The sequence below is a fragment of the Triticum urartu genome, chromosome 4 (assembly GCF_003073215.2).
Source record: "Triticum urartu cultivar G1812 chromosome 4, Tu2.1, whole genome shotgun sequence".
NCBI lineage: Eukaryota > Viridiplantae > Streptophyta > Magnoliopsida > Poales > Poaceae > Triticum > Triticum urartu.
Genome location: NC_053025.1, coordinates 589,738,156 through 589,809,763, shown reverse-complemented (window position 1 = coordinate 589,809,763; position 71,608 = coordinate 589,738,156). Strand labels below are relative to the sequence as shown.

The 71,608-nt window shown below is 47.5% G+C and overlaps 4 protein-coding genes and 2 non-coding genes across 6 annotated transcripts; 2 read left to right on the top strand and 4 right to left on the bottom strand.

Annotated features, from left to right (window-relative positions):
- Positions 1-8,110: 8,110 nt before the first annotated feature.
- On the bottom strand, positions 8,111-9,023 carry LOC125554313. Its single transcript, XM_048717891.1, has one exon. The coding sequence runs from the start codon at positions 8,753-8,755 to the stop codon at positions 8,366-8,368; it is 390 nt and encodes a 129-aa protein (XP_048573848.1). The 5' UTR covers positions 8,756-9,023; the 3' UTR covers positions 8,111-8,365.
- Positions 9,024-14,702: 5,679 nt separating this feature from the next.
- LOC125555041 lies at positions 14,703-14,804 on the top strand. Its single transcript, XR_007304499.1, has one exon. It is a non-coding gene; the product is annotated as a U6 spliceosomal RNA (small nuclear RNA).
- A 24,956-nt stretch (positions 14,805-39,760) lies between these two features.
- Positions 39,761-40,823, bottom strand: LOC125552951. The gene has a single exon (XM_048716674.1). It carries the CDS (start codon positions 40,343-40,345, stop codon positions 39,983-39,985), a length of 363 nt encoding a protein of 120 aa, XP_048572631.1. The 5' UTR covers positions 40,346-40,823; the 3' UTR covers positions 39,761-39,982.
- A 1,385-nt stretch (positions 40,824-42,208) lies between these two features.
- LOC125555223 lies at positions 42,209-42,311 on the top strand. The gene has a single exon (XR_007304659.1). It is a non-coding gene; the product is annotated as a U6 spliceosomal RNA (small nuclear RNA).
- Positions 42,312-45,634: 3,323 nt separating this feature from the next.
- LOC125552950 lies at positions 45,635-46,753 on the bottom strand. Its single transcript, XM_048716673.1, has one exon. The coding sequence runs from the start codon at positions 46,153-46,155 to the stop codon at positions 45,769-45,771; it is 387 nt and encodes a 128-aa protein (XP_048572630.1). The 5' UTR covers positions 46,156-46,753; the 3' UTR covers positions 45,635-45,768.
- A 13,927-nt stretch (positions 46,754-60,680) lies between these two features.
- Positions 60,681-67,183, bottom strand: LOC125552949 (DEAD-box ATP-dependent RNA helicase 3, chloroplastic). The gene is made up of 10 exons (XM_048716672.1): positions 66,769-67,183; positions 65,795-65,928; positions 65,288-65,699; positions 64,395-64,493; positions 63,846-64,070; positions 62,891-63,268; positions 62,402-62,545; positions 62,130-62,225; positions 61,551-61,933; positions 60,681-61,193 (listed from the first exon to the last, which is right to left on the bottom strand). The coding sequence occupies exons 1-10, from the start codon at positions 67,123-67,125 to the stop codon at positions 61,124-61,126; spliced, it is 2,298 nt and encodes a 765-aa protein (XP_048572629.1). The 5' UTR covers positions 67,126-67,183; the 3' UTR covers positions 60,681-61,123.
- Between the last annotated feature and the right edge of the window lie 4,425 nt (positions 67,184-71,608).

Sequence of the window (71,608 nt, the reverse complement as noted above, 5' to 3'; positions counted from 1 at the left end):
TCATAGAATTTACTAGGAATTTAGGTTGAATTTTCTCTATAAGCGCATCTATTCTCATTTTTTTACTAAGTTAATCACAAACTTGTGATTCAAACAATTTTCAAAGAATTCAAATTTTAACTATTCAAATTTGAAAACTAATGGCACTAACAGAAAGTTTATAATTTTTCTAAAACTAATGGCACTAACAGAAAGTTTATAATTTTGCTAACCTAAAAGCAAACAGAATTAAAAATTAAAACAAAAAACTAAAAAAGTGTTTTCAAATTTGAGAACTAATGGCACTGACAGAAAGTTTATAATTTTTCTAAAACTAAATGCAAAAAGAATAAAAAATAAAGCAAAAAACAAAAGAAAATAAATAATGCAGAAAACAAAACAAAAAACTGGAAAAAATAGCAACAATAAGTATTTTGTTGTAAGTAGAAACAAAATAAAATAAATAAAGCAACAGAAAGTTTATAATTTTGCTGACCTAAAAGTAAAAAGAATTAAAAAATAAAGCAAAAAACAAAAGAAAATAAATAATACAGAAAACAAAACAAAAAAACTGGAAAAAAAATAAAAATAGCAACAATAAGTATTTTGTTGTAAGTAAAAACAAAATAAAATAAATAAAGCAACAAAGAAAACAAAAAAATGCCTTCAAATTTGAAAACTAATGGCACTAACAGAAAGTTTATAATTTTTCTAAAACTAAAAGCAAAAAGAATTAAAAAATAAAGCAAAAAAAAGAAAATAAATAATGCAGAAAACAAAAAAAACTGGAAAAAAATTAAATATAGCAACAATAAGTATTTTGTTGTAAGTAGAAACAAAAAAACAAAAAAAGTGCCACCTACTGGGCACCCACGGCCTGAATACGACTAGAAACCCTACCATGGGCCAGGATTCAGGCCCGCGGGAGGCCCAGTAGGCCCACAGGCACACATTGCACGGTTAGACCCGAAAGCGTGCTTTAGAGAGGAGCTCGAGAGGGAAGGCGCACCGCACCTTATAAACAGGCGCGGCTCCCTCTCAACTAGCGAGGTGGGACTAAACATTTGGGCGCGGGGCAGCACAAGGCCTTTGGTCCCGGTTGGTGGTACCAACCGGGACTAAAGGGGGCATTGGTCACGGTTGGTGCCACGAACCGTGACCAATGCCCCTCTGTAGTCCCGGTTGGTGCCACCAACCGGGACCAAAGGCCGCCGCTTCCCGCCCTTTGGGCTGCTGAAAATTGGTCTTTGGTCCCGGTTGGTGGCACGAACCGGGACCATAGGTAGGCATTCGCCCCGGTTCGTGCCACGAACGGGGACCAATGCTCTCGCTATATATACAACACTTGGGAAATTTCCACCAACTGCTCCCATTCCTCATCGTCGACGCCGCCAGGCTGCCCCTCTTGCGTCATCGCCGCCGCCGAGCCCTGCCCCTCGTCGTCGCCTCCGCCACCACCGAGCCCTACCCCGACGCCGTCAGGCTGCTCCACTTCGTCGTCCTCGCCGCCGCCGCCGAGCCCTACCCCGACGCCTTCCCGGCCCGCTCCCACTGTGAGCCGCCGTGCCGTTCCCCTCCTCTCCTCCTCCCCCCCTGCCGCCGCCGCCGCCCGCCGTGCTCTCTTGTCGCGCCCCGACGCCGCCGCCCGCCGTGCTCTGCCCCGACGACGCCGCCTGACCGTGCTCCGCTTGCCGCGCCGCCGCCGGTTCGCTGCCGCCGCCCGCCGTGCTCTGCCTCGACGCCGCCGCCTGGCCGCGCTCCGCTTGCAGCGCCGCCGCCGGTTTGCCGCCGCACCCCGCCTCCATCGCCCGCCTCTGTTAGTTTTTTGAGATATGTATGCATGTGTGTAGTGTATATGTGTATATATGTGTATGTGTGTGCATGCAGATATGTATTAGTTTTTTTATTTAGGTTGTTAATTAGTAGATATTAATTTTGTTCATATATGTATGGATGCATGTGGCTATGTATGTATGTATGTATCGGGTATGTCGTTGTCGATATACCCCCTACCAGATAACTTCGACATGAGGGGGGTCGATATACCCCCTCCCCGATAACTTTGACTTGATGGGGGGAGGGGGTCGCCGAGGGTTCGAGGGTCACCGAATGTTCGAGGGTTCGTGGGGGCGAGGGTCGGGAACTAACTAGGGTAGAGGGTCGAGGGTTGCCGAGTGTTCGAGGGATCGAGGGGGCGAGGGTCGGGAACTAGCTAGGGTAGAGGGTTGAGGGTCGCCAAGTATTCGAGGGGGCGAGGGTCGAGAAGAAGAGGAGAAAAAAAAGAGGAGAAGAAGAAGGAATAGAGGAGAAGAAAACTTCTTCTCCTCTATTCTTTCTTCTTCTCCTCTTTTTTTCTTCTTCTTCCTCTTCTTAAGGGGTCAAGGGTCGAGGGTTTAAGGGTCGAGGGTTCGAGGGTTCTATAGGGTCGAGGGATCGAGGGTCGAGGGTTCCAGGGTCGTCGAGGGTTCGAGGTGTCGAGGATTGCCGAGGGGTCGAGAGAGGTTTCCTAGTGTCAAAGTATTGAAGAAATCCATGGCTTCATCATTAGCCGGAAGTAACCAGGGCATGACGAAGTCCTCCAAAGTTATTTTGGAATGGTGTCTCGGATAGGATAATTTGCCTTTTTGTATGAATTTCAGCAAAGGCCTTCCAAATAACGATATTTGGAAGGTTCTTGCTGAACTTTGTACCAAAAAGCGAATTATCCTATGTGGGACTCTGTTCCAAAATAACTTTGGAGAGCTTCGTACCATCATGCACCTGTTACTTTCGCCTAATGATGAAGACATGGTTTTGTTGAAACCTTTGACACTAGGCAACCTCCCGACCCCTCGGCGATCCTCTCGAACATGAGAGGAAGAAGAGGATAAAAAAAGAAGAGGAAGAAGAAAAAAAGAGGAGAAGAAAGAATAGAGGAGTTCTTCTCCTCTATTCTTTCTTCTCCTCTTTTTTTTCTTCTTCTTCCTCTTTATTTTATCGGGAACGAGGGGCGTCGAGGGTCGCCGAGCGGTAGAGGAGAAACCCTAAATAGGAAGTATCGTCGGTGTGAGATACATGTACCGTCGGTGTCAGACACTACATCCACGTCCCACAAGTGGCGCGGGCTTCGACGCCCACGTCACTTGTGGGACTTGGATGTAGTGTCCGACACCGACGGCCACATGTATCTCACACCCACGATACTTGCTATTTAGGGTTTCCTCTACCGTTCGGCGACCCTGACCCTCGATGACCCTCGTTTCCGAAATTCTTCTTCTCTTTTTTTTCTTCTTCTTCCTCTTTTTTTTATCCTTGAAGCGTTGTCGAGGCCACCTCAAACCCTAGAGAAGCAGCGTCGAGGCCACCCCAAACCCTACAGAAGCAGCGTCGAGGCCACCCCAAACCCTAGAGAAGCAGCGTCGAGGGCCACTAATTAATATTAGTTCTACGTTTGCCACTAATATATCCATCTGTCATGTTTGAATAATAATTGCCATGTTGTCAATATTTGTAGAAACTATGGACACTGCCCGAGACGAAGTACAAGAAGAGTTGTTGGGGGACATAATCGCACGAGGAAGTGATGCCGTCTCCTCGTTGTTTCTCAACGACACCGATGGTCTGGAAGCAGCTGGCTATGATTATGATGGCTCCGGTGACCTAATGCCAGTGCAAGAAGGAGACCGTGAGGACGGCTCCAGTGACCCAATGCCGGTGCAAGAAGGAGACCGTGATGACGTCTCCGGTGACCGAACCGAGTCCGGCCAGGTATATATATTAGTTAATCTTCTACTAAGTAGCTAACTGATGCATTCATTGTTTTGGTATGTACACATATTAATTAAGTCTTTGTTCTTTTTTCTAGCCCTCCGGATCGAGCACAACTTCGGTAAAGAGACGAGGCCCGAAGAAAAAGTTAAGCTCGGATGAAAAGTTTGAGATCATAGCAATCGCGCCCGACGGCCAACCGATTGAACCCCTCCGGACAAAGAGCGCATTTGTTGCTCAGTGCGGGGTTTTGGTTAGGGACAAGATCCCGGTCAGCATCCAACAATGGTTTAAGCCGGCTACAGATGACCCTGAGGTGTCTTATGTCAATGATATGCAGAAAAATGATCTTTGGACTGAGCTGAAGTCAAATTTCACCCTACCGCCAGAGGATAATCCAGAGAAGCCAGTTAAGGAGCAATTAATCAAGTCTTTTGCTCTTAAGAGTATGACAGAACTATTCAGGAGGTGGAAGAAAGAGCTGAATAAGTTTGCCAAAAATAACGAGACACCAGAATTCAAGGGCAGATATGAGAAGATCACAAATCACTGGCCCGCATTTGTGGCTCACAAGACATCGGAAAAGAGTAAGAAGATGTCGGCGACAAACAAGCAAAATGCTGCGAAGAAGAAGCATCACCATCGCACGGGGTCAGGTGGCTACCTCGTGCCCGGCCTAAGTGGGCCAAGACTGAGAATGATCTGGTTGATAAAGGGATCGAACCAGAGACAATTAACTGGCCAGACCGTTGCCGGACTTGGTTCTTCGGGGCTGGCGGAACCTTGGACCCTGTAACAGGGAAGTGCATTTGGACGAACGATCAAATGGACATACCAGTCAGGAAGCTTCAGCACTATATCGAAGCAGCGCGGCAAGGGACGTTCTTTCCAGACAGAGAGAACGACGAGCTCACAATGGCCCTCGGGAATCCTGAGCACCCTGGACGGACACGAGGCACGCCAGGCTCCATTCCGTGGAAGGTTGGGTTTCCGGACGCAGGCGGTTACAAATCCCATGAGAGGAGGAAAAAAAGTGCAGCAGACCCAAATGTAGGCGCTGCAAGCAAGGGTACAAGAGATAGAGGAACGAGAAGCAAATCGCAGCAAACGTACTGCCGAAGCTTCCCCCGAAGCTACCCCGCCATCTCAGCGGAGAAGCAGCGTGGCTTCCACCGAGCTGCTTCAGCCGGAGCATGCCTTGACGGCTCCTGCCAGCTATCCCGTGGATGCTATCACGGAATCTCAAAATTGCCACCTTATGACGCAATGGATGAATTTGAAGGTCAAGGCGGCTGTTGGCTCTGTTTATCCTACTGAACCCGGCGCAACTTTTCACTGCCGGCCGATTCCAGAAGGATATGCTAAGGTGATGGTGGATGAAATAACGGAGGGATTTGAGGACCTCCAGTTTGACCACCCTACCAGTGAAGGGGAGACTAGGCTGGGGTCTACTCTGAAGACTCCATGCCTATGGCGGAAGGAGCTCATCAACCTTCCGAACTGGACGCCTCCGCCTCCTCCTCCTCCTTCGACAAGTCAGGGCACTCCGCCTCCTCCACCGCCGCCTCCTTCGGCGAGTCAGGGCACTCCGCCTCCTCCACCGCCTCCTCCTCCGGTGAGTGACGATCAGGGCACTCGACCGGCTCCTTCTCCAGCGCGTGGCGGCACTCCGCCTCCTTCTCCGCCTGCGCCGACGCGCCCGAGCAGCCAGCCTCCTCCTTCTCCGCCTTGTCAGCAAGGGCGGAAGAGACCTGCCGCCGCTCCGGGTGCTCCAGCGCGTCGTAGTCCTTCTCCTCCGCCTCGTAAGCAAGTAAAGAAGACAACCGCTCCGTCTGCTCGGCCGGCGTCTAGCAGTACAACCAGAGGCGGGAGGAAATACAGATTTGGTCCTTCTCTGAAGACTCCACAGAAGTTGACATACGAGAGGACCCCGGAGGAGAACGCCGAGATCGTACGAGAAGAAGTGAGGAACTACTTTGAAGGGGTGAAAGCAAAGAAACATCCACCTCCGGAGGAGAAGGTAGATCCGGTGAAAGCGAAGCGCACTCTGGCTGCCCTGACAAAACCACCCAAGTCTCCGCCAAAAGGAAACTATGAGTGCATTATTGGAAAGGAATTTGCCGAAGCGGAGCGGTCGGGAAGTACTGTCAGTGATCAAAGGCTGAAAGAACGACGAGCTGGGAAACAAATTGCCCAGCTTGGCGAACAAGCCAAGCAATCGTGCCCCCCGCTCAAGGTGCCTAGCGACAACGTCGCTAATGATCCGAGGATGGTGCCCGGTTATAGCAATCTTGGCGATTACCTGCCCGACGATGTACATTATGATTTCATGGAGGTGCAGATACAAAGATACGAATACGGGAAGCCTCTCGTCAAAGATGAAAGATCTCTATCAACGATGATGCGAAGATTGCATGATTGGTACTTGAAAATCTGCAGAGACTCTGGGGGGAGGAGTACTTTGTATGTGAAAGTTAAAAAGGAGCATGACCTCGTTGGAATTGAACTGTTGCCTGTTCCATTTGAGGAGTTCTTTCAGTTTTTCAATCAATTGGCCCTCGATAAAACAACGGTCGCCTGCTACTGTCTGTAAGTAGTACTACTTCTGTCATTAAGTCTCTCTATATAGCTCAGCTCTTTCATTGCATGTATTTATAATCATCCTCATTATATTATGCAGATTGAAGATCGCCGGATTGAAGAAAAGACAAGTCGGTGATATTGGGTCCATTAACACATATCTCATAGATGCAGCTCAGGTTAAATTTCATGCCGCAGCTACCGAGGCCAACTTGCTACGATCGTTGGTAATAAATGAAAACAAAGATATAATACTCTTTCCTTACAACTTCAAGTGAGTGTTACTGTCTTGTGCGTATTCGGTTTCCCTTATATATTAGTCAAGGTTATAGTAATGTAATTGATGAGTTATGCATGCGTGTGCAGTTTTCACTATATTCTCCTAGAGATTAAGCTTGAGCAGGGACTAGTAACCGTCTTAGACTCAAGACGAAAAGATCCCCAGGACTATGCTGACATGACTCAAATACTCGAGAAGTAAGTTAAATCGATCATTATCCACCATATCAGCAACTTTGTTCATTTCCTGATATATCAAGTAATTGTTTTCTTTGTCCGGCAGGGTTTGAAGAAAATTCGCCAGAAAAGCTCCGGGACTGCCGAAGGAGCTGCAATTTAGACACCCGAAAGTAAGTACTATAGTAGCATGTTCCGCGCATCTACTAGTGATTCAAGCGCTAGTTTCATCAATACCATTTGGCATTCTTGCTTATCAGTTTGATTGACCTCTATTTCTTGTAAAGTGGTTGTGGCAGGAATAAGGGAATGATTTCTGTGGATACTATGTTTGCGAGTCCATCCGCCACATGACCTGTGAGCGGGGCTACACTGACGAACAATATGAAGTACGTAAATAACAATATTCACAATTTTATTTTATTACCATCATTTGTGTTGAGTTTCATTCATTCATATATATATATATGTATTGACCCCCTTCTTTAAATTAGATGTTTCGGAAGCGGGATGAACTCCTAGCACCAGCTCGCATGCGAGCAATTCAAGAGGAATTGGCGGCATTCTTTCTTGACCACGTGATCGCTGAAGACGGAGAATACTATGTGGACCCTGAGTCCGTATGATTATATTTGTAAGAGATAATTATTGTATATATGTAGCCGGTAGTGTCGGATAGACATATGAGAACTTGTTGTTCGACCAATCTCTCGGAGAAGGAGAGGTGGTCGATATCACTTCTCTCTGTATGCATATATGTTCATGACGATCTTCTGTTTCCTTCGTTTGCTTACTAGCTAGCTAGCGTGTCTAGTCCTCTCTATACGTATGTATAGTACGTAGCGTCGACCAAGCACGAACATAAGAGATGACACTTCTCTCTATTAATTATAGCTAGCTAACACAATATATGAAACACCTAAATTAACCCCCCAAAACCCCCAAACCCCCCCTTCAAAAAAAACAAAAACCCCAGCCACAGAAATGCTGACGCGTGAATGCCTATTGGTTTCGGTTGATGCCACCAACCGGGACCAAAGGGTCTCCTGCCTGGGCTCCGCGCACAGGCCACGTGGAGGCCCATCTGTCCCGGTTCTGGATTGAACCGGGACTAAAGGGACAGGGCATTAGTACCGACCCTTTAGTCCCGGTTCTAAAACCGAGACAACAGGCTCTTTTTCTACCAGTGTAAACAGCCAAACATACGGCAAGTCTGTCTAGCATACAAACTGGATGAGTTGTATCTTCCTCATGTGGACAGAGAAAGCATTGTGCACGCGGTCTTGAATAGCATGCCGGACTCCGCGGCGATCAGATGTCCAAATTCTGTACTGAATAGCCAATCAAATAAACAAAAATCTTTACATGTTAGTGGAACCCAGCTTCTGCAAATGCAATTAGCACCACTGAGGCAATCTCACTTGTCCTTGGCACACTAGCCTGTACACTGAACTAGCTGTAACTCCAGGCTCTGCTCCGGCGCCAAAGAAACAAAAATGCTGAACTATCAGTGATGTTCACAGCGTCTCAACAAGTATGCTGCCGTGTTGGCTGTCTTTCTACGATTATATCCTAGCTCTCCACGCCACCGCTGGCGACCTGGCTACCAGAAGCAGACGGATGCGGCCGGCGGCGTCTTCCGGGGGAGGCGGCCGTAGCGGAACCCGTGGACGCCGCCCCGGCGTGAGGTGGAGCGTCGGCGGAGCACTGGCGCGGCCCAGCCGAAGCACAGGCGTAGGCGCGTGCGGAGGCGGCGGAGCCCCTTGGCGGCGGCGCGGCGCAGGCGTCGCGCCCCGGCCAAGACGACCCGGCGCGCGCGCACGCGGGTCGAGATCTCGGCGTCGCGGGAGAAGTGGTAGCTCCGGAGGAACAGCTGCCGCCGCTCCACCTGCCGCTCCCACTGCGCCATGTACTCCACGTACGGGTACGACCACGCCGTCGTCGCCAAAGTCTTCTCCGCCGCCGTCGCCGGCGACGCCACTTGCACAGACATGGGCGCGGACAGGTTCTTGCCTGCTGGCTGGCTGGTTGGCTCTGCTCTGCTCTTGGTCTCTTGGTTCAAGCAAGAAGCTAGAAGAAAGAAGAAGTCCAAGCGCGTGCGCGTGAGGATGAGTTGTTTCGGCAGCGGTTTGTGATCTGAGTAGAGATTAGATACGGCGAGACGGAGGATTTATAGGCTAGACGTGGCTGCCGGCGAGCAGCGGCGGCGGCCATAGCTGCAGGCAGCTTCGGGGCGAAGGGAGAGAAGAGAAGAAGGGAGATGGTTGGAGTGGGAGCGGGAGGGTGGCCGGATTTATGCTAATCGTGATTATTAGGAAAGCTAGATAGCGTAGGATATTATTCTATTTTTTTTATACTTCAAGATGATCACGTACTCCTATATATATACCCATGAGGCTCAAGCAATAAAACGACAATTCCACCGAAACCCTCTCTCCCTTCTAACATGATATCTATCGCAAGCCGATCCTAAACCCTAGCAGACGCCGCTTCCGCACCCGCGCGCCGCCCACGGGGCGGTCGGCCTCCATGACCGTCGCCGGGGCCGCGCCACCTGTACCTAGAGTTCGTCCGCCGGCCGTGTTGGTCGTCTGCCCTAGAGAGTCTTTTTCCCCGATCCTTTGATCCGGGTTTTCTCTCTCTCGCCGGTCGCTTTGATCAGCGTCTCTTTTTTGGTTTTCCGGTCTATGTGATCTGGTTTGCGTCGCCCATTGCCGTCGTCGATCCCGTGCGCCTCTACTCCAACACTGGCGCGATCGACCGGCTTCTTCACCGACCCGACGGCCTTGCACGTCGTCCGCGCGTCTGCCCGTCGGTCGCCACGACCCGGCGGCCTTGCGCGGCGTCCTTGCGTCGGCTCGCCAGTCGCCTCGACCCGACGGCCTCGCGTCATGCGGCGGCTCTACACCACCGCCCTTCGTGCCCGCCCGTCGATCTACGTCGGCCGTCACCGCCCTGCTCCGACCGGGACACCTGCATCATCCCGACCCGGTGGCCTCGCGCCATGTGGCGGCCAATCATAGCCGCCCGCCGCCGCCGGCTTCATCTTGGACTCCGCCGCCACCGCGCCTCCACCGAGCGGCGTCTCCAACCTCGCGCGTGATCGGATTGATCACCCGCCCGCCGCCGCGATCCGCTCATCTACGCCGTGCGACTGACCTGGCCCGTCGGTTGCGCGCGCCTCCACAGGCCCCGTGAAGACCGTCCCGAGTTCAGTGCGCCCTTCTACCGATCGAGCAATGGGCTGCCGCTACGTCGTCCCGTCGGGCCGCTGCGCCGCCGCCCCGTGGTTCTTCTCCCAGCTGCACCGACCCGCGTTACCGTTGCGTCGCCCCTTTGGGCCGTAGTACCACGGCCCGCGGTCCACCGCCGCCCAGAGACCGTCCGCTCCAGGTCGTCCCCATGGCAGCACCGACCCTCGCGCCGCCACTGCGTCGCCCCGTCGGGCCGTAGCGAGCGTGGCACGCGGTCCACGCCGCCGTCCAGAGGCCGTCCCCGCGGTTGCACCGACCCACGCTTCTCCGCGCGCCGCCCCTTCGGCTTGTCGCGCCGCGGCCCGCGGTCCCTGCCGCCGCCCCGAGGTCTTCCCGCCATCACCCCGACCTGCCCACCGCCGCTGTGTCGCCCCTTCGGGCCGTAGTGCGGCGGCCCACCGTCCACTTCGTCGTCCACGCGCGTTGACTTTCCGTGATATGCGTCGCGCCACCTCCCATGACGCGGGAACGCCATCGTCCGCGCCGGTCTTCGTCATGTTGTCGGGTTCTTCGCCTACTTCGAGCACCGTCGCCGGGCTCCGCCGCCGCCGCTACCCACATAGTCGCCGCCGCTACCCACGCAGCCGCCGCCCGTCCACCTCCTTCGTCTTCGTCCAGCACCGGCCCGTCGCCAGCGTCGCCGTCATCTACCCCGACCATTTCGTCTACTCCGACAACCGCAGGCGACATTGGCTCCGCGCTGATTGACGCCACAACCGTCGTCGAGTCCTTCTTTGCTGGCCTCTTCGACTCCTCCGGCATGGCGTACAACTTGTGCAGGTCCTCGTCTATGCATGCCCGGTGCTGGCAACACCGCTGCGTGCCTTCGTCCATGATGTTTCCCCGAGCCTGGCAAGCCTGGTGTGGCGCTTCGTCAACTTTGTCTTCGTCCGTCTACGCATGCCCGGTGCTGACAACACCGGTGTGTGCCTTCGTCTACGATGTGTCCCCGGGCTTGGCAAACCCGCCGCGACGCGTCGTCAACAACGTCTTCTTCCCGGCACACCACTACTTCGACACCACTGCGCCCATGCTAACTCGGCGCGCTCTTGCGCCCGCGGCTCCACGGCGACATCCTCGACACCAGCTCCCCGACTCGACATCGACCACGACATTCTACGCGCGGCTACCTCGACCACGGCTACACCACCCTCGGCTCTCGGCTACATCGACAAACGGCACAAAGGACTACCGCCTGCTTGAGCAACCTCGTTGGTTTCTACTCCAGCCACGACTCCGCGATGCGTCGACCATTACGACTGTGGGGGGGTGTCCGTCGGCTTGCCTTCGGATTCTCCTCCAGTCTCACCGTCTGCGTCGCTACCGTTGTGACTGCGGGGGGATGTTGAGTATCGTGATTATTAGAAAAGCTAGGATAGCGTAGGATATTATTCTACCTTGCCTTGTACTCCAAGATGATCATATACTCCTATATATATGCCCATGAGACTCAAGCAATAAAACGACAATTCCACCAAAACCCTCTCTCCCTTCCAACACTTTACATCCACAAATCATACGGACACTTTGTGCTTGATTGCAAAATGACACTGCCATTTGTAGCTTCCTTCTAGCCTGCGCGTCCATTGTTTTAGTAGTTTAATTTTCTTTTTTGTTGTGATGAGTAGAATTGTCATATCTCTGTGTGTGGTGTGTCCATGGAAGTCACCGTATAAACAACACACATTATTAAACTCATTAAACGCCGTGTGAAGAGCGGCCAACCAGCTATGCCATGTGGCGCAAACTGGTAGGTGACGGTGAAAAAGCTTTTGGAATATTATTTTTAGATGAAGATGAGGCATTTTTTAAATGTTTTTTACATGGAGATGATGACCCCACACATTTTTTTAAATGAAGAGCTAAGCAAAAGTGGCCCTTCCTGGTAGGCTGCGTTGATGTTTTTTATTTTCTTTCTTCTTTTTCTAGATGAAGGTGAGAATTTTTTAAAATGTTTTCCTAGATGAAGGCGAGGACTCCGTCTATTTTTTAAATGCAAACATGTGCATAACTTTCCCTCAAGCAACACCATAGGGTGACGCCCCAACCACTAGCGTTATAGAATTGGACAGCCAGATGACTTTGCACAAAGTCGACTGTTTTCACCAAAGAATTGGTCTCAACAAAACTAAGTTCTAACTTAGAGCATCTCTAGCCTTGATCCCCTAAAATGGCTATCAAAATTTTACTCCTCTAAGTGAGATCTAACCGAACTCCTAAACCGTATAAGGGAATAAAAGATTTACTCCCCTACTAACGGGCGCCTAAAGATACTCAGCCACGACTGCGCGAAGACCACTTCCCCCTCCCGTCCCAGCGGCGGCGAGAACCCACCTGCCCGCTCGACGAAGCTGCCACGCCAGCGGCTCTGCACCCACCCAGCTGACGGCCTCGAAGCAGAACACGGCGATGCCGCATGCGAACGGGACGACAGCGAGGTGGTTGGCGCTAGCAGCCTCACGCGCCGGCAACAAGGGCAACAGCACCAGCACCACGTTCCTATCCTTGCTGTTGCAGACACAATACCTTCACGTCGACGGTGGCCTCCTCCGCTCATCACCCTCTGACCTCTTCCCCTACTTCATGCTCGTGGCATTGGAGGTGTGAACTGCCATGGCCACCCTAGCTCCCCGCCTCTAGCCTCCGAGTCGCCGTTCTCGGCCCCACCATGGCCACACCCAGCAGCGCGATGGTGAGCTTGAGCCGGTGTGCGCGTTGTGCGTCGCCGGCAGCACTCGCCGTCATTGGCAGCCCGTCCGTATCCACACCGACGAAGATGACCGGTACGTGTTCTCCCCAAAGGCGCCCATTTGTTCGGGCCGGTGGTTTTGATGGATCTTTCTCACCAGTGGAAGAGGTGACAGCGTTGCCGGTGTGGTCACCATCGGCGCGCTAGCCGAGGAGGCGCATAACAAGTTTTCAACAAAATGCTTAAGCCATATATAAGTTTTACTTCGTTAAATTTACGAAATCGGCTAGAGCCGATCAGAACTTAGTGTAGTAAAAAAATACTCCGGTAAACTCGGCCGTTTACTCCTTTGTTTTTTATGATCAGCTAGAGAGATGCTCTTAGGACAAAACATTTTCGGGTGGATCGACACTTGCAGATATCTATTCCAAAAACGAATCACCAATTGGTCTGCCTGTAACCGTTGGATCGGCAGGCAGAGGCAGGCTTTGACCTTTTTGCATTTTTTACTGTTTCACCCCCGTGCACGCATAAAACCTGAAATTAGTGCGTGAAAAGCATGCTCAAATTGTCCATGCGTGCCAATCCAAACATGGAACCGCGTATTTAGATTTCAGAAGAACAAGCGGAGGAAACGCCATTGGTGTGATGACAAGCTAAGCTCTAGGTTCGTACGACGTTCTCTTGAGGAAAAAAAAACCAAAGCTCCCTCCCTTCTGGGTTCCTACGTGGCTGCGTCCCGTTGTGCTGTATTTTAGTTTACTGTTTAGGAGTACGTAGTATAACGATGATGGTCAACAGGGTCATTATGTCACGGTCGGTACAGGCCGTCGAGGCCGAGGAAACGAGGACTGACGGGCCGTTGGCCGGACGGGCGGCGCCCGTCGACAAGGTTTGACCTTGTCAATCCTGGAGTTGTTCGTCCGTTGTCAGTCGATTGGAAGGTTCTTGATGATGGGTTTTGTCACCCCGGAGTGGCCGTGCCGGAAGCATGATATTGGCCTCGTCATCTCATACACGCTGAGGCCTTCTTTGATTTAGAGAAATTTCATAGGAATTTTAGAGGATAGGATTTTTATAGGATTTTTTCCTTTAAAGCCCTTTGGTTCATAGGAATGGATTCCTATTTCTACATAGGATTGGTTCTTATCCTTCATATTTCATAGAAAAATAAAAAAGAGCCTAGACTTATTGAAAAAAAAAATTGGTGTCAACCAAATGACATCTTGTTTCCTATTCCTACTCATAGGATTTGAGATACATGTCATCTCATTTTCTATAAGATTCCTATTCCTATGATAATCCTATCATATGAACCAAAAGAGGTCTGAGTCGTTGCTTGGTCTTCCACATCCGTACTGCCAGTGCCAGGTATAGTATATATCTGTAGTAGATCTTTGGTTAGAAGGGAGGAAAACACAATTGGCGTAAAGACAATTATAAGCAGGTGTCATGTGCACGTTCCCCTAGTTGAAAGCGCGTACCGCAATTGAAAGCGTAGGCAGGCAGCACGGACAACCACGGCGTCGTCGTCTCGATTGGAAACTGGATAAGTTAACGGGCGAGGTCGTTTGGTCCATGGATCGCCTGTGCACACCGCGACACGTGGCGTATGATCGCCTCCATCCGCAGCGCCCAGCGTCAGTCAATTGCTTGCTTAATGCTTGTAGATTGAGTGCGCGTGACTGCTAACAGATTAAAAGATTGAGCGTCCATGTCCAGAAGCGAGGAACGATGATCAGCCAATGATTTTTTAGACTAATAATGACGTTAGCCCTTTTATTAGCAAAAATGATATGACAGGTCAATGTGAACGGGAAAAACTAGCTGGGCTGTCCACCAAATTGGGCCGCGTAATAGGATGCGGCCCACAAGAGGCTAATAATATTGGGGCACCATGTGGGGAGCAACAGACCCGCTGACTGATGTTTAGCACCACCTTGGCTAACAACGGGAGATTAAACCAGCTTATAAGCCCCCTGGCCGCGACTAGACTTGTCCTTCGGGGGCATCCGATAAAATTGGAACGATACAGAAAAGATTAGCATGGCCCCTGCGCAAGGATGACACGCACAAATCAAGAAATGGTCCAATTTTTTTTGAGATTTGGATTTCGCACGCAACTCATTTTTCTTCTCAAAGATATGCCCCTGGACCCTTACTTTTGCATTGCAGGCCCCTTTTTTATTCTCACATATGCGCCACTGCCTCAGAATGGGGAAATAACTCAACTATGCACCAAACGTCTCACGCGCTCCTGTGATAGATCCATGGTCCTTTTTTTTCCTTCGTGCACATTCAAAAAAATGTTTTTCCTCGAGGATGCTAGAATCATTAACTTATTTGCTTGGTTAGACTAAAATTAAGGTAAGGAACAATTTGCCTGCGACAATAAACTACTAGTACCACGTATATGAATCATTGTTGCAGCTTGCAGGATCTACGAGTGGTACTACTACAATGGTGACTAGTGGAAGCTTTTGTCAACATGGGGAAATAATTGGACACCAAATGTACAACAATGTCAGAACCCATGCAATCCTTGCTTGGACAGATACGCAACGTCTTTCCATGAAGCAACCTGTTTGCATTGGTTGACCACGACATAAATGTACTCCCCCCTAGTAAGTTTCTTTTGCCTGAGGTTACTACTTAAAGTGGGCAGGAATCATCGTGGCATGAACTTACATACGTGGGAGTGTGTTCGTCAACTTTTTTTACGTGGGAGTGCTTGTCCTAGTTGCAAAGGTAAACTCAAGAGTGTACACTGCATAATTGTTCTCAACTGGTTTACTGGGTGGATCGTTCACCTAGCACGACCCAGCCTTTACTATATCCTACTCCTTCCGTCTATAATACAAAAGCAATTTTTACATTACACTAGCGTTAAAAATATCTTTTATATTATGGGACGAAGGAAGTAGCTAATTGCCCAGGAGTATATTGTACATACGCGTGGCAGGACCGTAAAGAGTGCTTGCAGTACCAGCAAAGATACGTTGCAGATTCACCCTGCATACTTAATTAACCTTTTGGGTACAAGCAAGCAAGAAGATGTAGTACGCGTGTGACCTCCAGTAGAACCTCCCTAGCGGCAGAACCGTAAAAAAAGAGTGCTTCCTTCGCACTGTCTCTCTGCTTGTCTCCACCGATGTTATGTAACGCGTACCACACACGTGTCCACGTCGACGGCAGTTAACATCGCTGAAATATTTTGTGTCGACGTCGATGGCAGTTAACACTGCTGAAACGGTATTTTTATTGTCACCCTCAGGCAACGTTGAGGTGTCTCGATCCGTGGTTTATTTCTATTTTTGGAGTAAATAGCATAAAACTATCACTTTTCGTGCTAGGGTTTTAAAAAACCACCACTTTTTTGTTTGTGACTGATACCTACCACTTTTCTTGACGGCTGTCTCAAAAAGCTCAAATCGCCCGTTGCTAGCGTTTTGAACCGTTTTCTGACGATCCGGGCCCGCCAGTCAGGCCAGGTCAGCGCCACGCATGACGGCGAGGCCGTTAGCGGCCGTTACTCGGACCGACCGGTGCGGTCGGACCGCACCCGCTCGCTCGCTGCCTTAAGTCGTCTCCCTCCCTCTCTCTGCTCTCACTCTGCTCCCCGGCCCGCACTCATCTCTCTCTCGCTCTCACTCTCCTCTCCTCTCTGCTCTTTGACGCCGGCGGCGACTTGCGCTGTGGAAGCTCCATTGCCGCCATGCCTTCCTGAAATGACGGGGATACGAGCTCAGAGGATGAGTGTGACATCACAAGCATGGACATGGCTCTTTGGGTAAGTTTTTCGATCTGCTGAGCTAGGGTTAGGGTTCATCTAGGAGCTAGATTAGGTTAGTGTTCATCTTGGTGAGCTAGGGTAAGCTTTGGTTACTGTTATTTAGTAGGCAGGGTTATGGTTGCTGTTTGAGCTATGTTTATGTATGCTTGAAAACTAGGGTTAGGGTTAGGGTTCTTGCTGGATTGGGAAAATAATTTGCGATCTATGTCTGGTTGTGTGAGCTAAGGTGATTTTGTTGATGTGTTCATGCAGGAGCTCCCTGACACCACCGTGGAGCCTCTTTTCTGTGGCCAACTGGAGCTTTCTGAACCCACCTGCATGATGCACCACATGAGGCCAATTAAGTGTGTGGCATTTGAAGGAACCTTAACTGGAAGGCGTTTCTATGGTTGTCCAGTGCAGCAGGTATAGTACCTTAATTGGAATCATTTTCTTCTGAACCCACACATGTATTTACAAGGATGACCACACAATATTATGTTGACAAGTTGCTATTCTGAACCCACACAATATTGTGTTGACAAGTTGCTCTTTTGAACGTACACTGTATTATTTAGGATGAACTGCAATATGCCTTGTATTAAGGTATTGAGGGATATGGTTACTATAAAAAATGCTTATGTATAGGAAGCATATATCTATGAAAGTACTTGTACAAGCAGGTTGGGTTTCAGTTATAGTTTGATTTATATTAAACAACATATTCAGTTTACTTAAGCCTCACCTTCAGTTTCTTAGTCTGATATGATTTGTTGTTATGAAATTGAGTGCACTTAGTGATGTATATTTCAATTTCCAAATGCAGACTGAAGGTGTTAACTGTGGTGTTACTGAGTGGGTTGACAAGCCCTGGCATCCAATTCTTCAGAATTGCTTGTCCATGCTATAGGACATGTACCATGAACAGAATTGTGGCAGGGTAGTTGATAAGCAGAAGTATGAGAAGCATTTGGCCAAGCTTAAGACTGAAAATGACAAGCTGTGCATTGAGTACACAAAGCTTGTCCAAGATGTATCCAAGATGTTTGATTGGCAGGATGGTAGGGCAGACCACATGGATTACCAGAAGGCAGTTGAGGAGGAAGAATTTGAGAAGAAGAAGAAAGAGGTAGAAGAGAGTGCTAGGTTGGAGGTTCAGATGGAGAAGCTCAAACTTGCCAAGGAACAAAGGTGCATTTTACAGAGTCAAGCTGACATTATCAAGAATACCAGGAAAGCAATGAAGGAGGTTGAACAGGAGAGAGATTTGCTTAAGATAGAGAAGGCCAAGCTTGAGCATGTGGTGAATGAGCTGCTGAATGATGGGCATGCAAGCAAGGAGAAACTTGAGAAAATCAAGGCCATCCTTGATTCATGAAGTGTGTTCTGCAGATGGTGAAGTACATCCAAGGCCTTTATAAGTATGTGGCCTAACAATCTGATGTGAAGATATGGGGTGTACATTTTGGGGAATGTGAAGCTAATCTAGCCTATGTCTATGCCAATGTTAAGAACTATAGTTTATGCTGCTAGAACCTTTAATGCTAAGTTATGAACTAAGTTGTAATGAATGTTCTGCCTGTATTTGAACCTCTTATGCTATGTTATGGAGTCAGTGATAAGCACTGCTGGACTATGCTATGTATTTGAACCTCTTATGCTATGTGTTTTTAGTGCTTTGTACCTGGGCTTTGTGGCCCAGTTATATTTACAAACCTAGGCCTACTGCACCCACCCTCCACTGCTCATAAATAGCCTACTCCACCCACCCTCCTCCCTCCAGAACACAGCCGCCACACCCCACCTCAAAAAAACCCTAGATGGATCCAGAGCTTGGGGAGGTGACAGATGAGGAAGAGGAGGCAGTGCAAGCAGTCGATGTGAGGAGGCAAAGGGCTCGCAGAGAAGATCTTGGAGAAGTGCAAGAGTGGGAGTTGGAGTTCAAGAGGAGGCTGGCAGAGAAGATCCTGGAGAAGTGCAACTCAGATGAGTTCACAGTTCTTGTCCCTGGCGGCAGGCGCAAGAGCTCAGGGAAGATCATCAGGTGGGCTAGGGCACAGGCAGTAATCGCTCCCCACCCTTCTACCAGAGCAAAGTGGCGCCGTTTCTTCGATCGTTATGATTGAGAGTTGTTGCTAGTAGTTTTTTAAGTATGAATGAGAGTCTGAGCTATGTATCCCTTCCATTTCTGTACAACTCTTTGTATGAAAGAATGTTTGGATGGTGAAATCTATGAATGTTTGAATAAATGAATCAATGTTTGCATCAATGTTGTCTGAATCTACCCAGAAGTCACAAAGAAGCGGGTTTCATAATGCAACCACTTAGGTTTCATCAAGCAAACACATAGGTTTAAGAATGCAAACACATAGGTTTCAGGAACCAAATACTCAGGTTTCATAATGCAAGCAAATACATAGGTTTCAGGAACCAAATACTCAGGTTTCAGGAAGCAAATACATAGGTTTTAGGAAGCAAACACTCAAGTTTCAGCAAACAAATACATAGGTTTCAGCAAGCAAACACTTAGGTTTCAGCACTCATACAGTGCAAACAAGACAACTTTTCAGAAAGCTCAATAATTACCACTAGCAGTGAAATATGCCTTCCACTTTCCAGTTGGCTTCCTAACCCTCTTGGACCCAATCTCCATCTCAGAGTGAGCAGCAGGCCTTGGAGCATTGAAACCTGTGTACCCCCCTCCTCTGCTAGCTGTTGATGCTCTGGTGTTCTTTGCTGGAGAGGCAATGGATGACCTTGTGTTCTTGGCTGGTGAAGATGTGCTAGGAGCCCTTGTCTTCTTGGTTGCTTTGGTCTTCTTGGCAGGTGCTGATGTGGCAGATGTTGGAGTAGCAGAAGCAGCTGCCTTGTTCCTCTTTGCTGGTCCTGGAGTAGCTGTGGCTGCTGCAGGCCTCTTCCTAGATGGTGTTGATGGTGCTGGTGGTGCTGATGGTGGTGGTGGTGGTGGTGGTGGTGGAACCACACCTGTAGTAGCTCTGGTAGATGTAGAGTAGTCTGACCTATTCTCCTGCACATTTAACAAAGCAAATTTCAATTAAACCACCTAGCCTATGAAACATAAATTTCTTTATCAATATGCATACCTGGTGATTATTCTTTCTCATCTGCAGTTTGGGTTTCAATGGAACACCACATGTGGTATATCTGTGACCTTGCATATTGCAATTGCTACAAGTCACTGTCCCAATTCTTAATGTATCCTTCTTGGCAGGCACCTCAAAATGTCCTTTCCTCCTAGCTGTCTGCTTTTTACCCTTCTTTTCTTTGAATACTGGAGGAGATATGTCATCCCCCATGGTGTGTGGCCAACAATCAGGTCCTGGAACAGGGTATATAATATGCTTGTAGGTTTCACAGTAGAGGGGCTTCTTGAAGAACTCATGGACAAAATCTTCAGGGTGTAGCTTGACCTTCTGCATTACTGTTATAGCATGACTACATGGAACAGCTGTCATATCCCACCTCCTGCAGTCACAAGTGTAGTTGTTTAGGTTTACACAGTAGGTCTTCTCTGAACTACTTGTAACTTGCCAAATGCCTGGTCCAGCCATATATGCATCACAATATCTTGCCCACTTCTTGGCCTCCTCCAATATCTCAGAGTAAGTGGGTGTGATATCCCACCTACATGTCTCTGTCTTCTCCCTAATCTTCTGAAACTTGATCATGAGTTTTGTCCTCATTCCTTCAAGCATTGTCCTTATGGCTTGTTCCTAACATCCAGAATCATCCTGTTGAAAACTTCACTAAGATTGTTTACAACAAGGTCTGTCTTACATATAGTATCCATTCTATGCCTGGCCCAAGTATGGACTGGTATGTTAGACAACCACTTCCATGCCTCCTCACTCTCTTTCTTCAATGCTTCCATGCCCAAATCATGCCCATGCTTAGTGAAAGAATATGCAGCCTGGTCTAGATGTTTTTTCAATTCATCCCCTCTAAACCCAGCTGATTGGAAGTTGGCATATATGTGTCTTAAACAAAATCTTTGAGGGGAATCAGGAAATACATCCTCAATTGCATTGAGCAGACCCTGCTCATTGATTTTGTATTAGTAACTAGTGAAGTAAGTAGACAAAGCATTACATACTGCAAGAAACCAAACTGTGTAAGAAACCAAACTGAAGTAGTTGTACCTTTTGCCTGTCTGACATAATTGTGTAGGGCCCAAACTTGTTGCCACTACCAATTACTGTCCTTAACTGTGTAAGAAACCAAGTCCAACTATTTGTCTCCTCCTTGTCAACAACAATAATGTAATATGAAAGATGTTGTTGTTGCCATCCCTCCCTGTTGCTGCCAGGATTTGCTGCCCAGTGCTTAGTTTGATGAAGCATCCATCAAGACCTGCATTTTAAGCCATTAGTAAGCAGTAACATGTAATGCAATCCCTATTTAAGCACTATACATACTAGATTTACCTATGAAAGGCCTGCAACCATTTAGGAACCCCTCCTTACAAGCAAACAGACAGTAAAACATGTAATGAAACCTTGGGGTAGGTGCTGGGTGGAGTTCAAATTCCTTTGTTGTCACAACACACCTACTACCAGGGTTTGTGTCCAGAACACACTGCAGATAGTTTCTTAACCTGTAGTATTGTGTCTTGTGATCCCCTTGCACAACATCAACTGCTTTCCTCCTTGCCCTGTAGGCCAAACTTTTTGGAACATGTACTCCTAATTTCTTTTTTGTATAACTCAGTATAGTCTCAACACCTGCACCAGGATTGGACCTTACAGTATCCTCAACAGCCTTTGCAACCCACTTCATGGTAACCTTTGTGTTCTCTCCACTTGCTCCACAGGTGTGATTAAGATTCATCTTTTTGATGCTAAAGGTTGACTCATGGGCAATCTTAGAAGCAGTAATATAAAACTCACAACCATGCTTTCTATCTAAGCACCAGGCTATGATCCTACTTGGATCATTCCTATGGTACTTAAAGTTCCTAAGTGTCCTAACATGGTAGTTTCTCAATGCTTCTCTGAACTCTACCACATTCAGAAAGCACAAATGAATCCTAAACTGTTCATGTGCATCAGGCCTAGAGGAATCATACTCCTTCTTCTTCTTCAATTTTCTCTTCCTGCCACAAGGCAACCTAGGTGCATCATCTTCTTCATCAGAAATGCCTTCATCACCTGGAAAGCAGAACTCATCAGCTTCTGGCACGAAATCTTCAAACTTTATGTGATCTGGCTCACTGTGTGATCTGCTTGTTGGGCCTTGTTTCCTCACAGGTATCTTCTGTGCCACAGTTTTCACATGATCTGAAGCTTCTTCTTCATCATCTTCTTCAGAACCATTTGGCTCCTGCCAAAACTCTGAGGGTTTAGAAGCAGCCCCAAAATAATGCTCAGCCATCTCTTCCTCTTCCCTGTAGTGCTGCCTTGTTCCTTCACCACCTTCATCTTCTCCCCTAGCCCAAGACTTGTATGAAATTTTCTTCCCTCTGTAATCACCCCTGAAAAACTCAAAATCTGAAGAGGATTTGTCCAACTCATCATCATCTTGATCTTCTGCTTCAATGCCTTCAATTTCCACTGCCTCTTTTCCCTTGGTGAAATTACAGCTCTGCTGTGTGTTAAAATATGGATCAACAGGCACAATTGGAGGCTCTGAAGAATTTGAGACAGGGAAAAGGACACCTTGGGAAACACTATACACAATGGGATCACCAACTTGACTCATTGGAATCTGTTCTTCAAGCAAGGTGTGGTCCATGTTTGCATCTGCTGGATTTGGGTCAGTAGCCTCTCTCACTGTTATGTTCAATACTTTCTTCTCAGCGAACAAATCTAGCATCTCCTCCACCTTCTCATCACTGTCCAAAACCTCAATCCCCTCCAGCCCCTTACCCTCATCCTTAACATATGACAGATAGGCACCCAACCCATAGCCCTCAAGTTCAATAAGTGCTAACAATAACAGGTAATTCATTTCTGATAAGGAAAACCTCATTTCCATGTTGTCTCTACCCTGAAAATGCAGCCTCAATTCCCATACTTCATCATCCAAACTATGCAAAGAAAGAAACAACACATTCAGATTTCTTCAGATTTTCAAGTTAAAAAGTATGCAACAGTTTCACTTGCACAACATATCATCCAAACCTAAACCCTAATTCATATATTGCTTACAATGTATACATAATAATATACCAAAGAAACTAATTCATTAACAATCTAAGAAACAAATCCTAACCCTAGTTAATAAATAAACTAGGGAAGATAATTAAAACAAGTCGAGTATAACTTACTCCACGCCACCAAGTGAGGAGGCCCACTGGTGCCCGCCTTTTGGATCCGCGTGGATGGATTTGGCCACTGCCCTGGCCGCGCGCTGTTGGGGAACGTTGCAGAAAACAAAAATTTTCCTACGGTTTCACCAAGATCCATCTAGGAGTTCATCTAGCAACGAGTGATCGGATTGCATCTACATACCTTTGTAGATCACGCGCGGAAGCGTTCAAAGAACGGGGATGAGGAAGCCGTACTCGACGTGATCCAAATCACCAGAGATCCTAGCGCCGAACGGACGGCACCTCCGCGTTCAACACACGTACGGTCATTGTGACGTCTCCTCCTTCTTGATCCAGCAAGGGGGAAGGAGAGGTTGAGGAAGATGGCTCCAGCAGCAGCACGACGGCGTGGTGGTGGTGGAGCTGCAGTACTCCGTCAGGGCTTCGCCAAGCTCTATGGAGGAGGAGGAGGTGTTGGAGAGGGAGAGGGAGGCACCAAAGGCGTGGGGTGAGAGGCCCTCCTTCCCCCCCACTATATATAGGGAGCCTAGGGGGCGCCGACCCTAGGAGATGCAATCTCCTAGGGGGGCAGCGGCCAAGGGGTGGGGGGCTTGCCCCCCAAGCAAGGGGGCGCCCCCCTTTAGGGTTTCCCCCACCCTAGGCGCATGGGCCCTAGGGGAAAGTGGCGCCCCAGCCCACTTTGGGCTGGATCCCTTCCCACTTTAGCCCATGGGGCCCTCCGGGATAGGTGGCCCCACCCGGTGGACCCCCGGGACCCTTCCGGTGGTCCCGGTACAATACCGGTGACCCCGAAACTTGTCCCGATGGCCGAAATAGCACTTCCTATATATAATTCTTTACCTCCGGACCATTCCGAATCTCCTCGTGACGTCCTGGATCTCATCCGGGACTCCGAACAACTTTCGGGTTACTGCATATACATATCCCTACAACCCTAGCGTCACCGAACCTTAAGTGTGCAGACCCTACGGGTTCGGGAGACATGTAGACATGACCGAGATTGCTCCCCGGTCAATAACCAACAGCGGGATCTGGATACCCATGTTGGCTCCCACATGCTCCTCGATGATCTCATCGGATGAACCACGATGTCAAGGATTCAAACAACCCCGTATACATTTCCCTTCGTCAATCGGTATGTTACTTGCCCGAGATTCGATCGTCGGTATCCCAATACCTCGTTCAATCTCGTTACCGGCAAGTCATTTACTCATACCGTAATGCATGATCCCGTGACCAGACACTTGGTCACTTTGAGCTCATTATGATGATGCATTACCGAGTGGGCCCAGTGATACCTCTCCGTCATATGGAGTGACAAATCCCAGTCTTGATCCGTGTCAATCCAACAGACACTTTCGGAGATACCCGCAGTATACCTTTATAGTCACCCAGTTACGTTGTGACGTTTGGTACACCCAAAGCACTCCTACGGTATCCGGGAGTTACACGATCTCATGGTCTAAGGAAAAGATACTTGACATTGGAAAACTCTAGCGAACGAACTATACGATCTTGTGCTATGTTTAGGATTGGGTCTTGTCCATCACATCATTCTCCTAATGATGTGATCTCGTTATCAATGACATCCAATGTCCATAGTCAGGAAACCATGACTATCTGTTGATCAACGAGCTAGTCAACTAGAGGCTTACTAGGGACATGTTGGTGTCTAAGTATTCACACATGTATTACGATTTCCGGATAACACAATTATAGCATGAATAAAAGACAATTATCATGAACAAGGAAATATAATAATAATCCTTTTTATTATTGCCTCTAGGGCATATTTACAATAGTCTCCCACTTGCACTAGAGTCAATAATCTAGTTACATTGTGATGAATCGAACACCCATGGAATTCTGGTGTTGATCATGTTTTGCTCTAGGGAGAGGTTTAGTCGACGGATCTGCTACATTCAGGTCCGTATGTACTTTATAAATATCTATGTCTCCATCTTGAACATTTTCATGAATGGAGTTGAAGCGACGCTTGATGTGCCTTGTCTTCTTGTGAAACCTGGGCTCCTTGGCAAGAGCAATAGCTCCAGTGTTGTCACAGAAGAGTTTGATCGGCCTCGGCGCATTGGGTATGACTCCTAGGTCGGTGATGAACTCCTTCATCCAAATTGCTTCATGCGCTGCCTCCGAGGCTGCCATGTACTCCGCTTCACATGTAGATCCCGCCACGACGCTCTGCTTGCAACTGCACCAGCTTACTGCCCCACCATTCAAAATATACACGTATCCGGTTTGTGACTTAGAGTCATCCAGATCTGTGTCGAAGCTAGCGTCGACGTAACCTTTTACGATGAGCTCTTCGTGACCTCCATAAACGAGAAACATTTCCTTAGTCCTTTTCAGGTACTTCAGGATATTTTTGACCGCTGTCCAGTGTTCCTTGCCGGGATTACTTTGGTACCTTCCTACCAAACTCACGGCAAGGTTTACATCAGGTCTGGTACACAGCATGGCATACATAATAGAACCTATGGCTGAGGCATAGGGGATGACACTCATCTCTTCTATATCTTCTGCCGTGGTCGGACATTGAGCTGAGCTCAATTTCACACCTTGCAACACAGGCAAGAACCCCTTCTTAGACTGATCCATATTGAACTTCTTCAATATCTTATCAAGGTATGTGCTTTGTGAAAGACCTATGAGGCGTATTGATCTATCTATGTAGATCTTGATGCCTAATATATAAGCAGCTTCTCCAAGGTCCTTCATTGAAAAACTCTTATTCAAGTAGGCCTTAATGCTGTCCAAAAGCTCTATATCATTTCCCATCAAAAGTATGTCATCTACATATAATATGAGAAATGCTACAGAGCTCCCACTCACTTTCTTGTAAACGCAGGCTTCTCCATAAGTCTGCATAAACCCAAACGCTTTGATCATCTCATCAAAGCGAATGTTCCAACTCCGAGATGCTTGCACCAGCCCATAAATCGAGCGTTGGAGCTTGCACACCTTGTCAGCATACTTAGGATCGACAAAACCTTCCGGCTGCATCATATACAATTCTTCCTTAAAGAAACCATTAAGGAATGCCGTTTTGACATCCATTTGCCATATTTCATAATCATAGAATGCGGCAATTGCTAACATGATTCGGACGGACTTCAGCTTCGCTACCGGTGAGAAAGTCTCATCGTAGTCAACCCCTTGAACTTGTCGATAACCCTTAGCGACAAGCCGAGATTTATAGATGGTCACATTACCATCCGCGTCTGTCTTCTTCTTAAAGATCCATTTATTTTCTATGGCTCGCCGCTCTACGGGCAAGTCAGTCAAAGTCCATACTTCGTTTTCATACATGGATCCTATCTCGGATTTCATGGCTTCCAGCCATTTGTCGGAATCCGGGCCCGCCATCGCTTCTTCATAGTTCGAAGGTTCACCGTTGTCTAACAACATGATTTCCAAGACAGGGTTGCCGTACCAATCTGGTGCGGAATGTGTCCTTGTGGACCTTCGAATTTCAGTAGGAGCTTGATCAGAAGTATCTTGATCATCATCATTAACTTCCTCTCTAGTCGGTGCAGGCACCTCAGGAACATTTTCTTGAGTTGCGCCATTTTCCGGTTCAAGAGGTAATACTTCATCAAGTTCTACTTTCCTCCCACTTACTTCTTTCGAGAGAAACTCTTTCTCTAGAAAGGATCCATTCTTGGCAACAAAGATCTTGCCTTCGGATCTGAGGTAGAAGGTATACCCAATAGTTTCTTTAGGGTATCCTATGAAGACGCATTTTTCCGACTTGGGTTCGAGCTTTTCAGGTTGAAGTTTCTTGACATAAGCATCGCATCCCCAAACTTTTAGAAACGACGGCTTAGGTTTCTTCCCAAACCATAATTCATATGGTGTCGTCTCAACGGATTTCGACGGAGCCCTATTTAAAGTGAATGCGGCAGTCTCTAAAGCATAGCCCCAAAAAGATAGCGGTAAATCGGTAAGAGACATCATAGATCGCACCATATCTAATAGAGTGCGATTACGACGTTCGGACACACCATTACGCTGAGGTGTTCCAGGCGGCGTGAGTTGTGAAACTATTCCACATTTTCTTAAGTGTGTGCCAAACTCGCGACTCAAGTATTCTCCTCCACGATCTGATCGCAGGAACTTGATTTTCCTGTCACGTTGATTCTCAACCTCACTCTGAAATTCCTTGAACTTTCAAAGGTCTCAGACTTGTGTTTCATTAAGTAGACATACCCATATCTATTCAAGTCATCAGTGAGGGTGAGAACATAACGATAGCCACCGCGAGCCTCAACACTCATTGGACCGCACACATTAGTATGTATGATTTCCAATAAGTTGGTTGCTCGCTCCATTGTTCCTGAGAACGGAGTCTTGGTCATTTTACCCATGAGGCATGGTTCGCACGTGTCAAATGATTCGTAATCAAGAGACTCTAAAAGTCCATCAGCATGGAGCTTCTTCATGCGTTTGACACCTATGTGACCAAGGCGGCAGTGCCACAAGTATGTGGGACTATCATTATCAATCTTACATCTTTTGGTACTCACACTATGAACATGTGTAGCATTACGCTCGAGATTCATTAAGAATAAACCATTCACCATCGGAGCATGACCATAAAACATATCTCTCATATAAATAGAACAACCATTATTCTCGGATTTAAATGAGTAGCCATCTCAAATTAAACGAGATCCTGATACAATGTTCATGCTCAAAGCTGACACTAAATAACAATTATTAAGGTTTAAAACTAATCCCGAAGGTAAATGTAGAGGTAGCGTGCCGACGGCGATCACATTGACCTTGGAACCATTCCCGACGCGCATCGTCACCTCGTCCTTCGCCAGTCTCCGCTTATTCCGCAGCTCCTGTTTTGAGTTACAAATGTGAGCAACCGCACCGGTATCAAATACCCAGGAGCTACTACGAGTACTGGTAAGGTACACATCAATTACATGTATATCACATATACCTTTCGTGATGCCGGCCTTCTTGTCCGCTAAGTATTTGGGGCAGTTCCGCCTCCAGTGACCACTTCCCTTGCAATAAAAGCACTCAGTCTCGGGCTTGGGTCCATTCTTTGGCTTCTTCCCGACAGCTTGCTTGCCGGGCGCGGCAACTCCCTTGCCGTCCTTCTTGAAGGCTTTCTTACCCTTGCCCTTCTTGAACTTAGTGGTTTTATTCACCATCAACACTTGATGTTCCTTTTTGACTTCTACCTCTGCTGATTTCAGCATTGCAAATACTTCAGGAATGGTCTTTTCCATCCCCTGCATATTGAAGTTCATCACAAAGCTCTTGTAGCTCGGTGGAAGCGACTGAAGGATTCTGTCAATGACCGCGTCATCCGGGAGATTAACTCCCAGCTGAGTCAAGCGGTTATGCAACCCAGACATAGTGAGTATGTGCTCACTGACAGAACTGTTTTCCTCCATCTTACAGCTGAAGAACTTGTCGGAGACTTGATATCTCTCAACCCGGGCATGAGCTTGGAAAACCATTTTCAGCTCTTCGAACATCTCATATGCTCCGTGTCTCTCAAAACGCTTTTGAAGCCCCGGCTCTAAGATGTAAAGCATGCCGCACTGAATGAGGGAGTAGTCATCGGTACGTGCCTGCCAAGCGTTCATAACGTCTTGTTCTGCAGGGAGAACAGGTGCGTCACCTAGCGGTGCTTGTAGGACATAATCTTTCTTGGCAGCTATGAGGATGATCCTCAGGTTCCGGACCCAGTCCATGTAGTTGCTGCCATCGTCTTTCAGCTTGGTTTTCTCTAGGAACGCGTTGAGGTTGAGGACTACGTTGGCCATTTGATCTACAAGACATATTGTAAAAAAATTAGACTAAGTTCATGATAATTAAGTTCATCTAATCAAATTATTCAATGAACTCCCACTTAGATAGACATCCCTCCAGTAATCTAAGTATAACATGATCCGAGTTAACTAGGCCATGTCCGATCATCACGTGAGACGGACTAGTCAACATCGGTGAACATCTTCATGTTGATCGTATCTTCTATACGACTCATGCTCGACCTTTCGGTCTTCTGTGTTCCGAGGCCATGTTTGTACATGCTAGGCTCGTCAAGTCAACCTAAGTGTTTGCATGTGTAAATCTGTCTTACACCCGTTGTATGTGAACGTTGGAATCTAACACCCGATCATCACGTGGTGCTTCGAAACAACGAACCGTCGCAACGGTGCACAGTTAGGGGGAACACTTTCTTGAAATTATTATGAGGGATCATCTTATTTACTACCGTCGTTCTAAGTAAACAAGATGCAGAAACATGATAAACATCACATGCAATCAAATAATAAAAATGACATGATATGGCCAATATCACGTAGCTCCTTTGATCTCCATCTTGGGGCTCCATGATCATCTTGTCACCAGCATGACACCATGATCTCCATCATCATGATCTCCATCATCGTGTCTCCATAAAGTTGCTTGCCAACTATTACCTCTACTACTATGGCTAACACGTTTAGCAATAAAGTAAAGTAATTTACATGGCGTTTCTCAATGACACGCAGGTCATACAAAAAAATAAAGACAACTCCTATGGCTCCTGCCGGTTGTAATACTCATCGACATGCAAGTCGTGATTCCTATTACAATAGCATGAACATCTCATACATCACATATATATCATTCATCATTCATCACAACTTTGGCCATATCATATCACAAAGCACTTGCTGCAAAAACAAGTTAGACATCCTCTAATTGTTGTTGCAAGTTTTTACGTGGCTGAAATAGGGTTCTAGCAAGAACATTTTCTTACCTACGAGAAAGCCACAACGTGATTTGTCAACTTCTATTTACCCTTCATAAGGACCCTTTTCATCAAATCCGCTCCAACTGAAGTGGGAGAAACAGACACCCGCCAGCCACCTTATGCAACTAGTGCATGTCAGTCGGTGGAACCGGTCTCACGTAAGCGTACGTGTAAGGTTGGTCTGGGCCGCTTCATCCCACAATACGGTTGAAGCAAAATAAGACTAGTAGCGGCAAGAAAGTTGACAACATCTACGCCCACAACAAATTGTGTTCTACTCGTGCAAAAGGAACTACGCATAGACCTAGCTCATGATGCCACTGTTGGGGAACGTTGCAGAAAACAAAAATTTTCCTACGGTTTCACCAAGATCCATCTAGGAGTTCATCTAGCAACGAGTGATCGGATTGCATCTACATACCTTTGTAGATCACGCGCGGAAGTGTTCAAAGAACGGGGATGAGGAAGCCGTACTCGACGTGATCCAAATCACCGGAGATCCTAGCGCCGAACAGACGGCACCTCCGCGTTCAACACACGTACGGTCAGCGTGACGTCTCCTCCTTCTTGATCCAGCAAGGGGGAATGAGAGGTTGAGGAAGATGGCTCCAGCAGCAGCACGACGGCGTGGTGGTGGTGGAGCTGCAGTACTCCGTCAGGGCTTCGCCAAGCTCTATGGAGGAGGAGGAGGTGTTGGAGAGGGAGAGGGAGGCACCAAAGGCGTGGGGTGAGAGGCCCTCCTTCCCCCCCACTATATATAGGGAGCCTAGGGGGCGCCGGCCCTAGGAGATGCAATCTCCTAGGGGGGCAGCGGCCAAGGGGTGGGGGGCTTGCCCCCCCAAGCAAGGGGGCGCCCCCTTTAGGGTTTCCCCCACCCTAGGCGCATGGGCCCTAGGGGAAAGTGGCGCCCCAGCCCACTTTGGGCTGGATCCCTTCCCACTTTAGCCCATGGGGCCCTCCGGGATAGGTGGCCCCACCCGGTGGACCCCCGGGACCCTTCCGGTGGTCCCGGTACAATACCGGTGACCCCGAAACTTGTCCCGATGGCCGAAATAGCACTTCCTATATATAATTCTTTACCTCCAGACCATTCCTAAACTCCTCATGACGTCCTGGATCTCATCCGGGACTCCGAACAACTTTCGGGTTACTGCATATACATATCCCTACAACCCTAGTGTCACCGAACCTTAAGTGTGCAGACCCTACGGGTTCGGGAGACATGTAGACATGACCGAGATTGCTCCCCAGTCAATAACCAACAGCGGGATCTGGATACCCATGTTGGCTCCCACATGCTCCTCGATGATCTCATCGGATGAACCACGATGTCGAGGATTCAAACAACCCCGTATACAATTCCCTTCGTCAATCGATATGTTACTTGCCCGAGATTCGATCGTCGGTATCCCAATACCTCGTTCAATCTCGTTACCGGCAAGTAAGTTTACTCGTACTGTAATGCATGATCCCGTGACCAGACACTTGGTCACTTTGAGCTCATTATGATGATGCATTACCGAGTGGGCCCAGTGATACCTCTCTGTCATATGGAGTGACAAATCCCAGTCTTGATCCGTGTCAACCCAACAGACACTTTCGGAGATACCCGCAGTATACCTTTATAGTCACCCAGTTACGTTGTGACATTTGGTACACCCAAAGCACTCCTACGATATCCGGGAGTTACACGATCTCATGGTCTAAGGAAAAGATACTTGACATTGGAAAACTCTAGCAAACGAACTATACGATCTTGTGCTATGTTTAGGATTGGGTCTTGTCCATCACATCATTCTCCTAATGATGTGATCTCGTTATCAATGACATCCAATGTCCATAGTCAGGAAACCATGACTATCTGTTGATCAACGAGCTAGTCAACTAGAGTCTTACTAGGGACATGTTGGTGTCTAAGTATTCACACATGTATTACGATTTCCGGATAACACAATTATAGCATGAATAAAAGACAATTATCATGAACAAGGAAATATAATAATAATCCTTTTTATTATTGCCTCTAGGGCATATTTACAATAGTCTCCCACTTGCACTAGAGTCAATAATGTAGTTACATTGTGATGAATCGAACACCCATGGAATTCTGGTGTTGATCATGTTTTGCTCTAGGGAGAGGTTTAGTCGACGGATCTGCTACATTCAGGTCCGTATGTACTTTATAAATATCTATGTCTCCATCTTGAACATTTTCATGAATGGAGTTGAAGCGACGCTTGATGTGAGAGCACGGGGAAAGGAGGAGCGAGAGAGAGATGCTACCGACAGAGAGAGAAAGGCAGCGAGCGAGCGGGTGCGGTCCGACCGCACCGGTCGGTCCGAGTAACGGCCGTTAACGGCCTCGCCATCACGCGCGGCGCTGACCTGGCCTGACTGGCGGGCCAGGACCGTCAAAAAACGGTTCAAAACGCTAGCAACGGGCGATTTGGGTTTTTTGAGACAGCCGACGAGAAAAGTGGTAGGTATCAGTCACAAACAAAAAAGTGGTGGTTTTTTGGAACCCTAGCACGAAAAGTGATAGTTTTATGCTATTTACTCCTATTTTTGGCTCGACACGCCATCTGGTTTGGCCGGCTAATGTGCAAACGGCGTGCGCTTGCGCGTGGCACGTGACACTTGGTGCATGCCAGCCAAGCCATTCCATTATCATCAAGACAGAGTAGAGGTACATCAGTAGCGTAACCCGGCCACGTCTAGGCCAGGTAAAGCATTCACCCAAAACAGATGCTTGGGTTCCGGTTGGTTACCCACTGGTTTCACAGAGAGATGGTTTCTCTACATCGTGGTCAATGGCGTGTTCTTTATCAGTCGACGAGAGCAAGTGACGTGACTCCTTTAGGCTCGCCCCTCCGATGCCATGTCCATGTGGTTCGGCGTCCTTCGCTACGGTCTGATAGATACAGTTGCCAGCCACCCCATCGCCGTCGACACACCGTTCCTGTCCGATCACACCACCATGACCAACGCGAAAGACTTTGTTTCATTATGAAAAGTATAAAAGGCCGACCCTGCGTTTGAGTCGGCCGATGCGTGGATAAAGATCAGCCGCCCCGCGGGCCGTTTGATCGAGTCAGCCATGGTCGCCGACCTTCTACCTCTTTCCTTGCCCCCCCCCTCGCAACATTTGTCATGTTGCGTTGCATTCCGATGTAACATCTACCATGTTGGGCCGCGTTGCGCTGCATCCATACACAACAACTGTCTAGTTGCATTGCGTCCCTTTGCGACATTTATCATGTTTTTAGAAAAGGAGGATGACCCCCGGCCTCTGCATCTGAGAGATGCATACGACCACTTTATTGATTATTCTCAAGGACCTTACAAAATATTACAACAATGTGCCTGAGTCCATCATCTTGGCAACACATGCCGCTACTCCTATCCAAAAAGATGAAGGGGTGCTGGCTGGGCCACTACCCAAACCGCTCACCTAAGCCTAACATCAAAAGCCGGAAGCGGGAAGATATTCGGAAGCCCCAGCCGAGCCACATACGGGTCTGGGGCACAATCCGATCAGACGCACTCGTGTGTCGTCGCCGTCATCCTCCACATGTCCGTCTTCAGATCATATTGAGGCTTCTACCTTGTCTGGCCACTCTGCCATCGACGTCACCATGACGACAGACAGCAACCTCCTCCTGCGCGAGTCCATCTCCGTGCATCGGACGCCGAGCCTCCACAGCGCCATGCCGCGGATATCCGCCGCCATTGATGTGTGAGATGAAGTACGGCTCCACCATCTTTCCAGCCAGACTTACTCCAAAACGATGCCCCCAGGAGGGAAATAATCATCGTCCGATCCGGAAGACCCAGATATAGGGTTTCCTCTGGAGCATCCCGAGCCTGATGATGCAGACTGCAACGACGATACCTCGACAAGGGAACGACATCTAAGACGCCGCCATCGTCCGCCATGACCGTAGTCGGCGCGATTTTCATCGGCAGTTGCTCCACCAGATGTGCGCCGCCGACGTCGCTGGTCCCTTCAACCGGAGCAAACTCCAAAACAATGCCCTAAAGAGGGACTACGACGCAGAAGCGCCGCCATCGCTCGATCCCAAGGAGATCTAGGGTTTCCCCCGTAGTTGCCCGCGCTGTCAAGGGCCAGACAAGGGTAGAATCCCGCGGATCTGCCCAGCTGCCGACGAGTCGCACCCACCACTGTGCCGAAGGCCGACCAGTAATCCGGCTGCGCCGCCGCGAACCGATCCGGATACGCCGCCACCGTCCCTGGCGACCGCGACGCACCAGATCGCAAGGCCTTCTGCCGCGAGGAATCGACGTCGCCGAGGTGCCGCCACCACCTGCCGTGGCGACCGGCCTGCCGCCACACTCCGGCCCGGCGGCGCCAGCCCGCGCTAGCCCCACCCGAGCGAGAGGGCCCGAGTCCCCGCCGCCGGCGACAGCTAGGCTTCGCCTGGCCGCGCCCTAGGGTGGCGGCGAGGGAGAAGGAGGAGGAGTGGGGGAGGTTCGGCGGCGATGGGATCTGGGGCCTCCCGGTCGCCCACGCCGGGGGGGGGGGGGCGGCTCGGGAGGGACGGGGACCACGACAGAGAAACTACTTCCTTGAGAGCAAAGAACGCTTGTTTCAACTATGTTACGTTGCGTTCTTTCGTAGCATTTGATTGGGACGCCAACACACCCGTGTTGCTCTCAGCTATCTGCAACATGGCCCACGTTGCAGCAATGTGTGTGGTGAGAAGGGTCTTGCGTGCCATACAAATTAAGGACTGATAGGACGGTAGTGGAGGCGGCCGACGTGCACCAGCGATCTGTTGGGGTGTTCACAAGTGTTTCTTGAAAAAGAAAAAAGTTTAAAATAAACCTTGAAGTTGTAGATGAAACCTAAATCAAACCCTGAACTTTGAATCCCGGAAATTGACACTCTGAATTTATAATCCCGGTTTATTTTGGACCCTAGACCTGTTTGGCATATTGGGAATACTACAATCCCAGCCGGGATAACCAGCTACACGGGTAAGAATTTGGGCCAGCCCACTATAATACAATGAATTCGTGAAGTTCAGAAAGTGTTCGCATATTTCGAAAATTGTTCAGAAGTTAAAAAAATGTTCCTGTTTTCTATTTTTGGCACAAATTCAATTAATTTTTAATTTTAAAATATTTTTGGAATTTTAAAATTCTATTCGCATTTTAAAAAATTGTTTATGATTTCAAAAAAAATCATAATTGTCAACTTTTTTCAGAATTTCAACAGATTTCACATGCTATGAATTTTTTTTCAGATTTTCAAAATTGTGTCACATTTTTTAATTTTTTTTGGAATTTCGTAAATTTTGGAATTTCATAATTGTCACATTTTTTTAATCTTCACTAGTAAACATGCCCGTGCGTTGCAACGGGAAAAGAAAAATATCACATTTCTTTAATCCAATAAAGACACCACATCCATATTAATCTAGACGGTGCTGGCGTGGATGAGGGCAAAGCCTGGACGGATTTGAAACAACCTCCGGCTTGGCATCGCGTGAGCAGCCGCGCCGTGCGCCGATCCAGCCTGTCAACGTATTTGCCTTGCGAGCTCTACATCAACTTCTTCGGCTCGCTTCCCAAACGGCTCCTCCATGCTTGCCACCACTGATCGGTAAAGTCAAATTCCGGGAGGTGTTTGTTTGCTGTAGTTGGCGAGACTCATGACTATGATGCTCGCTCAAGTGTTGTATCAGCATACTTAGCGACCGAGGTGGAGGAATTTTGCCATAAATTTTGATGTTTTTGCCTCGAGGGACCAGACCAATTTATAATAGATGCCTGATAAATCACTTGACAGACTGATAAATCTGCCCCACCGATTAACACAACTGATATGACATAATTTTAGTTCTGACCTCCTATTGCGATAAATCGGCCTGATGAAATTTATACTTTTTACACAAAGAAGATTCCTTGTGCAGTGAATGAAATTTTAATTACAATTTTGAACACTGGCGAACTGTATATTTAGTTATTTACACAAAATGATTGCTCACGCGTTAAAATAAGTGGCATGTGCGAAGTAATGTCATTTCCATGCAAAGCATATATTTCCCACCTCGTCACATCTCACTGACAACATACAATCTATGGCCCACAAAAATTATCTAGAACCTCAAATATATGTCCTTAGATTGCATTGCTTACTAAGTGAACTGTCTCGCTGTGATCAAAGGGACTGCTTGCTTGGTCTTTATAATTATATAAAATGTCTCGAGAATAAACACCAGACGAACAAACTAAATCTTGTCGGAACAACTGAGCTAACTTGAACCCAGTTAAGCAACAGTTGTCTAGCCTCGACCTGAACTGGCCGGTATTCTTCTTATACAACCCAAATAACTCTATTGGCGTACTCTTCACAATTAGGCGTGACTGATGTTTTCTTTTGATCCTTGTTAGTAAGCTTCTTCCTGATACAACATCTAGAGATAGAATAAATATATGTTGCCTCAGCCCTCATATGTAACCCCACTATGAAAGAAATGTGGTATTTTTTTCGACAAAGGATGAAAGAAATGTGGTATGGTGCTGTCACTGCTATTTGCAAGAACCACATTAGTTAGCTGACTGGAATAACTGAATTGAACTAACTTTTATCGTCAAATAATTGATGTTCTACTGTGCAGGTAACGATTCCGAGATTACCAGGGATGTTCTCCATGAATACCATAGTTTAAGTTAGCACAGTCAAAAATTCCCAGGTTTTCAATGCTCAGTGAAGAACACAAGTTAGTGATCCCACCTTACACCAAAATGTATAGCTAAATCCTGCACAACGTGCTTGAAACCAGTTTACAAAACATCAGGGAAATCATACTCTACATCCGCAAGAATAAAATAAAACAAATCAACCTGGGAACCCAGCAACGACAGGCGAAAGCACGGGTAAAGAAATGAAATGACTGGCATGGAAAACTACATTTTCGTATATAATCGATAAGCAAGAAAGCTACATATAATATAAATTATTACATCTAATGTGGATCTTGGTGACTTCTCATTGCTCAAGCAAAAAACAATCACCATGGTTTAGTCACTTGTACTTCAAAACACATTATTTCACTGGAAAGATGGACAGAGATTATCCATGATGAAAGTGACATTATGACATGAATGTACAAAGACAGCAAAAGCAAATTTTCTAAGCTTCCCACTAATTTTATTACTTTTAGAAAATTGAAATACTCAGTAGATGTTTGTTTTCTTCTCAGTTAAATTGAGAGAAATATCCAATGAAACTTGATGGAGCAAAATGAGGATATATGGCCCAGTGACAGTCTGCTCGCTCGAGCTCTTGGTGGAATTTACTATTGTGGTTATAAATAGTTACGGATTTGATAACAATATATTCTGTCACAGTTGCTACGAAAACTCTATGAAGGCAAACTACCAACAACACGTTCAACTCTAGAAGAAAACTGGAAATTTGGAGGGACAAAGCAAAAAGTTTATATTGGCGGCAATAATCCTCTTAATGGCATATACTCTCAGACACTGTTTTGTACTGAAGATTTAGACACCGAAACCTGAAAAGTAGTACAATCCAGAAAAAAAACGATAGTGAAATTACAAACATTTAACTGAAGTTTAGGGTTGCATGAGCAACAACAATTTCCTGTGTCTCTACAGTAATACATATAAATGAAGCACTTTGGTGTAGAAACTGAAAAATATAAATTGGATCTCATAAGGCAGCTAAACAGTGGTGAGGTCGTATATACAAACTCAATATAGAAAGCATCATTTATTTTCGTCGACAAATGTCCAACTAATGATTGGAAATTGTTGCAAATCGACTTGTTTCTTGGAAATAGTGTGATGTGCAGTATCAATCAGCTAACACTCACAGTCGGGGCCTACTTGACCAGCTTTCCAGCAAGCGTCACAACTTCCGCATCTTGGACGCGTGGCTGAGCGTGGCAGTACTCAGTCGCGGGTTGAGCGCTTCATCAGAATTGTTTGAAACAATAAGATATCAAGCAGTCTCCCTCTAATTATTCAAGGAATGCCCATTGAGCAGTTAATACAAATTACACATCAAACTACAGTGCATTGGTAGTATATGACAAATAAAGGCGCGTGCATTATCTGGATGACAACCATGCTATCATATTCATGAAGCGGGGAAGATAACATATGAAATCTGAATTCACATCATTATACCATTTAGGCTTTGCTTTCTTCTTTCTACCACGTCCGATCCTGTCTTTAGCTCTTCCACAGGTTCCTCTTCATCTTTCTCTTCAACAACTTTCTGCTGAACCAGAAGAGAACACCACCAATGCCAACAACCAAGATGTAATAAGAAAAAAGTTGTTCAGTACACACCGAGAGACATAGCCAACATACTCTACGATCTGATGCATCTTTTCAAGTGGAAATTCAGAATAGTTTGTCAGCAGCTCGTCCAACTTACTGAACCATGCCTTCAGATTAAAAGCCTTCTGCCTTGTAGCTTCATTCTTTCTGTCCTCCTCCTCTTCCTCTACATTGAGCTGGGCCTAACACAAATACAGAGATGGGGAATGGCAGGGGCTGGTTTCCTGTATCGACCGCTCGGTTTGGCCGTCCGCTAGATTGGTGATATTTCTCCTGATGACCGCGACGAAGCTATCGATCCATCAGGACGAACGTAAACTAATAATTTGAACTTTGTACCATTTACTCACTGATAAACACCATGTGCCGGACGATAGTGGCATCCAAAAAGAAATCATTTGCCTTCATGTATGAGAAGTGCAGGGCATACCTACAAATTTCTGCATCATGCTCCAAGGCCCACTATGATTTTCAGACTAAAAGGACATGTAAAGTTTTTCATCCAGGAACTGAATTATGCCAAGTCTAGACGTCAATTCTTCACTTCAAGAAGAACCAACACAAAGGGAGTTCAGCAAAGATTCTATAACGTTATTAATTAAAATAGCTAGTAAATATAGTTAGACCAACTAACCTCCGTCGTACGGACTATCAACTGGGCTGCAAATCAACATGAGCACACCATGATCCAAAAACAATGAAGAGTAAAGAAAACAAACTATGGCACCATCTAGCATTAATGCATCATATCCAGAAATCATAGCACAGGCAGACGGCCGCAAATTTCGGCGTGCGTCACGGGCTTTGGGCGGAGCAATTTCGGGCGGTACTTGGGCGCCAGCAAGGGGGGGGGGGGGGGGGGGGGGGGGGCGGGGGGTGCTTCCGGTGAAGGGGCCGCCTGGGGGCGCATGACTGCTACTTGATGTGGTTAGATGGGATCATTGGCGTCGATCCGACCATATTGAAGGGGGAGCGCCGCAGCGGCAGCCGAGAGAAAGAATCTGTGTTGCGCCAGGTAGGAACCCTAGGTTGCTCGATATATATATATATATATATATATATATATATATATATATATAGAGAGAGAGAGAGAGAGAGAGAGAGAGAAGACCAGCACGAGCAGATCGGGACGGGAAAACCTGATGTTGGCCGCGCAGAAGAAAAAAATAGGTGCGAAGAGCGAAGCGAGGGGATGACGAACGAAATTAATAAAAGGAGAAAAGGCAGAAAATGGAAGAAATCATGATCGAACCCAGGTCTCCGAGTGGAAGAGTACGACTCTAGCCAGTATGCTGCTTGTGCAAGAGTTACTTGTGGAGGGATTTTTATATGAATCATGCGCGACGCTGGAGACTCTAAGAAAAACGATTCGTTTTTGCCAATTACGGGTGGCATTGATGGGTAAATTTTGTCAAATTTAAGGGCAATTTTTATGACATATGACCAGAAGCAATAGACGGTTTATTAGTAGGTAAAGATAAATTGTTTCGTAAATAATACTTTAAAAAAATGTTTCGGGTTGTTGGCTACGAATCGACTAGGCTGACCCACCAAACATGAAGCGAGCTTTTTTTTTCTTAACACACGATGTAAAAATTCTTTCTTTCTTTTTCTTAACGCGCGATGTAATAATTTCAAAAAGAAAAAACATGCCGTGGAGTCGACCTTGAGAGCTGGCAGGGTTGACCTGATTTCTCTAGCCACTACACCAGACGACTATGACCGCCATAATGAGAGGCCGAAAATATGTAATCAGAATTTTCACGAGTTTTAAAAAATGGTCCGTTATCTCTTCCTCCTGTAGACAGACAGAGATAGCAGGGCAACAAGGGAACATATGTCCAAATTTTCTGTACAAAAGAGCCAACCAGATAAAAATCTTTGCGTGTTAGTGGCGCCCAGCTTCTCCAAACGCAGTTAAAATACCACTGAATCCCACTTGTGCTCGGCACATTAGCTAAACTAGCTGAGTACTCGCACTGAATTTGTGATGCTCATTCTTGTTCCTATTCTCAGTACTATTTTTTACGGCGTCCCAAGTTCAACATAGAAGCCAACAAGTGCGCTCCCACGTTTTGCGCTCACGACCTGCCTACCAGAAGCAAACGGACGCGGCGTTTGCGGCCTTCGTGGCGCGGGGGATGCGGCCGTAGCGGAACCCGTAGCCGGCCCGGCGGGGCCAGGAGCGGCGGCGGAGCGCGGGCGCGGCCCAGCCGAAGCAGAGGCGGATGCGCGCCCGGAGGCGTCGGAGCCCTTTGGCGGCGGCCCGACGCAGGCGTCGCACCCCTGCCCAGACGACGCGGCGCGTGCGCACGCGCGGCGAGACGTCGGCGTCGCGGGAGAAGTGGTAGCTCCGGAGGAACAGCTGCCGCCGCTCCACCTGCCGCTCCCACCGCGCCATGTATTCCACGTACGACCACGCCGTCGTCGCCGGCGCCGCTACCTGCACGGACATGGGCGCTGGCAGGTTCTTGGCTGGCCGGCTGCCTAACTATGCTCGGCTCTCTGTGGGTCTCTTGATGGAAGCAAGAAAGAGTAAGCGCGTGCGTGAGGAGGATGAGTAGTGGTGGGCAGCGGTTTGTGATCTGAGGAGGATTTGTAGGGGGGGAGAGGCGGCTGGCGAGCCACGGCAGCGGGAGTAGGATGGGTTGGCGGCGCTGGCTGCTGGCAGCTTCGGGGGAAGGGAAGGGAGATGGCAGAGGAGATGGTTGGAGTGGGAGCGAGACGGTGGGCTGATTATGCTAACCTTTGGACGTTTTGATTGCGTTTGGCGGGCTAATTATTTTTACTTTACATAGTACTCTCTCTATTAAGAAATACTTATAAAAGTGTCTTTAATGATCTAAACGCTTTTATATTTCTTTACGAAGGTGTACATACGCAGATATAATAATACACTTTCTGCTTGATTGGAAAATGACACTGGCATTTGCCTTCTAGTCCGTGTGGTGACTCTGCCTAAAGTGGATCATTTTCACAAAGGAATTTGTCTGAACAACAAAATCAAGTTCCAACTTACGACAAAACATTTGAGGATGGAGCGACACTTCCTCTTTGACACTACTACTGGGATTGCGGGCCCACCCGCGTTGGTGTGCCCAATCCTCCTCTTGCAACCGTTGGATCGGCAGGAAGAGGCAGGTTTTGACCTTTTCGTATTCATTACTGTTTCGCGCCCGTGCATGCTTAAAACCTGAAACCTGCGCGTGAAAGCATTGCCAAAATTGTCCACGCGTGCCAATCCGAACGCGGAACGCAGATTTACATTTTAGTGCTAGAACGATCAGAGGAAACGCCGCTGGTGTGAAGGCAAGCCAAGCTCTGGGTTCGTACCACGTTCTCTTGTTTAAAGAAAAAAACTTAACCCTAGGTTCGTACGTGGCTGCGTCCCGTTGTGCTGTTAATTAACTACTACTAACGACGATGGTCAACAGGGTCATTATGTCACGGTGGGTACAGGCCGAGTGGACGAGGACTGGCCGGCAGCTGGCTGACGCTGACCTTGTCAATCCTAGAGCGGTTCGTCAGTGCTTCCGGGCTGAGTTTTGGATTCGATTTGAAGGTTCCGGGTTGCTTTGTAACCACGGCCTAGGTGGCAGCACCGACGTCCTTCGTGCCGAAAGCCTGAAGTTAACTGGCGCGTGTTAGAATTACTGTATCAAATTAAACGCGAGCCTCATCATCATGTCATACACGCTTCTGTATGGTGCGTAGTAGATCTTGGTTAGAAGGGAGGTAAACACCATTGGCGTCAAGACGGTTAAGCTCATGTGTTCGTATAGTACTGTTGAGCGTACGGCGTCGCATGGCGTATTATCGCCTCCATCGGCACCGCCACCACTCAGCGTCAATTGCTTGCTTAATTTAGACTGGGAGTCAAACGATATACGTCTCTATAGATTGAGTGTGCATGCGTGCATATCCAGGAATGAAGAATGATGATTAGCCAATGATGACGATGGCGCGGGTCAATGGGAACGGAAGAAATCACATAGCTTTTTTTCTTTTGAGGATAGGAAGAAACTAGCTAGGCTGTCTACCAAATTGGGTCGCGTAAGGAGATGCAGCCCCCGCTAGGCTGATAACAGGACATCGCGTTGGGAGCAACCGATCCGGTGACTGATGTTTAGTACTTTCTCTGTCTTAAAATTCTTGTTTTAAATTTGTCTAAATACGAATGTATCTAATATTAAAATGTGACTTGATATATCCGTATTTAGACAAATTTTAGACAAGAATTTTGAGACGGAGGAAGTACCACTTCGGCTAACGAGGGAAGTTTCAACCAGCTTATAAACCCACTCGCCGCAGCATCCTTGTCCCTTTGGGGACATCCGATAAAATTGAAACGATACAGAGAAGATTAGCATGGCCCCTGCGCAAGGATGACACGCACAAATCAAGAAATGGTTCAATTTTTTTTAAGATTTCGCACGCAACTTCTTTTTCTTCTCACAGATATGAACCTAGAGTCCTTTTTCTAGGGATATGCCCCTAGAGTCTTACTTGCATGCCCTTGGTTCTTTTCGAACGCTTGCAACTAGCACCCAGGAGCATAAGACGCATGTGTGTAAGGGCATTTTCAGCCGTTCGGCCCCCCAGGGCGCTTAAATAGAGCAGCCTGGGGGTGTGCCGGCGCTAGTTCGGCCCCTGGGGGCGACCTAGCTCCCAGTCACGCCCCCAAGCGCCGGCCCCAGGATGCGGAAAATTTGAACTAGGTCGCTCCCGCTCACAAAAGACGCCACAAATCCGGCGATCGGACGTAGTCTGGCGTTACAAAAAACAGAGCGCCACACGTTGTAAGTTCGCGTTCGCAACGAATCACTCGGCGGGGTCGGCTTCAGGCGTTGGCGGAGTCGGCGTGCGCGGGCTCAGTGGTGTCGGAGCTGCTTCGGTGCTGGGCTGTGTCGGCGCGGCTTCGGTACTGCTGGGCGGCGATGTAGAGGCGTCGTTCGGGCTTGGTGTCCGTGTGGCCGTGGGCGCGGGAGCTGGCGTCGTCGGCGTTGCCGTCTGCATCTGGTTCAGGATGAGGCCGCGCTCTGCCATGTACCACGCCCTGATCTGCTCGTCGTTGCTCTGGAGCATGTCCGCCCCGCCCATCAGAAAAGCCATGTCGGCGTTCCTCTTCTTCGCGGCGACGTTCGTCCGGAGCAGGTCGACGTTGGTCCGGAGCAGGTCGAGCTTGATGGCGCTGTTCGTCATCAGCGACGACCACCGCGCCTCGGTCTTCTCTTCACGTAGGACGGCCCGGGCCTGGGCGTCAGCGAGGCAATGCTCGATGGACTCCTGCACTCGCGCAGTTGCCGCGTCGGCGTTTTTCCCCTTCTTTGTCAATTTGTGGCCGTCCGGCCGCCCCTCTGACGCGCCCGGAGTCGTCGCGTCCGGCTTGTATGTCTCCTTGGCCTTGTCGAGGGTACGTCGGACTTCCGCCCACTTCTCGCACTTGTCAATGCGCTTGTAGACGTGGAGGAACTTGAAGTCGGCGTCGAGGTTGTCGCGCCGATACATGGTGAACATGCGCAACAACTGCGCGGAGGAACAAACAGTTGGCGGGCGGCGGGCGTAGACGATGAAGAGATGCGGGCGAACGGCGTGCGTACCTGATCCTCAACGCTGGCGCCGCTCTCCGGGCGAGCCGCGACCTCCTCGACGATTCCATGCCATTTGTTGCACGCCCCCTGGATACGCCCCCAATGGTTCGCCATCGCCTTGGAGCCGCGCTGCATGTAGACGTCTTTAAAATAGGGGTCGACGAGCTTCCGCTCGCCGAACTCGGCCTTGATGCGGTCCCAGTACGTCTCGAAGCTTTGGTTCGTGCCGCTGGTCGGGTCGAGGCAGACGACTTTCCATACTTCGGTGAGACATTCCTCCTCCTTGGACGTCCACTTGATGCGCGGTTCGCCTGGCCTAGCCGCCCGCTTCTTCTTCTGGCGTCCCTTCGTCGGATCAGGAGTCGGCTCCTCCTCGTCCTCCTCCTCCTCCTCTTCCTCCTCCTCCTCCTCGGGTTCCTGCGCTTCGTGCGCGTCCTCGCCCTAGACGTAACCGAGCTCGGCCTCCATGTCGCCGCTGAGATCCACTACCTCGTCCTGGGTGGCGAACCCGGGAGACGCGGCGGCCGCGGTCGATCCTGTCGCGATGATGTTGTCCATGTCGGCTCCTGTGTCGTCGGTGTCGCCGAGGTGCGAGAAGGGCAGCGGTCCACGGCGGAGATGGGGCGTCGGTGTGGACGCGTAGGCGGGCGGCGAGTAGTTGTATGGAGGGTACTGCACGCCGACGAAGGCGGGCGAGGGTGTGCGCGTCGCGGGGTGGCCATGGGGGAAGGTCACGTTTGGGTTGAACCCACCGTGCGCGTCGCCGTCGGCGTAGCCGGGTGACGACGATCCCCATGGAGATCCGACGCCTTGCTGTCCCCAGGGCGCGTACTGGGCGTGGCTGACGACGGGTGGATTCATCATCCCCGCATGGTCGACCGGTGAGGAGGACGCCGCCGCGCGCGCCGCGTTGTCGCGGGCCTTCTTGGCGATGGCCCTGTTCCGCCGGTCGGCGGTGACTGCGTCGCGTCGCTGAACTTCCACCCTCCACTCGGCGTTCGACATGCCCGGTGGCTTCAATGGCGACGCCCTCGGCTTCCTCTGCTTCGGCTGGGCCACGGTGCCAGTCGTGGTTGCCGCCGCGCGCGGCATGGCGTACTTCTTCGGCGGCATGGCGGCGACTGGAAGGCGAGCGGGAGAGGGTTTGGCGGGAGAAAGGGAGGGAATGGCAGGAGGAAGGCGAGCGAGCGGGAGGGATGCGAGGGAAAAGCGTCAAGAAACGACGGGAAAAGGCCCTCGGGTCAGCGCCAGGCGGACCCACGCACCTTTTTTGCTTGTGCCGGCTCTCCAAGCGCCCCCCAGGGCACCGGATTCGGCCTGAGTCTGCCGGCACCAATTTTGACCCGAGCCGGCAAAAAAGGAATTCTAGGGGCGCGACCGGGCCGTTTTTTTGGCGCTGGCGCGGCAAAAACCTCTGAGAAAGGTCTGTTGGAGACACGGCTGAAGATTCTCTAAGTTGCAGTAGGACTTCCCAAAAAATTTGATTCCACGTGTCTTGCAAGCAAAGTCAACCCCTCTAGAATTAACAAATCTCTTTCCTTCTGGAATGAGCGCTGCTAAACACACGACGGTGCTCAGCCGATTCTGGCATGATCCTACTAATCTAATCATGCATTCATGGGACAAAATGAAGTAGAACCGCTGAATGAAGCATCGTCCATCGATCGGCCAGTTAAGTATCGTCTGCATAGTACTTTCGTTCTGGAATTTGGCGTGTGACCGTGCACAACTACCATTACCAGTTAGCTTTCTTCGCACTCTCTCTGCTTAGTCTCCACCGATGTAACACGTACCACACACGTGTCCACGTCGACGGCTGGAATATTTCGTGTCGACGTCAATTGCAGTTAATACGGCTGAAACAGTATGGGTATTTTTATTGTCACTGTCAAGCAACGCTGAGGTGTCTGGATCCGTAGTTTATTTCCACTCGCCTAGGCACGTCACGCTTGATGCATTGCATGGACAGCATCGCGCTCCTGATTTCATCAGGACAGATCAGTACGTGCAGCAGTAACGTAACCCCGCCCACGTCTACGCCAGACGTCGACCGCAGTAAAACAAATGCTGATGATCATGCATTCAGTAGTAAGTGATAATCTGAAGGATGACCAACGTTATCGTTCAAGTAAAAAAAAATATAGATGCTTGGGTGCCGGAGCAAGTGATAATCTCATTCCTATCATCGGTGATTTTTACAACGTCCCAATGTCGGACATACTAGTAGTAGAAGACAACATGTGCGCGTTGGAATTTTTTCCCCCTATTCTAGCTCCACGCGACCTGGCTACCAAAAGCAGACGGACGCCGCGTTGGGGGCCTTCGTGGCCCGGGGGATGCGGCCGTAGCGGAACCCGTGGCCGGCCCGGCGTGGGGAGGAGCGCCGGCGGAGCGCAGGCGCGGCCCAGCCGAAGCAGAGGCGGATGCGCGCCCGGAGGCGTCGGAGCCCCTTGGCGGCGGCCCGGCGCAGGCGTCGCGCCCCGGCCCAGACGACGCGGCGCGCGCGCCCGCGCGGCGTGACCTCGGCGTCGCGGGAGAAGTGGTAGCTCCGGAGGAACAGCTGCCGCCGCTCCACCTGGCGCTCCCACCGCGCCATGTACTCCACGTACGACCACGCCGTCGTCGTCATCGTATTTCCCCCCGTCGTCCCCAGCGCCGCTACCTGTGAGGACATGGGCGCTGACAGGCGGGTTCTTGGCTGGCCGGCTGGCTAACTCTGCTCCGCTCTCTGTGCTGTGGGTCTCTTGATGGAAGCAAGAAAGATTAAGCGCGTGCGTGAGGAGGATGAGTAGTGGCGGCAGCGGATTGTGATCTGAGGAGGGATGCGGCGAAGCGGAGAGTTTATAGGGGAGGAGCGGCGGCGGCTGGAGCAAGGAGGAGGGGTTGGCGGCGCTGGCTGCAGGCAGCTTCGGGGGCAAGGGAAGGGAAGGGAGATGACAGGGAAGATGGTTGGATTTATGCTGACCCGACGTTTTGCTTGCATTTGGCGGCCTAATTTAACTCCACTTTACAATGCATGGATATAATCAGACACTTTGTGCTTGATTGGAAAATGACACTGCCATTTGTAGCTTCCGTCTAGTCTCCACCACACGGCTGTAGTATCAATATTTGTCTCTCGCGCACGATCAGAACTATCACATCTGCGCGTGTGGTGTGTAGTACAAGGAGCGCAAGGTGTTTTAGCTACAGGTGATTCTCTCACCAATGCCTTCCTGCCGTATGTAAAGGTGCAGGACCATATGCATGTGTATATCAGAGTATTTCTTGCATTTTTGTTTTATGTCAAATCAATGTCAGACAGATGGGACCCATGTCAGGTGAGAGAGAAAGACTATCCTGGAGTTTCATGCGGTGCCGGGGTACAAATCCTTTCCTTTTATTTTCTCTTTAGTATTTTCAATCATTTCTATCTTTTAAACCATACTGTTGTTTTTGAAATATTTTATATATTTGAATTCCTGAAGCCAAGAGCTTTAGAATAAGACCAATTTTGGATGCATTTCAAACATGTTTTAATTTCAACATTTCAAATGACTGAAATCAGGTTTCTGGAACAAAGCGAAATATGTTTTTTGAAATAATTGAAATTAGTTTTTTTTCATTGAGTGAAATCAATTTTGAAATATGTTTTCTCAACAGAGTGAAGTATGTTTTCTCAACCGTGTGAAATTGTTTTCTTTAGATGAGTGAAATTTGTTTTCCATATACATGACACATGTTTCGGTGTATAAATACGTTAAATATAGTGAAATGTGATTTCTAAAATGAGTGAAATCTAACTTTTGTAAACGGGTGTAACGTGTTTTCCGAATCTAGTGAAATGTGAAACTGACTGAAAGGTTTTCTAAAACTAATAAAATAGGTTTTTTGAAATAGTTGACATTAGTTTTTTTTTCATTGAGTGAAATCAATTTTGAAATGTGTTTTCTCAACTAAGTGAAGTATGTTTTCTCAGCCGTGTGAAATTATTTTCTTTAGATGAGTGAAATTTGTTTTCCATACACATGACACATATTTTGGTGTGAAATATGTTAAATATAGTGAAATGTGATTTCTAAAATGAGTGAAATCTATCTTTTGTAAATGGGTGTAATGTGTTTTTCGAATCTAGTTAAATGTGAAACTGACTGAAAGGTTTTTTGAAACTAGTAAAATGTGAAACAGACTGAAATGCATTTTCTGAAACGAGTGAAACGATTAAATTCAAACTAGCCAAAGTGTATCCAAGATTGATCTTGTTTTGAAGATCTTGTCGCCCTGAATTCAAAAATATAAAAAGTTTCAATATTGGATATTTAGTTTAAAAGTTATCAACATTTTAAAATGTCACATGGAAAATAAAGTGCATGCATTTAGTGTCTGCATGCAGCCTTGGTGCACCTGTTTGCTCTCACCCTGACATTTGACAAAATGTGCTGCTGTGGCCCCCGTCCAGTGAAAGTATATCTGTTTGTATAAGATTTTGTATTTCTATAAAAGACAAAAATAAAGCATGATGGGGTCTCCAGCCAGATCAATCTCAAAGCAACGTTTAACGGTGAATGCTCCACCGGTAAGAAAACTTCTTCATACAAGGAAGTCACTGCATACATGTTCAAGAAATTAGATAGTCAGATGACTCTGCATAAACTCGATCATTTTCACCAATGAGTTGGTCTGGAACAAAATCAGGTTCTAATTAAGCAGAAAAACATTTGAGGAGGGATCGACACTTCCACTTTGGCATTAATTAACTACTCAGCTTGTAAGTTGTAACCGTTTGCTCAGCAGGCAGGCATGATTTGACTTTTCTGTTTGCCCCTGTGCATGTTTAAGGCCTGAAAGTAGCGCGCGAATGCGAGTCTGAAATGTGTAATGCGTGCGTGCTGAAATAGTCCGAACATGGAGCAGAGATTTAGTTTTGAATAGTGGTAGAACGAACAGAGGAAGCGCCATTGACGTCAAGACAAGCGCCGGCCTGCTCCTCAGATTCAGAAAAACTAAAGCTGTACGGCGATGGTCAATGGTAGTCCTTCTGTCTAGCCGGTACAGGCCAGTGGACGGACGAGCGGTGCCCGTTGACGTTTGACCTTGTCACTCGTTTTTTCTTTCTAAAGGAGGATGACCCTCGATGCATTAGAGTGATGCATGCAACCATATTGTATTTAATAAAAATGCACAACGTAGACTGAGGTCCAAATCTAGCTCACACACGGAGCTTAACAAAAAGGAAAATAAAAGGTGTCACAGCCGGCAAAAATAGTAACAGGCTACGATATCTATACACTAGCCTATTATTAGCTCGTCATTCAAATCAGTTGAAGATAATCCGTGCTGTCACCTTTCAACGGTTGCATCCAGTAGCCAAAAGTTCCCTGAAGTCCGCATGAGTGAGTAACAACCTACGGATCCAAGTGGTGGCTCTGTAGTTAACCTGCAAAAAGTTAATAAAGTTTTTCCGCTTAAAGAGTATGTCGTTTCTGTTGTTTCATATAGCCTAAAGTAGTGCACATATCCCTATCCGAATATGTCTTGGTATATTTGGTTTCACTCCATTTAGTCACGTCCCAAATAACGTGTTAATGCAAGTTGGAGGATTAACGTTGAAGGCTATATGTATCATGCGTCATAATAGTTTTGCCAACAGGCAATTGAAGAAAGAGGTGTTGTATAGTTTTATCCTGATCACAAAAACAACACCCAAAACCACCTACCCACACCTTCGCTGTTGGAGTATAATGTCCGGCCCTCTCCCGTGGTTCGGAATTTTGGATGAGTTGGTCGGTGCATGAATTCAATATGGTATCAGAGCCAAGAGGTCTTGAGTTCAAGACCCTGCCAACACAGTATTAAATAAAACGATTCTGCGGCCTACATCAATCCCATGTCCAAGGACTAAAATAGCCTAGACGTGAGGGGGAGTGTTGAAATATATTGCCCGTCTTCCTCCATCAGTTTGGACTGATGGGTGAACTGGTTAGGTGCATAAACTTACAACCAAGAGGTCCAGGGTTCAAAACCTAGTAAACACAATAAATAATTGCGGCCTACCCCCGCTTTCGCTGCCCACGTCGGTGAGTGTTGGCGTATAATGCGCTGCCTACTCTCTTCCATCACATCGGTTTTTTGGTTGCATTGGCTAGAGCATGCACTTCTACATTCGCTTTACCAAATTATCTTTCATCAAGATCACTCCCTTATGGGCAAACCGCATAAAGATTTTAATTCTTACCGGAACTTTAATCTTACAGATATGAAGGGATCTCGGAATTGGCCCAGGGTCAATTAGATCCAAATACATGGATTTCACTGAGAAGCTATCATTCGTAGATAATTTTCAATGAATGGTGTCTGACTGGTCAGCGAGTTGAACCTCCATCAACCTGCGGACCAAGTGTAGCATTGAGTTCCAACGTAACCCCACAAGAGACCTCCTGAATTCAATATTAAGAGAAACAGTTGTAATACTGTGGCAACAGTCTTCCTTACGTTGTATAATATATTTTTTTCGAAATGGAGGCAAAAGAATTGCCTCATCGATTAATTAAGAAGAAGAGAATTGTCCGGTTAATGTACGGGAAACCGGGCTAAAACCGATACAATCAGACCATAATTGGGTTACTCACCAATCATGACCCCACGAGCACACGTGCAACCCGCCAAACCCTCCTAACACACAATAACTCCTCATGCCTGTACACCACAATTTTGAACCCGACAAGAACATCCCAACAAAAGATAGTGAACCACGTCGAAACCACAATGACAACCCGAACCGTGAGGATGAGCCGAGGGACCGGGAATCATCCATTAAGCAGCTGCGGGCGTCTTACCTATGGCGCCACTCTTTTTGCCTTTGCACCTTAGTGACTTCTCCTTCATTATACCAGTCCGAGGGCAATCACTCACCTTGTATTTGCCCTTGAATGTCGTTCCCGTCAGGAGGCAAGCAATCGCCCTTCCAGTTTCAGGGCTAATAGCCTCCACGCTAGCGAGCAAGTCACAAAGCTCTTTTACAAAGAGAGCATTGGAATTATCCGTCGGCGAGGGTGGAATGGGTGCAGAAGCCACATGTGAGCGCGCAGGCGAGTTCACCTCACTCGACTCACATGTCAAGGTTGAATCATGTCCCTCACACGTGGTTGTCTGCGTGTCCACCATCATATGCTCCATTGATAGAGGCGAATCAGAGCTCGCACATAACACTTGAAGCTCGGGCATCACCTGCAACACCGGAGGCAAGGCATCACAGTGGGCAAGGCAGACGGCGATGATGAGTTGTCCATAGCTCTAGGGGAGAAACAACCATAGAGCTCCTCAATCCTGTTCTCCACTGAGCCACCAACATCAACCTCACTAGAAGGATGTGACGTAGGAGCGGATTGCAACACAACCGGCACAAGAGAGAGCTTTCCCAGAGCAGCCTCCGGTCGCTCCAGAAAGCTCCTAACGCGCACCAGGAGCTTAGCCTGGGCTGCTAGAGTGGACTGGAGCAGTACTTCAGATTGGGTTGCCGACTCAGCGTGAGAAGAAACGACCGATGCCCAGGACCTTCGGTGAAGCACCTTGGAGGGGAGCTGGGATACCATCGGACCATCACAAGGAGTTGGAGCTCGGTAATGCTCGGTGTCGAGGCGAGACCGTGGCGGCATGGCAAGGCATGCAAGTGTGCTGAATGGACGCCAAGCATTGCGACACCCACGCGCCCAGTGGCCGTTCTCCAAGCAGCGGGAGCACCTCAAGGGATCTCTGCAATCAGCCGCTCGATGACCAGGAGCAAGACATCTGCAACACCTACCAAAGAGCCAAGCCGGAATAGGATGAGGGGGCAATGCCGGAGCTGGCGACTCCAGACAGCGCCGACCACGCCGAGGCAACACATCTTGCCATCCTCCACTCGCCTCTCTCTCGTGCATCACACACCGATCAGTACGCTGAGCTGCCGGGACAGAGCTTTTGGCAGCCGGTGGCGTCAATGGGGCCAACTCCTCCTCTTCCACATCGTCAACATCCTCGTCACCAAGGGAAGCCCAGGACACATGCCACCCCATGTCTAAGTCAGCCGGGGACGCGTCGACGGGTGCTGTCGGGGACGAGTCGATGATGAGCGCTGCTGGAGACGACAGTGGCAGGACGGAGGCCGCACCGGCTGTAGCGGGAGCGGAGGGCTCTGTCGAAGCCGAAGATGTCGTCGCCTCCTCCCCGAGGAGCGTACGGGCCACCCTTCGCCCTTGGACGGCTGGTTCGGCGCGGCGGGAGGCGAGGGCGGCTGCGGCAAGAGTTGACGCGGGAGCTGAAGCGGGAGGCGGCGGACAGTCGACGCTCAGCACGACAGGAGTGGCCGCCGCCATCGCGACCGACGCGGATGCGGGCCGAGGTCGTGGGTCGGGGCGGCGAGAGGCGAGGGCGGTCGCGGGAACTGGAGCAGCTGGCGGCGAGGAGCCGGCGCTTGGCACGGCCGGAGTGGCCGCCGCGGCCGACGCAGGCGCGGGTCGAGGTCGTGGATGAGCACCCATGACGTCACCCCGCGGGGAGAAGCACGTAGGCTGCAAGAGGGCGTCGAGAGGATGCCGGATCTGGATCGGGCACTTGCAGGGGCGGCCGGAGAAGGGAGATCAGGGCGGCGGCGCCGCCGGCGCAGGCGGGCTCGCGAGAGCCATGTCTGCTCACGGATTAGGTTTGGATGTTAATTGCGTTTGTATAATATTATATAACGTAGGATATTGTAAGACTAGAGACATCTCCTTAACTATACATCCTTCCAGAATCTAGTCGTGTTACCGTTACCTTTGTCACTCGTAGAGATTTCCGTTAGTTCTCGCCTGGTTTTGTTTCCATTTCTTAAAGGCTCCCGTTGGTCATGTAACCAGGGAGTGGCAGCTTTGACTAACGTCCTGCATGCCGAAAGCATGTAATTAGCGTCTGCTCAAATGGAAATATGAACGCTAGATCGTTGCTTGGTCTTCCATATGCATCCGTACCACTGCATACATGGAGAGTAGTTGATGTTGGTTAGAAGGAGGGAAAACGCCATTGGCATGAAGACAAACAAGCCGGTGTGTTTGTCCGTTCCACCACAACAACGAACGAACTCTATACTTTTGTTCTGGATCAGGCCCGGTGGGGTGGGTCTACCTAGGCTAGGAGTACGTTGGGAACGTTCCACCACACACGCGGCACGGCGGCGATGGACGACAGTCGACAGACAGACACATGAGCGGAGGAGCGCCGAGCCGGCCGACCGACCTTATCCGTGGCATGCATGCATGCAGGGACGGGCGGGCAAAATCCAGGGCCGAAACAAAAAATTGGGCCCTATCCCACTAAAAAATGAATTAACAAGTAAAAAAATTTGTGAGGAAAATTAACGAGCGATTATAATAAAAAGTATATATATCTCACAGAAATTTTTTATAATGTAAATAATATAATGTCAATGTTTTGCAATTAGATGAATCGTCTAACTCACCTAGTTTTGGGTTCTGTCCGGTTGAACCGCTACACTGTGATCTTTAATTGAGGAGGTAAGAACCAATCTCTACCGCAGTAATGATCCTCGCCAAAAGTTAAATTAAGAATTAGAATTTAGGAGTAGGAAATGGAGAATTCGCTAAGCACCTGAAGGCTAGAGTCGGTCAGTCGGTCACGAATTGATCCGATGAGACGACGAGTCTGAAAATTAGGAGAGGAAGCCATGAAGCCAACGACAGCGGCCTGAATCCAATCGCTTTGATGAAGCAAAGACGACGACCGACGAGACGATCTCATTTCTTTTTTTCATCTACTGACTCCTGTAGCGGCACCGACGGGACTGTCGTTGGCCTGTTAGTTTCCAGATCGAGGCCTGTTAGTTTCCAGATCGAGGCGATCCCGATTGACTGGTATAGTGATCCCTTTTTTGACCCATGATTCCGTTTCCATCGCTAGAGAGCAGTTTTCTTTTTTTCTTTGGAAAAGATCGATCGACGAGCCGATGAGCTCCAACGCTCGATGGCCTCGACTCAGGCCCAGCTCCAGCGCCTAGCAGCCTAGTGCTGCAGCTGCTACTATTTTTTTTTCCAGAAACACTAGGCCTATATAAAAAAATTGAGGCCCCTTAAAATTATGGGCCCTGTGCGGGCCGCACATTTGGCACCACTATGAGCCCGGCCCTGCATGCATGCATGCATGTCACGTCCACACGTGCTGCTCGGTATCCCGGCCGCTCCCTCTCGGCTCTCGCTCGTAAGCCGTACTCTCTCCGTCCGAAAATATTTGTCATCAAAACAAATTAAAGAAGATGTATCTTATTTTAATTCTAGACACATCTTTATTTATTTATTTTGATGATAAATATTTTCGAACGGAGGGAGTAAGCAGCAAGTGATGGATCTCCCCTGATAGGATAAGATGAACTGTACTACGTGCTTTGTGCCCGTGCGAGCAGAACAGTGCGTGCTGCCGGCAATTGACGGCGTCGTCACCTCGATCGGCTAGTTTAACGAGCGGGTGACACTGCTTGCTGTATTTTGTTGGACGGGTCGCTTGTGCATACGGCGTTGCATGGCGTGTTATCACCTCCATCGACCATCGGCAGCAGAGCACGCAGCGTCAATTGCTTGCTTAATGTAGATTGACTGTAAAACAATACACTCCACTTATTATACATTGGGTGTGCATGCATGCATGCGTGCGTATCCGGGCGCAAGGAATAATGATTAGCCAATGATGATAGACGGGTCAAACCCCCGGCTTGATCTTCACGCCGGCTGGCTGCTCTGCTCCGCTCCGCCCTATATACTCCCCCGTACGTTATGTACTGTGGCGCACTGCCCCCGCCGTTCGAGTATAATCCAAGTTGAGTACGTATACCTTTCCTGCAATTGAATCCATATCCATAAACACTAGCAAATCTGCAGCAACAACAACAGTGAACAGAATGGCCAGTGGCGTCAAATCTGAGTGATCGCAAGTCAATACTCCCTCTGTTAAAGTCTTTCTAAAGATTTCAACGAGTGACTATATACGAAACAAAATAAATAAATCTACACTCTAAAATATGTCTACATGTATTCGTATATTATAGTCCATCTGAAATGTCTAAAAAGGCTTATATTTAGAAACGAAGGGAGTACATGCTGCTGCATGCGGGCCATTTGGCCGGAGGGACCCATGCATGCATGATTATAACATGTCTGTCTCTGGAGTACTCCCTCTGTAAGCTAATATAAGAGTGTTTAGATCATTAAAGTAGTGATCTAAACGCTCTTATATTAGTTTACGGAGGAAGTAATTGTTAATTTTTCTTGCCATCAGGGCTCCGTTGAAAACTCGCACGCCACTTGCAGAATGCCCAGAGTAGATTAACCAACCTTCTGTCAGAATGGGGAAAGAAAGAACTCAACTGCGCACCAAGTGTAAAACAACGTCAGACCCGATGCACTCCTTGCTTGGACAGGCGGCAATGTATGGATTCCAATGCCTTTCTATGAAGCAACCTGTTTGCAAGGTTGACCACGAAATAAAGGCAGGTTTTTATTTTATTTTCTACCGGAGCGTCGTTGGGTAGGAATCACCGTGGCAGGACCGTCTGAGCGCTGATACTAGTTGCAAAGATACGTTGCAGTATCACAGTGCATACTTAATTAACCACACTCTTGGATTACATATTGTCCACGCGTACAGTTAAGAAGATGTGCATGTGTGCGTAACGTAACGTGCAGTAGAACCTTCCCAAAAATTCGACTCCACATGTCTTGCAAGCAAACTAGCAAAGTCAACCCCTCTGGAATTAACAACATTAGTAGAAAACAACGCTTTGGTCCAGGCCGAGTCAGGCCATTAGTCCCGGTTCAGTCCAGAACCGGGACCAATGCCCCCATTGGTCCCGGTTCGTGAGTCCAGGGGGCCGGCCGGGCCACGTGGGCCATTGGTCCCGATTCATCTGGACCTTTTGGTCCCGGTTGGTGGGATGAACCGGGACCAATGGGCCTCGCTCCTGGCCCACAACCATTAGTCCCATTGGTCCCGGTTCGTGCCTCAAACCGGGACTAAAGATTAGACCTTTAGTCCCGGTTTGAGGCACGAACCGGTACTAAAAATCTCATTTTCAAACTCTACCCCCCCCCTCCCTTGGATCGCCTTTTCAGTTAAAAAAAGAAAATGATGAAAATGTCAAAAAAATAAAAGAAAATAAGTTTCCCATGTGATATGTGGTCTAGTTGTTGGGAAAATTTGCAAATGTGAATTTTGACTTTATTTGCAAAATCTCTCTGAAATTTGTAAAAATGGGCATAACTTTTGCATACTAACTCGGATGAAAAAGTTTTTTATATGAAAAATCATCTACTCGAAAAGTTACATCCGAATTCAACAGGGGGAAAAAGTTAAACATTTTCAAAATCCTCAAAAACCTAATAGAAAAAAAGTTACGGGGCTTTTAAGATCTAGAGTGAAAAAAATCGAAAAAAAAATCAAACAGTGGGCAAACTGTGGTCAAACAATGGTCAAACTAATTATTCTAGAATATTAGTGTTACTAAATAATTATTTCTGTTATTTCAATTTTGGTCAAATCTGGTCAAACTGTGGTCAAACAATGGTCAAACTAATTATTCAAGAAATATTAGTGTTACTAAATAATTATTGTTTTTTAAAACAATAGTTTCAAAATAAAACTATGAAATGTGTCACTTCATGCTCAAGCAAAATTTCTGAAGGTTAATAGGATTGACATCTTAGTATTGTCAGGAAAACAACAAGTGCAGACTTAGAGCGAGGGAGAATAGAACCCGGAAATTAAGCGTGCTCAGGCTGGGGGAGTGGGAGGATGGGTGACCGTTCGGGAAGTTAGATGATTTGGAATGATGAGGGATGATTAGAGGATAAATTGAGAAGTGATGAGGAGTGGTGATTACAGACTAGAGGTTAAAATAATTCAGAAATTTGAAAATAAAAAAAAATTCAAAAAAAATTCAAAAAAAATCATAAAATTTCCTTTGGTCCGGGTTGGTGTTACTAACCAGGACTAAAGATGGAGCTCCACGTGGCCACGCCCCGGTTCCAGACTAGTGCAACCATTACCGGTAGCTTTCTACGAACTCTCTCTCTCTCTTACTTCTACAATGTAACGCGTACTACACACATGTCCACGTCGACGGCAGTTAATACTGCCAAAATACTCAGTATTTTTATCGTCATTTTCAGGGAACGCTGAAGTGTTCCAATCCGTAGTTTATTTATATTCGCGTCGAAACGTCATTTGGGTTGGATGGCGAATCTGCACAAGGAAGGAACGCATCCATTTGAACGGTGGAGGTGCACAGAGCATCGGATGACCAGCTGTTGGCAAAATGGAGAAAAATGACATATGGGCGAAATAATTTCACAAAGGGAACCATGGGTGAAAGAATTTCACCCAACTGACCCTTTTGTGTGGCGCCGGACAGGTAGGCACAACACTATACCGTGCGACGCCTTACTGACAAGCGCGACACACCTGGCCAGCGTGGCACCCTGGGCTCCACTCTTGGTTGTGCAACGCCTAGCTGAAAGGAGCTGCACTACCTTGTGCAGTGCCTAACTGAAAGGAGCTGCACTACCTTATATTAAAACCGTTGTAACTTTTAATCTGTGCATCCGATGAAAACGTGCCTTACATGAACGTTGTGCATTTTTCTATGTTCTACGCAATGGTGGCATTTTCATCTATGTTAGGATCAATTTGCTTGATGAAAGCTTTATTGCAAAAGTGCATCATAATATAACTGACAGAATATGTTAAAACTTACGAACTTGGGATGATGATAGCCATTGACCTGTAGCTCTTATGCATTTGCATCCTACATGTGTTTTGCACTACATAATGTGTACTTTCACGCCATGCCTATGCTTGCCATGTTAATCGTTTTTAACATGTTCATTTCTTGCATCTAAGTGACTAACATGATATAAATGAACTTCTGTTGCAGAAAGTTGCATTTTGTAAGATCCATATTAATTAATCCTGACATCATATGAATATGATCTAATTATAAAAGTTAAAAAAATCTTATGTCTAATTTAAGTCCATGTCATTGGATGTCAACATAAATTGTCACGTGTGTGTGTGTGTGTGTGTGTGTGTGTGTTGTGTAGACATGTTCCAAAAATTGGACAGTCAGATGACTCTGCATAAACTGGATCATTTTCATCAATGAATCGGTCTAGAACATAATCAAGGTCTATATGAGCACCAAAAACCTTTGATGATCGATTGGTCGACACCTCAACTTTGGCACTAATTAACTGCCAGAGCATTCCCATGGCATGTGTCAGTGCAGATTTCCGTTCCAAAAACTATTGTATATTTTGCGGGACCACCCCAGTTGGTGCGTATTTTCTCCTCTTGTAACCGTTTGCCTTTGCCTTTTCTGTTTTATTAATATTTTGCTCCTGTGGGTGTTTAAGGCATGAAAGTAGCGCGTGAATGCGTGTCTACATTGTGTAACGCGTGCATTCTGGAATAGTCCGAACATGGAACACTCCCTCCATTTTATTGAAATCTTTATAAAAATTTATATTTAGGAACGGAGGAAGTAGATTTCAATAGTATGGTAGAAGGAAGGAGGAAGCGGCGCAGTGAGATAAGATGAACCGGACTAGTATGCAGCAAGTGATCTCCGTGGATGGGATGAGATGAATTGCACTAGGTGCCTCGTGCCCGTGCGTGCAAAACGCGTGCTCGTCGTTGCTTGCTGCAGTGCTAGCTGCTCATTGCCTGCATGCCTTCCCGAGGCCGCTTACAGCCATGCAACACGGACAAGCCACGCACGGCGTCGTCGTCTCGATTGGATATAAGTTAACGACCAACACCGCTGCTCTGCTGGCTGGCGGAGGAGATGATCGGTCGCTTGTGCATACGGGATACGTACAGCGTTGCATGGCGTATTATATATCGCCTCCATCGGCAGCGCCCACCCGGCATCGTTGCTTAACGTAGACAGAGTGTCAAACAATATAGCACGTAAACCTTAAGCAAGTTTGGCAAAAAATTATGGCAAAATGTGACAATGCTAGTCCTAGAACCAAACAGCCTCTACTTATTCATAGATTGGGTGTGCATGCGGCATATCGGCGCTCGAGGAATGATGATTAGCCAATGATGATGGCATTGGCGGGTCAAACGCCCGACTTGGTCTTCACGGCACGCCGGCTAGCTGCTCCGCTCTATATACACTTGAAACCAAAATTAAACAAAAATTGGTGAAATGCATATTTCATATGTTGGGCACATCTGCAGAAGAGTGAACAGAATGGCCAGTGGCGTCAAATCTGAGTGATCAAAAGTCAATACTTGCTGCTGCATGCGAGCCATTTGGCCGGAGGGACACCCATGCATGCATGATTATAACATGTTTGGTGTGTGAATCCGAGGCTAGCTATAGTTGTTTTAATCTTTCTTGTCAACAGGACACTGTTGAAAACTCGCACACCAGTTGCAGATCGCCGGCCCAGAGTAGATTAACCAAGCAGCTTCTGTCAGAATGGGGAAGGAACTCAACTTGCGCGCCAAGTGTACAACAATGTCAGACCCGGCTGCCGGCCCCATGGACTCCTTGCTTGGGCAGGTGGCAATGTCTTTCCATGAAGCAACCTGTCTGCAAGGTTGACCACGAAATGAAGGTAAGTTTTTTTATTTTATTCTCTGCCGGAGCGTCTTTGGGTAGGAATCGTCGTGGCAGGACCGTAGGAGTGCTTGTACTGAATAGCAATGATACGTTGCAGTGTCACAGTGCATATCTATTTAATAACCACACTCTTGGAGTATATATATTGTCCACGCGTACAGTTCACAAGATGTAGTACGCGTAGTACATGTGTGTGTAACGTCCAGTAGAACCTTCCTAAAAATTCGACTCCACAGTCCACATGTCTTGCAAGCAAAGTCAACCCCTCTAGAATTTAGAATCAACAACTACACACTCTCTCTCAGCTTACTTCGACGATGTATCGCGTACCACACACGTGTCCACGTTGATGGCAGTCAATACCGCTGAAACGCTCAGGCCCTGTTTGATTCATAAGTCCTAGGACCTTTTCTAGTCTCAACTAAGGAGTCTTTAGTCCCTAAAAAGTTCATTCCTGTTTGTTTCCAGGGGCTAAAAAGTCCCTAATCCCTCCCTAAAAGTTATTAAATGACCATATTACCCCTAGTATATAGAAAAATAACAACCAAACAACGCCATGGGTGACGGGCCAATGAGTGCATGGAAGGGCATTGTTGAAAAAGTCTCCAAAAAGACTCTCCTTGAGAGTCTTCTTCATTTAGTCTCAAAAAACAACCTGTAATCCCTAGTAGTCCCTCCTGTTTGGTTAAAAAGTCTTTAAGAAAGCACCAAAAAGTCTCTGGAAACAAACATCCCCTTAGTATTTTTATGGTCACTTGCAGGCAACGCCGAGGTGTCCCGGTCCATAGCTTAGTTGTATTCGCGTCGAGACGTCATTTGGGCTGGATGGCGAATCTGCACCCGTTTGCGCGGTGAAGCCGCAGAGAGCAGCGGACCGACTGTTCTTCCGTCAGCCGTGCCGGATTCAGACATTCAGTGAAAACACCGGCGCTTTGGTTCGGGTTGCCCACTGGTTTTACTTCCTCGCGGTCAATGGCGTGCTCGCTATCCATTCCCATTCCCATGAGAAAAACAGTGTGTTTATCATGATGGGATTAGCACCCAACCTGACCGAGTGACGTGACCCATTTCATCCCCAGGTTCAGACCTGCCCCTCTGATGTCATATGGTTTGGCCGGCGTCGTTCGCTACCTTCCCATACTGTTGCCAACCACCCCCACTCCCGTCGACACCGTTCCAATCACCAGGCGCGACCGTGTCCAACTCGATCACATCGACAACACGTATGCATATCGCCCGGCACGGACCACATCTCCGTAAGCAGCGCATCAGCAGAAACGAAAACAAGTTTTTGGAATCGCAAGTTTTTCCATCTGCTAAGGTCTAACAGTTTGGCCTCACTGACCAACCATCAACCCACCATGTTGAAATGAGCCATGCATGCCTCTCACAGGGCGTCAAATCTCCCGTCCTGCACTACATTGACCTTCGTAACTGGTTCATCTCATCTTCTCATCTCACAGAGATCAAAAAAAAAAAGCACGAGCTGCCGGGAACAACCGACGCAAACCTGTCTACAACAAACTCAGACATATCAACCAAAAGCTTCAGAGTTGTTTGACATCTCCGCATTTCACAGCAGTAATAATTCTAATCGACGTGTAACAGTTCTGAATGCTTTCTTGGTTCTGTAGAACTTTACAAGGCCCATGTAGTAGTAGCTGTTAACATTCTATCACCAACTCCGACAAGCGGCAAACCAAAAGAAATTAAAACAAGCGTATGTTCCTGTAAAACCCCTAGATATTACACGAATAATTTAGCAGAAGGCCAGGCTCTCCATCGGCGGGTCAGCAGCGTGCCAAAAATCTTCCTCCAGGTGAAACCATGACCACACAAAACTGTTGTAGTACCTAGCGCGCCATCCGCCGTTGGGCATACGCGTAGATCAGGTGGACACAAGGGACGCCGGCGATGTCCTTGGAGTTGTGTTCAACTGTCCAGCCGCTTGTCCGAAACTGATCGGGCCCGAACGAAGCAGTGCGGCAGGCAAACAGCGCGTCCTCTGCGCCGTCTACTTGTTTGGGCAGTCTGATGCTCTGTGCCCTGACTGCCCGCATGTGAAGCAAGCGCCACTGAAGCTTCTGCTCAAGCAAATGGTGGGGGAGTGTTAGCTCAAGAAAAGGTACAAGTAAGTTTTGGTCATGATTCAGGTAAGCTGTACCAAGGCCAAAAGCTAGCAAACTTATTATCAGTTTCACACGAGGTAAAGCATTAGGTTACTAAGGGTGACTTAAGGCAAGTAGTGTAGCTCTAGTCTTCAGTATATCATATGAGGTGTTCAAACTCGCATCTATTTAGTGAAAAGAACATCATAGGTGAAAAAGAACCAAGATGAGCACATGCCACTTCAAAATACAAATGGACCAACTAAGATGGATAAGCGTGCATCCAAAGAGCAATTTGTGATGTTATTCAAGTGATGATTTTGTGAGGCCTACCTGTCCCTGCTGCCAAAGGATGAGCCACCACGACCACCGTATGACGATGAGCGTTCACCAAAGGACGATGATCTGTCACCCAAGGATGATGAGCCACCACGCCCACCATAGGACGAGCGACCACCGCCGGGGGATGACGAACGGTTTGATCTCCTTGCACCACCACCTGAAAAGTCATCATCTGACCAAATATCGTTGTCAGGTCTGCTGGAGCTCCTGCCACCGCGACGGAATCCTTCATCAGAGTCCCAACTACCACGGCCTCTTGAGCCGCCGCCCATACCGCCCCTGGACGACCCCCGCCGGTTCCTAGAACCCCGGTCCGAGTTTGAGAATCGGCCGTAAGAGTCGGTAGCGGGGCCATCATCTTGCAACACCGGCAGCTGCAAGTAGGAAGTAATAAAAACAGTCACCACACTAGCTCACAACAACCAGCATCACATATAAACAAGAGCCCTACAAGTACTGCACTATATAATGTGCGTAGTGCAAGCCTAGCTCATAACAACCAGCATCAATATTTCCGTGCACGAAATATCCATAGTAATTAACTTAAGAAGATCAAGATGCAAAAGCTACCTTTGTTACTTTGCTCAAGGTGTTTCCTTCGGGCAGTTCCATAGTAAGCAGATCCTTTGCAATCTCCTCGGGTAAATCAAACACTGCTCCTTGGACCTGGTACAGTTGGCAATGTGTACAAAATATTGTTATTTGAATCAGGGACATACTAGAAAAGAGACTGCCTCATAATGATGGTTCAGTTACTATGCATGCACCTTTCTTTCCCTAAAGGAAAATGATATTACAAATGCACAGAAGCAAATGATCAACATGCTGAAGAAAAAACTCACCCTCTCATCTGCTATTAGGTATATTTTTCCAACTGCATCAGCAGCAGATGGAGAGACATCAGACAGAAAACCAGTGACAGATCTAGGAGAAAAGAAGCCTCTTGCATATGCCGGATCCCTGGTAAGTTGTAATGTCACCGATCCCTGCAGTTCAATAGAGTTAATGAGAGTATTTGAAGAAGACGTCTTGCTTAAGAGAAAACTGCAAGAACAGGCAAATGCACAACAAAGCTATGGATAACCACCATGGTAGAGACAATTCGGATACTAGTAGAACGTTAATAGTAGTTGACTGTACTAGTAAACATATAACATCAACTGGACAAATTCAGAAGTCTAGAAGGCACTTCTAAGTTTTAAGCAAGAACAACTGGATCATAATGATAGCGGAACAGGTAAAATGTTTTCTTAATTGTGAAAATTAGTTAGGATTGGTGGAATTCATGTAAAAACCATGCATATGAGTAATCTCCTCGTGTCACTTTTTACCTGCTCATGGCTAATCAGGGAGCGTGAAGAAGGTGGCTGAGAAAATCCACTCAGATGTGCCAATGCAGAAGCAAGAGCAGTAGGTCCTAGTTCTTGGCTTAGTCTCTCAGCCGCTGGAACAAAGTATTGAATCGACTCAGGGTGCACACCTCGCAGAGTAGCAATGACATGCTCTGCAGATGAATCAAGGACTTCTTCCATTGTAGGTGGGCCAATAAACTCAAATTTGCATCCAACATCACGTTCGAGTGATTTAACTGTCCTTCGCTGGTTGGTTGTAAACATTAAGATTGCATTTCCTGCTTTCCCCGCTCGTCCAGTGCGCCCAGAACGATGAACAAAAGTCTCAGGGTCATTTGGCAACTCATAATGAATAATCTGCATTAACAGAAATATCTCTCGTTCATTAATCTGTATCTGCCATAATCCACTTGAGATAGCAAAATGCTGAAATGAATTTAATAAGCTGACGGCAATTGATAAGAAACAGTACCACGTGAATTGCAAGATTAGCACAAGAGACCAGATGGAGATGTGATAAAACGCATGAAAGGTAGATCTAAAACAAAGGTATCCCGAACTTAAGTGTCTGACGGTATTTGAATTCAAATTCAGTGTGTAACAAAGGCAAAGTTCTTGAAATGTTTGATTATTTACTTATTGTCTTAGTACCATAAATAATATCATGTGTGTAGACTGAATGTTTAGGTGCAGAAAAAGAGACTGAATGTTCTACAGAATGTGCAGTATATATCTTGGAATTTGCACAAACTGTTTTTTCTCAGAGATATACAAAGCAATAATTTGGTGAACACAAGTCATCAAACATAGTATATGCTGGAAATGTGAAAACATTTAGCAGTCAGCAACCAGACCACAAAGAGTTAGTGTTAGAGGCTGGATGATTTGCAAAAATATGTGAATCAGATGAAGTGAAGAGGAGTTGGAAACCCACCAAATCGACATTAGGTATATCAAGACCACGAGAAGCAACATCAGTTGCCACAAGAACAGTAAATTTCCCTTGGCGGAAACCATTTAATGTCCTCTCACGCTGATGTTGTGAAATATCACCGTGAAGCGCCTCAGATGCAATACTGGTTGTCAATGCCAATGATACCTCGTCTGCATCCCGTTTTGTCCGAGTGAAAACAATAGTTTTCCCACCCTTTGCATATACCTGGCAACAAAAGATTTGAGTAATTGCACTAGCAAATGTAAAGTGATCAAATTAGGATATCATCAAAAATCTAATTTACTAACGTTTAAAACACTAAAGAGGTCCAAGCAAATCTTTTAGTGTACTTTTAAAAGGTCAAGCGCCGTTAGAACTCAAAGCACAAAAGTAGTTGTTATATGTAACTGGTAAACCGAGACTGCAATTATTGTAAAAAAAAATCCAGCCCAGGGGTTAAGCATAAAACATAGAGCAGTAAACAACAGACGAGAGGAAGAGATAAAAAAAGAATCAGCTAAAAAAAATCATTAAACTGCATTAACATACCGTAATGAGATCGCTGAGAATGGTGCGCTTTGAAGTCGTTGTGAGTGGAATAGCAAAGAGTTTGATTCCTTCAGCTAGTTTTTCATCTTGATCGCCGACCTAATTCAAACATGGAGCGAACAAATGATTGATTAGAACATAAAAACCGAATAGTGAAGCATAGCAGCATATATCTCACAAAGCAGCAACAGGAATCTTCAAGTGCAAGTAGCATGTTGCGCTAAAAAAACTGTAAGCAAAATACTCTAAGGCCAGTCTTGTTGTCTCTTATCACCCACTGTTTTATTATTTTTACAAGTGGGACACACCCACTTTGCATTTAAGCAAATAGAAACTAGAAGAGTACTACAAAATTTTCTGGCTGCCTTCGCGTAAGTAAATACTACCTCCGTAAACTAATATAAGAGCGTTTAGAATACTAAAGTAGTAATCTAAACACTCTTATATTAGTTTACAGAGGGAGTACATGGCAACAGTAAAATCCTTCAAATACTCCTTTGTTAAGTTCCAAGAGCTAGGGGTAGCACATTGTTGAAGTTTGTCATGCACCACGGCTAAGAATTAAAACCAACACTTCAACCTCACATACAGCTTCACAGAATTAATGTACGGTAGACAATCGTGGGTCACATGTGTCAAAATACCAAGTTTAGTGGCCAGAATTTACACAGAATATAGCACACTAAAGAAGGAACCATAGAGCATGATCATAACAATTAACATGCATGACTGTCTAAAGTCAAGATAATGATGCAATAAATACAAGAATGCTCTGGAGTAGATAACACTGATTCATTGCCTACTTTTGTCGAACAACAGCAAAATAACCAGAGAAAAATAAGGGACAAGGAAAAATAGGAAAAGGAAATGAATGTGAAAGTGTGAGGCCATACCAAATCAATTGTCAAAGGATTATTCAAATACCGCCTAGACAATTTCTTCACCCAACTAGGCATGGTCGCAGAGAAAAGCATGCTTTGTCGTTCAGCTGGCAGCTGCTGCAATATTGTTTCCACATCTTCTTCAAACCCAACTGCAAGCATCTGGTCAGCCTCGTCAAGGACCAGATACCTAACTTCTCCCAACTGAAGACTTCCACCATTTATCAAATCAATTAGGCGACCTGGAGTTCCTACGACAACATCAACGCCACGGGAGAGTGCATTCTGCTGGGTATTATACGAGACACCACCATAAACACACACTGTACTAAGCTTTGGCGCTGATTCCATAATTTCTTTCTCAACTTGTTTAGCCAGCTCTCTAGTGGGTGCAAGGACCAAAGCTCGAGGAATACGACCTCGCCTGCCAAAAGAGAAAAAACATAGTTAGGGGATGTGAATTATCAACTGATTTTAATGCTGCACATCATGAAGATGCAAAACAAGATAAATGTGTACCCAGGAGTCCGCCCTTCGTCCTGCTCGATTATTTGCTTGATCATGGGTATACCAAAGGCTAGCGTCTTTCCAGTTCCAGTCTTTGCTCTTGCAATCAGGTCGCGGCCCTCAAGTGCTGGAATCAATACAGCCCTCTGGAGGAAGCAAGACAAATCAGTAAACGACCAGGCAAATAAGCACCTCATATGGAGTAAAACAAGCACAGTGAAAACATGTGTTACAAAGTACTCCCTCTGTCCCAGAATATAAGATGTTTTTGCAAGCTAAAACAGCATACAAAAACGTCTTATATTATGATTGAGACGGAAGGAGTAGATAACAGTTCGTAGTAAAACTAATTCATACAACTAACATCATCTTTTTACTTGTTACATTGTGCAGTTCCTTAATGGGCATGACTTAGACAATGTGTTATCAAAGCTTCCTTAGACTTAGAAATACAAATGGAACAGGCTAATTCTATTCACGAATCACGAAAAAGGGGAACAAATGGCACAGCTGCCCCCAACTCCGGTGCCATCTGACAATTGCCCACATTCGGTGCTATTTGTGAGAACAGGACAGTTTGACACTTTGACTTACAATGGAATGCTACAACATAGGCGTTGTCAAATCTCACTACAAAGTGCTTGGGTAGTGTTGAATCAATTATGGGTTCATGGAAAATATTTATTAGGTTCAAGTGTTGGCACTTAGCAACTTTGCTATGACACCACTACCATCTGTTTTCCCCACTAAAACTAACACGACGGTACCAACTAAATTCACCGAATGCTGCACTGATAGACACCACTCCCGTCCTAACAGTCAGTTAACCTATGTATGCACCAAGGTCCAAGAATTACAAGACCAACTGAATTCACTGAATTCTACACTGACAGACACCACTCCAGTCTGCTCCCGACAGCCAGCTAACCTGAAATTGCGTCAAACACAATTAAGCTGCTCCAAAACATGACAGAAATTCAGCTCACCTGGATGGGGAAGAGGTGGGTAATTCCGCGCTTCTCGAGGGTGGCCACGAGCTGGGCGGGGAGGCCGAGCCTGGAAATGGCGAGCTCATCCGCGTCCCCCTCCACGGCGGGCCCCTCCTGGTCGCTCCCGTACCCCTCGTCATCCTCGTCGTCGCTGCCGCCGCCGAGCCCGAGGCGCTTGAAGGCGTGTTCGCTGAGCACGGAGTTGGGCGACGCGATGGCCGCGGCGGCGCCCGCCCACCTGCGGCCGAGCGCCCAGCAGCGGAAGGCGGCGCGGAGCCGGAGCGCGGGCGCGAGCCCGGCGCCGCCGCTGGGGCTGGAGAGGGAGAGGGACGGGAGCGTGAGGAGGGAAGCCATGGGGGGAGGAGGGGGAGAAGGGGCGGGGGAGGGAAGCGATAAGAAATGGAACGGATGGCTGCTCGCCTCTGGATAGGAGGGGGGAGGGTTTATAGGCGGGCCGGGGCGGGGTGGATAGGGCCGAGGGGTTTGCCAGGGTTTTTCGCCGACGGGGAGCCTCCTCGTTCACAGGAAACGCCCTCCTCTGTTTCTCTCTCTATGCTCTCCAATGCCAAGCTTGTCTATATGCTTCCTTCTCTGATATTTTGTGAAATATCCTCATCAGATTAGGTTAGGACAAGTGTGTGTGAATGGGCTCACCATCATGTGATGTCTCTCAAGTGGTGCATTGTGAGTATATAGAGTAAGTGTCATGGCAAGATATCGTGTGCTCTTAGGCCCGTTGCAGAAGACGATGTCGATTTACTCGGTTAGTTCTGTGTGTTATAATATCATCAATGGTGGCAACCTTTTCATCGCACATTATTTGGAATCTAAAAATCCCGTTGAAGGTTGATTTCGTTATGTGGTCCTTGCCTCCTTGGATAGCACAAGTGATCCTGACCAATGACAACCTCGAAAGAAACATACGAGTAGATGGCGAGGTTGTGTGAACTGTTGTTTTTATGGCGATGAGGAATCGATGCAGTGTTTGTTCTTAGATCGCCCACGTGTTAAATCACCATCGCATACTATCCATATTACCTTTTGCTGAAGTATAATGTCCGGCCCTCTCCCATAGTTCGGACTTTTGCTTGCATTGGCTAGTGCATGAAGCTTAACATGGTATTAGAGCTTTAGGGTTTTTTCCGCACGTGCAACTTGTGCTCTCCCGATCTCCCATAGTTCGGACTGATGGCTGAACTGGTTAGGTGCATAAACTTGCAACCAAGAAGTTCAAGGTTCAAAACCCGGTAAACACAATAAACAATTGCGACATGCCCCCGCTTCCGCTGCTCACGACATAAACTCTGAAGAAGCATAGACATGAGAGGGGTGTTGGAGTATAATGCCCGGCCTCCTCCCATAGTTCGGATTTTTTGTTGCGTTGGCTAGTGCATGAAGCTTGACACCTTTAACCTACCACCCAGGAGTAGGACAAGTTTGTTCAGAAACTGGTTGATGGGGTTCACCATAAGTTACAGTCCTAAATCTGTGAGGGAGTTACTGTTTTATCATGGACTATATGGAATTGTCGCAATCACTATGTTTTGAAGTCCCTTTCAAATGATCCACCTTGTACAGGTGTTAAGGTTGCCATATCTATGAAAAATCTGATGTGTCTGGATCATTAAAAAGAGAGAGATGAGTTTGGTGACCCTAGGAAAAACAGTGCCAAGCGCGTGAACCTAGTCAAAACACTTAAATGAAAGAAATCCACCAATGCTTGGAAGAATTTAGTTATTAAATCATTAAATTAAGGCACCTATACATTGTGGGTTTTAGTTGCTAAACTCTTTAAGGCTAGTCATAGTGGGGAGTATATGATACTAGTCTATGTTACTACTCCCTCCGTCCAGAAAAACTTGTCCCTCAAATGGATGTATCTAGCACCAAGTTAGTGCTAAATACATCCATTTGATGGATAAGCTTGGGACAAGCTTTTCCGGACGGCAGGAGTACCTTCATAGAGGGAAGTAACATATGTGTAATATCATGCAAACCTTCATTTATTAAGATGTAGACTCACTTTGCTTTGAGGTGCATTATGTTATGGTAACATATTATGTTAGGGAAACACTTCCTATCATATGTCTGATAGGAAGCATTGGTCAGACCACCCCTACGCCATTGATACATATTCGATCCCACGGTTGAAATATTCAAACGAAGTTAATTATTTGCCTCGTTTGCCTTTGAGTCTTCACGACACATCCACCATAATCCTCGCTCCTTTCATCTATCCTGCCCCTACCTCACCCTTGTTCCTCTCACCTGCGCCCAACCCACCTCACTGCCGATCTCGCAAGCCACCGTGTCGGCTCAATTCTCTCCGCTAGGATCCACGGCCCTGCTCCACGTATCGCTGCGGCCTCGCTCCAGTCCATCACGCCGGGGATGCTCCATCCCTTCATCAGCCGGCCACGCGGCCATTACCCCATGGTGCTTGCCTACCTCCCAACGGCCATCCTCCATCCTCCACCAACTGTTGTGCTTCCTTGTATATCCACGTCTTCTTCCTTGTGTGCGGTACTCACATAGCAAGCAAGGTAGTGCGGGCAGATGGCACATCAGGTGATGCCTGTACAAGCCGCCACCTTTATTGTTGATACGTCTCAAACGTATCGACTTTTCCAAACACTTTTGCTCTTTTTTGGACTCTAATTTGCATGATTTGAATGAAACTAACCCGGACTGACACTATTTTCAGCAGAACTACCATGGTGTTGTTTTTGTGTAGAAATAAAAGTTCTTGGATTGGACTGAAAATCTATGGAGATTTTTTTCTGGAATATATAAAAAATACCGATGAAAAGATCTATTGGAGGGGGGCCACCACAGAGCTACAAGCTTAGGTGGCGCCCCCAAGGGCGCGCCACCTGAGCTTGTGGGCCCCTCGAGCCTCCGTTTTCCCTATCTCCAAGTCCATAAGTACCGTCTCACGGAGAAGAAAGTGAGAGAGAAAATTTCATCGCATTTTATGATATGGATTCGCTGCCACCTCCTGTTCTTCATTGTGAGGGCTGATCTAGAGTCCGTTCGGGGCTCCGAAGAGGGGGATTCGTCGTCATCGTCATCATCAACCCTTCTTCATCAACAATTTCATGATGCTCACCACCGGGAGTGTGTAATTCCTTTGTAGGTTTGTTGGACGATGATGGAGTTGGATGAGATTTGTCATGTAATCGAGTCAATTTGATAGGTCTTGATCTCTAGTATATACTATGTTCTGAGATTGATGTTGATATGGCTTTGCTATGCTTAATGCTTGTCACTAGGCCTTGAGTGCCATGATTTTAGATCTGAACCATTTATGTTATTATCAATATATTTGAGTTATTGATCCTATCTACTAGTTATGTGCACTTTATTATTTTTCTCATCCGTAGACCCCAAGGTGACAATAATTGGATACTCTCCGGGGATGACTGTAACTTGAGGAGTTCATGTATTCACTATGTGTTAATGCTTTATTCTGGTTCTCTATTAAAAGGAGGTCTTAATATCCCTTAGATTTCCTTATGGACCTGATGCCATGGGAGGGCGGGATAAAATATGCCATGCAAGTTCTTATTATAAGCACGTACGACTATATATGGAATACATGCCTACATTGAATTGATGAATTGGAGCTATTGTGTATCGCTCTAGGTTGTGGCTGCTACATGATGAATGTCACCCACACAAATATACATCGTTGATCCAATGCCTATGCTTTGCTCATATTGTACTATTGTTGTTGTTGATGTTACAATCACTACAAAATGTCAACTATTGCTATTACTACTGTTACCGCTACTATCAAGACTATCAAACTACTATGCTACTAAACACTTTGCTTCACAGAAACAACTTCCCAGGTGTAGTTGAATTTGATGGGGAACGAAGCATGAAAATAAAAAAAATCCTACGAACACCCAAGATCTATCTAGGAGAAGCATAGCAACGAGAGGGGAGAGTGTGTCTATGTACCCTCGTAGACCAAAAGTGGAAGCGTATATAACGCGGTTGATGTAGTTGTACTCTTTGCGATCCGATCAAGATCCAACCGATCTAGTGCCGAACGGACGGCACCTCCAAGTTTCGCACACATGCGGCTCGATGAAGTCTCCTCCTCCTTGATCCATAAAGAGGAGGAGAAGTAGATGGGATCACAACCAGCACGACGACGTGCTAGTGATGGTGGTGGTAGAGCTAGTGACGGTGCCATGTACCTAGGGTAGGGCAATAGACCTGATCTAAGCACCCTTCCCAAGGACACTGCCCTATAGTCAAAGACATCCAAATGACAACAAATTCTACTGACTGGAATTACCTCAAGATGCAACCCACTCGACCATGAGTTCCACTCGGGTAGCCCAATTCCATTCGACCATGATATAATCATTCGACCACATCATAAACCACTCGGAGCGCAGAAGATCTAAGGCCACCCAAGATGGCAACGGTCGGGCATTCACTTCGTAGTCTTAAGGGTCATTTATATTACTTTAATGCTGATGTTACCAGTAACGTCCCCTCTTTATGTACATTGAACCCTTGTAACGTGGGCTGGTTGGGGTCCTGGCACACTCTATATAAGTCACCCCTCTCCATTGGCACAAGGGTTCGCACCCCCTGTAACTTCACGCATAATCCAATCGACCGAGCCTCCGGGCAGCGAGACATAGGACTGTTACTTCCACCGCGAAGGGCCTGAACTCGTACATCTTGCGTGCACAATCTCACCGTAGCTAGGATCTTGCCTTTACATTCCTACCCCCCTACTTTACTGTCAGACCTGGAACCATGACAGTTGGCGCCCATCGTGGGGCAGGTGTCTTAGCGACTTTCCGGTGAGGTT

Coding starts and splice junctions, on each gene's coding strand:
- LOC125554313 (XM_048717891.1), bottom strand. CDS start 8,755: ATGTCTGTGCAAGTGGCGTCGCCGGCGACGGCGGCGGAGAAGACTTTG.
- LOC125552951 (XM_048716674.1), bottom strand. CDS start 40,345: ATGTCCGTGCAGGTAGCGGCGCCGGCGACGACGGCGTGGTCGTACGTG.
- LOC125552950 (XM_048716673.1), bottom strand. CDS start 46,155: ATGTCCTCACAGGTAGCGGCGCTGGGGACGACGGGGGGAAATACGATG.
- LOC125552949 (XM_048716672.1), bottom strand. CDS start 67,125: ATGGCTTCCCTCCTCACGCTCCCGTCCCTCTCCCTCTCCAGCCCCAGC. Junction 65,700..65,794: donor GACGAAGGGCGGACTCCTGG/GTACACATTTAT, acceptor CTCTTTTGGCAG/GCGAGGTCGTATTCCTCGAG. Junction 64,494..65,287: donor ATCCTTTGACAATTGATTTG/GTATGGCCTCAC, acceptor TGTTTGAATTAG/GTCGGCGATCAAGATGAAAA.